The sequence below is a fragment of the Ceratosolen solmsi genome, unplaced genomic scaffold (assembly GCF_000503995.2).
Source record: "Ceratosolen solmsi marchali unplaced genomic scaffold, CerSol_1.0 scaffold41, whole genome shotgun sequence".
NCBI lineage: Eukaryota > Metazoa > Arthropoda > Insecta > Hymenoptera > Agaonidae > Ceratosolen > Ceratosolen solmsi.
In genome coordinates this window covers 3,229,906-3,301,994 of record NW_011948424.1, presented here as the reverse complement: position 1 = coordinate 3,301,994, position 72,089 = coordinate 3,229,906, and the positions used below count along the sequence as shown (strand labels likewise).

Sequence of the window (72,089 nt, the reverse complement as noted above, 5' to 3'; positions counted from 1 at the left end):
TTACTAATTATTTATTTTAAACAAAATCAAAGAACTAATTTTTGCTAAATGTATCTCGCAGTGAAAACCAATAGAGAAGCGTCGGCATATTACTACGTATTATTCGTATTTTTATCATTAGATTATAAATATATGACCAAATAAGCAATATCCAACGTAAATCTCAAGTTCATTACTATAATTATCGATATGCCTTAATAATATATATATATATATATAGTTAATAAGAAATACAGTAATAAGATGCCGAATTAGTAGTATGTACGGTAATATCTATTGGGCTCAAACATCAATATTAATACTTTAAAATGCATAAAGTTGTGTTGACATTAATTTTATAAAAAATATTAAAAATACTAATTGTATAGTGCATTTATAAATACTATAATATTTTGCGAATTTTTTGTTTATTTTCAACTAAAAATTAGTTAACATTATACAGTAACGTAATAATGGAAATGATTACAATAATATTTATATAATAAGTAAAACATAGTAGTTTGAAAATGATATTTTCTTCAAATGATATTTGATTTTAATTTTTAATAACGTTTCTTTATAAACGTTACCTAATCATAAGGCCGAAAGAGATTTATATAATAATCGATTATTAATGCACAACTCTCATTCACATTGAACAACATTCGCTCAAGTTTATGAACTCTACAAAAATATCTAACTGATTAGAATGAATTATTGTTAGTTATCGCAGACGCGATACAATAAAGAGAAACTATCTTCTGTACTTATAAATATTCAACTATCTGCAAATCATTGCAATTCATATACGACAAATTAATTCATTTCAATCAAAAATGAAATCATTGAATTTATTGAATACAATTGCTATTGCATATTGATAAATGAAAAATCGTACTCTATGATGTGAAATTCGAACTATTGTTATCTTTTATGAGCAATATTATTTATTTATACTCGTTGATGATATAACGTTGCATTATATAAATTGAATAACAAAATTTCATCTTTCATTTTTTTCTCGGTTCTCTCTACCGTTAGTAAAAAAATCTATCACTCATATATTCGATCTGGCCGACCATAAGTAAAGATGAGAGGCAATAACGATGGAGAATACAAGGGAGCAGAGTGAGGAGAAAGAGAAAGGCAAAAAGGAAGATAAAGAGCAAAGAAGACAATTAGGTATCGCGAAACGATGTAAAAAGTCATTCGCGGTTTTCAGTAAAATTTATTGTTTCTTAAATAGATTCTCTCGGTAGCAGTGATGCTTGCGGATTTCTTCTTTGTTCTTTCGGAAAAAGTTCATCATTGTAAGCGTAGTAATTGGCTCGCACCGTTCGTTGCATATCTTTTTCTTTTTCACACCCGTTCCTCGTTCCTCTCACCCTTTAGTGTTTCCATCATCAAGTCGTTATATTTCTTAGTCGTTTTTTTTTTGTTTTGTTTTTTTGTTTTGTTTTTTTTTTGTTTTGTTTTTTTTTTTGTTTTGTTTTTTTTTTGTTTTGTTTTTTTTGTGTTTTTTGTGTTTTTTGTTTGTTTTTTTTGTTTTTTTTGTTTGTTTTTTTTTGTTTTACACTAACACAAATAGTTCTTTCCTTTTGGGATGGATGAGCCAAGAAGAAACTTCGTAAAATCAAAATGAATTTTATCTTATGATTATTGCAATATCAGTGTAAAACAACATTTTGAAAGTATTATCAGATTTTAGTATAAATTAAATAAATTGAATTAATTAATATTTTATTAAATCATAGTTTTAAGCTCTAAACAAATAATTACGACACTTTGAAAAGAAACTTTATTCATAATTGGACAATGTTTATAAAAGGCACATTTACAAACTAGTAATTTCTTGCGTAATTTGCTAAAAGATAATTTCTACATATACCTACATTTGTTATTACTCAAGTAATTGAAATCCATACTTACGTACTATTACAAAATAATATTTCAATAATGGCGCTGATTCGTTCATCAAGTAAATTTCAATAATAGTGTTAATTATTTTATTATGGTTAAAAGAAGAATGAAAAAAAATTCTTAATATTTCATTATAATTTCTCTTCCATTAGAGTTTAAATTACAAAACAATGTTAATGCATTTATTATTTACGTATCTTTCTCTTATTTACGACTATCTGAATACTCTTGTATAACAATAATATTTCCTTAAATATTAATATTTATTAAAAAATATTAACTAGCTAATATAAAGTGAATATTAAAATGTTGAATTATCTTGATCGTGGCTTTATTACTTTTGTACTATACAATCTTGGACTGGCATACATAGATTTATATGCATGAGAATTTGAAGTTGTATTCAATATTAACAATTAGAATGGAATATCATGTCTAAACGTATCTACATTTGAATTTTTTAAAAAATCCTTAGATATGCTCGAAGCGAAAGGAGAAAGGAACGAATGAATCACGATAAGTATCATACAAGTATTAATATGCTCTCATATGTTACAATTACGAATCGTTATTGGGTTTAATAATTTGTTTCCTTTGTTTTCGTATCGAGTTGTATTGGTTTTACATTGTAATTATTTAAGTTGCATATTATATGACTAGAAAAGCGACAGGTGGTTGCTAGTAGTTCAAAGGTGCCAAAAACCAAGGACCTTAAATACGGCTTAAGATTAAGTGCGTCTTTCTTGTGGCTTGCGAAAGTCTTGTTCTCTCCAACCCCACCCCCCTCCACCCCCCTCCCCTTCCCCACCGTCACCCAACACCAAGAGTATATTATTCGTCGAGAGTCTGACAGTGATTTCCTCTCAAGGGAAGCAGGGACTCGTTGTTTTGGATTCTGCTAACAAGATGATTAATGGAACACTCCCTTCGAGAATCCTAGGATAATCGTTTTAGTATTTGACGTGAGAATAACATTGATACTTTTATGCGTCTTTAAGCTCCCGCCCTTTAAGCTACACGATTGACCTATGTTTTACTAAACGGACAATGAGTTTTAGTTAAGATCTAGGATTTCAGTCACCAGCTGTGAATTGGTTCGATTTGCCATATCAAAGGTATTGACATATTAAAATAGCATTTAATATTTATCTTCTTTACCGATTAACAAACAATTGCTTGACTTGTGTATAATATTGAACAATTAAAATATTTCGGTATCAACGGGAGATTTGCAATTGCATACAAATTCATTATTGTCATTGATGTATTATCGTATTTGCTAACATATTTCGATAACAAGAATTGAGAAATGAGAAAAGTTACAAATTTAACAAACTTGTAGATATCCTTTGTATTTTCTTAACAAACAATAATAGCGTGAAATTTATGTCTTTAAATGTTTTCAGTTTTAACAAGAGCTAATACTCTCGGGTATAGTTTTGCATTTCTACGGTAACTAGAGACTAACGAATTATACATAAAGCAATTATACTTTCGATTAATAATCGGAAAGAGAGCGAGAGAGAGAGAGAGAGAGAGAGAGAGAGATAAGGGAAGCGCAATTACAATTTCATTACAATTTCATTATACTCCAATATTTTTCAGACAATGTTATTTTTCAATTAAATTTACTTTTCGTGTTATTCGATTATCATTCCATAATATTTATTTAATGCGCAATTTACAAGAACTATAAATAAATAATAATTGTATATATATATATATATATATATATATATATATACGCGCGCGCACACACACACAAACACATTATTGTTTGATTATTGAATTTTATTTCTTGTATGAATGATATTATTTACAATATTCCTCGTATATTCATTTGATTATAAAAAGTATTTATCATATGAATTATAAAGCATTTTTTTTTTTTTTATAGAAAATAATTATTATAAAATAGGGATAATGCGACCAAATAAAATATCGTGTTTTAAGAATATAAATTAATTAGATGTAAATTTTCGATGATCTTTTAACAATGAGCAGTATGTAATTGGACAAAGGAAAAGCTTGAACGATAAGTTTGTAGAATTCATTAATTCAATGGACCATCTAACGCATCATGCGCAATTGTATTCCTTCGTCGTAGCATTTGGTCAGATTGCAGTGTATTTGTGACGCATATATTACGCAATCGGCCCGTTAGCATTCGTCCCCTTATTTCTCTTTAAATCGCTCGGATAGCTGATCCTTGCCTTGACCCTCTGATCCTCCTTCCACTGTTGGCTTTTTCAGCGGGTGCCGACAACAACTATTAACGTCGTCCGAATTCGGCGCACCTGTCACAGAGTCACAAGCGGAACGAAATCGCCGACAAAAATCTGCGGTGATGATGCACCCAACCTTCCTGGCCTTCGAATTCTCGAAATGTCGTTAGTCGGGCATTATTGCACAAAAAGGCAAGATTCTGTTATACATCCACCGTAAATGACTTTCTTAATTTAAATATTCAAATATCTATTTTTTATTTGTCTCATTAGCATAGGAAGCGTTCTGTTGGGGAAAGGGAAATTTCAACATCGTCATTGCCTATTTCATAACCATTGTAAACCTCCAGTGTAAGAAAAAGTTTTATTGAATTTCAGAATGTGCTATAAAAAAGTGTAAATGTTCTATTAATTTTAAATTTATAAAGTAACCGAGTGTCAATAATTCATTATGAAATACAAATACATTTCTATTAAATTAATTATATATTTTTATTTGAAACAATTGCTTCGCAATTTTCTATTTACGATTATAGGACAAACATTGTGGTAACGAATCGTTTGATTCACTCATAAAAAGTGGAAGAGAATTATAAGATTTCTTTTAATAAAACACTCGCTAATTAAAAATGATGTTAAATAAGAAATTAGTATATATTGTTTTGTAACAACTTTTTGATTGTATTATAAAATTTACATTATGAACTTTGATACTTTAGAATATAATTGATTCGACAAATTAATAATTAATATTAATGGCCGTTCTGAATTGTACGGAATTGCTGTTTGTACGATAATAATTAGCTAATAATATTAAATATTGCTTTAATGATAAAGTAACGAGAAAATTGATATCATAAGAGAAAGATGTTACGAAAAATATTTATTACTTACAATAATTGCGAAATATATTAATAAAATGAATTGAGTATATAATATACAATCCAATGGAGCAATTGATAGTTTAGGCAATTAGCAAAACAGATTATTTATTTAAAAAGTAACGAGAAAATATAATAAAGAATATTGACAGAAAAGAGGTTAATAAAGAGTCATTAATTGTTTACAAAGTATGAAAACTCGATAAACTCGATGAAAAAACTATTGTAAACATTATTAATTATATTGTATTCTGAATTATACATTATGCTGAATTATGCATATTGTCGAGGTTCTACCATACGTGGTAATTACGCAAGACGTGTATCACTGCGAGTCGATACTTCCTCCTTGGGCTAAGGGATCTGATTGGCGCCTGATTTCCCGGACAAATGATTCACTGCCATCATAAATGTCTTCGATTACAATTCCTTCTCCTTCCCTTGTTTTTCCTCTTTTTACTTTTTCCATCTCGTGAGCGAGACGACCCCTTACCGACCCATGTCATCGGCCCTCTCCCATGGACAATAAAAGCCGATGTACTTTTTCTGGGGAAAGAGAGGGGCGGAGCGTAATTTAGCCTGTACACGATGCTGTAGGGGAAGGTGCGAGCGGCGGAATATTGGACTTGCGTATTCTCTGAGCGCGTCTCTCTATCTCTCTCTCTCTCTCTTTTTTTTTTTTTTTTTTTTTTTTTTTTTTTAATAGGAAGTATTTTGGAGCGCATGACGGTTTTTTTTTGCAATAGAGACTTGACTATTATTTTCACTCGGTACTGAAATTATTCGAATTGTGTTATAATTTAAAAAATTTTAACGGGTGTATTATTGTGACCGAGGGAGCTTTAACCTGTCAAGGTGCAATGCTATGTCACGTTGCCAAAGAATATGTATTATTTATCATTGATAATGAAGGAATAACGGAACTTGTATATGCTATACTATAATTTATAAAATTAATTAATTCTATTATTGGATAAAATTTGCTTACGTAAATTTTCATTTACGTAAGTAAATTTATAAGAAGAGATTTTTTTTTTTTAAGTATAAAATGTATTATTATACGCTTTTCTTTATATATATATAAAAAAAAAATAAATAAAAAAACATGGCAACTTTCATTTGATAATATACAATCGTTATTTCATAATGCATAACTTTACGCTGATTGCAATATTGGTATACAGCACACCTGTAATTGTGTTGCGTAATTATTAGTTGCACATATGTAACGTTTCTTAAAGCAATAGAATGTGATTTTGCATAGCACGTCTGATAACATTTATTTACTGCTTGGCAATCGACAAGTTTACTTATGTATATTATAAGATTATAAGTCAACTAAGTATTTATATTTATGTAATTTTATAAATATATGTATTAATCTCATATTTTAATGTATAATATATTGAAGAAGAATTTAGAATAGGTAAGAGCTAAAATTCCTTTTTTTGTAAATTTAATATTGGCATTTTTTCAAAATAATCGAGTCTGATTGGGCTTTTTATTTGATAAGAAACTGTTGGGATTATAAGGAATATTGGAAAGTGTCGTGGACAAAATGTGTCGAAATCGAACAAGAATTTTGCTTTACAAATTTTGACATAGGATAAAGCAAACACCTCTTTGGAATTAAGATTTTGAAAAATTGTAGATTTGCTCTTCTATGGATACCGATAGTGATATTTTATCGATAATAAAAATATATTAATAATAAACATAGCTTTGGGTTGTATATATATATATTGGATGAAAATTATAGGCTTTGTAGTCGTATCAATTTGAAGAAGTCGGAAAATCCAAATTCGAGTGCGCTTGATATTCTATGATAAACTCGACTATTATAAAATTCTACTTCATCGGATGATTAAAATATCGAAGTACATTCTTCAATGCAAGTCCGAGAATGTTTAAAAAAATCATAACTATTTACGAGAGTGGCAGGATATTTGGTGCCTATAATATACGTAAGTCATATTAGATTAATATGCGTGTAATAATCAATTAGCATCAATGACATTTCTATATCTATTGCATCACTTGTCTAATTAAACGAAAAGACAAAAATAAAAAAAAACAAGTTGTATAAAATTATGAATTAACAATTATAATTTATACAGGAGTTCGAGGTATTGTTAAAAAATTGGTAATGATATTGGAAAGGTGAACAATTCGGATTTTAAAATTGTTTTCGCCGAAGAGACTTGTTGAAACATGGCTCGGTAGATTGTCAATGCCGTCGCTATTCGATAAAAGTTGTTGGCGAAAGTTGAGTATAACAGCAGCGCCATCGGTTGTACTTGGAATTCCCTTTCTACCCCATTGGAATTGCTCACTACGGTAAAAACAACATAAAGTGTCCCGTAATACATATTATACGGTCACGCCATCTTGTCCTATCGTAAAAAAGACATATTTCTATGGGGTCGAGCACTACCGTGATGCTATTACCCCCTGCCTGGGCCTCTAAAAAATACCCCCCCCGCCGCCCGCCCTCCCTTCTCCTTCCATCCCTCCACCCCATCCCATCCCATCCCATCCCATCCCATCCCATCCAATCCCATCCCATCCCACCTCACCACCCTCCCATCGTCCCTCTCTCCCCCACACCACTGCGCTCCCCGTAGTCGTATTCTCCCTTACGAATCGCACGTTATATTGCTAACTATAGGGCAAGAAGGACGAGGATCAGCGAGTCCATGGTAAGGAAAGGAATTGCGACTCTTTGTACGCGCTAAACTTCAACGTTGCGTGTATTCTTGCTTCCCCCGATTTGCGAAAGGCGAGGGAGACAGGCAAGCAGCTCGTCTGAATTTTGTAAATTTTGCATGCGAATTAGCCGATTCGAGAGATGCAAATACTCATCTCGTCTATATGATTTATCGGCCGACGCTGCTGTATATTAAACTTTTGTGCTTATTTTCCCTTGTGCGTATCTTACCTTAGCTCCGTTGACGATAAAAATTGATATTTCGTGTTAATCATTCGGCGAGCCGAGCCGAGCCGACCCTAAGAGTAATAGAGAAGAAGAAAAGTGAGAATATTTCGACTAACTGGACGAAATAACAATATGGATTATTGGCAAATATCATGAAATATTTATTATGCGTGTCGATCGATATTTTCAAACTCCTTTCCATTCCTTATTTTCTACTTGTTGATATAATTGAACGAACATTCCTTTCCATCTCTTTTTCTTCCACTTTCATCAAGTAGTAATGAATTTTTTCGTTTTTCTAAAATTCAGTATTTCATAATGCGAGCAAAGATTTTTGAATTGGACGACATGAAAGCTTAAATGGACCGTTGCTTGGATGATACAAAAACTTTTTATCAAATCGTATTTCTGAGCTCGGTACTTTTGTCTCCCAATAGTTACGCTTCTTTTTGCGCTTATTTGAAAACTTTTCGATTTGCGAAGTCCAAGTGAAGTCGGTTAGTTATTGCGAGGAAATTTTCAAAGACAAGTTGCCGTGATAGTCATCGTAGAAAATCATTGCAAACGACGATCGTTCGAGATAAGATAATCGTCATTGTTTCAACGGCCTTTGCTTTGCGGTGTTCGCCAATCGTAACAATGGACGAAAGATTTGTCGTTGGAGTGAACTCTTTGCTTTTGGAAAATGTCCTTGCTTAATTGGCCATTTTAGCGCGACTTTGATAAGCATGGCGAGGCGGGAGGCTGGGTCGGGTACGACGGTGATGGAATGGAATGGAATGGAATGGGATTGGGGGTGGGGACGGGTTGAGGGGTGGGTGGGGGTCGTTTGGTATGGTGGGTGGGGTGTGTGGAGTGGAGTGGGGGTTTAGGAGTCTCGAGCGCGACGATTACCTCGTACTACGCCTGTCAAAGTAACGATAATAAGCCAACGAAGCTGCTAGTCGGAGATCGACGGCACAAATAACATATCACAAAACGATGGGACATTGATGGGAGTCCGATGACTATGCTGCGCGAGAGGCGGACATTAAAGATCGCGTAATCTCGTTAAATAAACAGCTTAGGACGTTGATGCGTCGTTAATAATGTCATAAAAGCGTCGTCGGCTCTTGCAGTGGCACTCGCGGCCTGGCGCATTACACGGAGGAGATGGTCGGTAAGGTATCATTATACGGCGACCGGTCGCGGGAAGACTTTTACTAGCGAGCGAGAGAAGGAATGACGAAGGAAGGAGCGGAAGAGAATGAGACCTTCCGAGAAGCGACACTTCCGCGAAGTGTAAAATTGCCGTTATTATTGTACGTTTTCTCCGTCTCTCGGTCTTTGGCTCGCGCGCCCCGAGTCGCATTCATCAGCGCACGAGGGGTAGGGAATCACAAGGATAAGGGGCCATGGGGGAGTGGGAGTGGAAAGATGGCGGCGGATGGGAGGGGTTGGGGACGGGGTTGGCGGTGAGGGGGTGGTGGGGTGGTGGGGCGGCGGGGTGGCGAAGAGGAAGCAAAGACTCGCGCGGCGATTCCGACGGATGTGAGAGACGGGGTGGACGCCGCCAGGATTTTTCCCTGGTGGAATGGTGATGGGCCCTACGTTCATTGGCTCGCGGTTCGAGGAGCAAAGGCTCGATGCGCCCCGATGTCGGCAAGGGAATTAACGCGAAGCATTAAGAGCGCAGCATTAGCCGTCCGTAGCCTTAGTAATTCGGCGTTACCGTTTGGCATTTCCGAATCAGATTGAGCCACGCGAACGTCTTCGGACGCGCGATATCTTTAATATTCGAGCATTAAGATTGGCTCGCTCGGGTATTAGTCGGGGAGCTCCAATTGGCTTTTGGCTTACGATTATTCGCGATAATTAATTAACTGCGGATAAGCGTATGCGTAGCTAAATCGGAGACCTAATTGATTAAAAGGGACGCGAGAGATAAATCAAAGAGCCCTAAAGAGACTTGCATTATTATGTTTAATAATTAATTTGTACACATTTCTAACAATAAGAGTTATCGAGGACACAGGCTCGGCAAAAATGCCGTATTACTACTACTACTACTACTACTACTACTACTACTACTACTACTACTACTACTACTACTACTACTACTAGTATCACGGTGAGCGATACTCTCTCTCTCTCTCTCTCTCTCTCTATCTATCTATCTATATCTCTCTCTCTCTCTATCTCTGTCTCTATCTCTCTCTATCCCGAAACAATAGCATTTCATCGAAATATTAGACGTATTGAGAATGCGTAGTTACGGGACTATAACGATGCATTCTAGAATGCTTCGATGTTATTTAGAGTGAACTGTGTCAAGTTTAATAATTAATTCATAATCATTCGTATTATTAGAATATCAAAATTTAATAATACAATTTTGGTATTTACGCAGAGAAGCGAGTTTTATGATTTTTAATTAAATCACGTAAAACTTGCCTATTATATAATCTTCACAATGCACTTCCGCTCGTACATTCTTCAAAATAAGAAATTTATATGATGAAAGCACCGTATTCGAAGTACTTAATACATCGTAATTTCCATGAGCAATTTACGTAAAGTTTTGAAAATTCGAATAAACAATAAGGCGGACCTTTCTTTAGGAGATCGAGAGGGAGGTGCACAATGAGAATCCCCGAAGCTGAGAAAAGAGCTCAAGTACTACCGGAGAAGAACGATAAGGGGAAATTAAGGATAGCAAATGACGCACCGGAGCTCGATGAAGAGGCGACAGTCTGCATCCAGCCATATAATCTCCAAGGTAAAAGTTCTTCGAAATTACTCTAATCTAGTTTATCTCGCTTGTTCTTTTTTCTTCCTTCTCCCCCCCCCCCTCACTCTCTCTCTCTCTCTCTCTCTCTCTCGCTCGCTCGCTCACTCGATCATACACCATCGCACACACATCCACATGCGCGTGGACAGACAGAGTGGGAGAGAGCGAGAGAGAGATAGAGAGAGAGAGAGAGAGAAATACACAGACACGATCGCCGTATCTTGATCTTCGCTTTCAAGTATTTCCATTTTCTGATTGGTATTCTCAGACTCTTATTATTCAATGATGCTTAGATCGTGAACGTCACGGAGGGATTTTCTGATATTTACTTCGCATGTGTGGGCGACGTGAATTCATTTCTATTTGCATTTGGCTTTGCTCGCGATACATATTTGAGTAAATATTGGTGGATCAGAGATTGGTGGAAAAAATAAAATTTTATATTATTTAGACTAGGCCACTTATTAATGTTTTTTTATCAAAGACTACTTATATTTCCTTCAAAAAAAAAAAAAAAAAAAAAAAAAAAAAAAAAAAAATATATATATATATATATATCTTTACTGTTGGAATCTAATTACACTATGGTATTGTCGTATATAATATATATTTAAAATTGACAGCTTCAATTTGCAAATTTATTAATTCATACTTTAAAGAAAAAAATGTACCAAGTATTTTACTATTGCAACTTTGTGCAACAAAAACTTATCTTGACAATTTAACAGGATATTTTGAAATATTGTATCTAATTTTTTACTTTAACTCGTAAGTACATTCGATATATTTGTATAATCCAATGTTGTAAGGGTATCATAAATCATTAAGAATATATATATATATATATATATATATATATATCGGATATAATAATTGAAAAATAATTAAAATTAGAATCGTACTCTATTATGATATTTCATTAAGCTGTATTAATTATTACAGATGCTATTAGTACATAATATTATAAATGTACATAATAATAATAATTTTATCTAAAATTATAAAATATTCATTCTTATATATATATATATTCCTATGTAAATATCTTTTAATAAAAAGAGAATCGGTTTTAATTTGCGTTTTCATCAATGAAGGTACAGATTAACAGTCACAGTTGTAACTGAATTCTTTTGTACATTGTATATATAAAAGAAAGAAATAAAATTCTATCCATTTATTATTTAGCAACTTCCTTTGGACCAAGTATAAAACAGATATAAGAATGCTCAATGGCCGGCTTTGGGAAATTGTTCCAAACTTTATGCCTTTAAGTTGTAAAAGGGCATTATCGTTGTTATTTTATTTTGTTTGAAAGGCTGGAAAGGAGCTATTTTATTTTAGTCGCTTACATCCGAGTTTAGCACTCATATAAGTACAATGTTAGTCATGGGAGTTCAAATAAAGGTCTTATGAAAGGTCTAATAAAACTCTTATAGACTATCACATTTTTATGATCATGGTAATAAAAATTGAGGCAGCTGGCGTTTTTTTTTTTGTTTTTTGTTTTTTTTTAAACAGGCTATAACTATATCGATTCATGTAGTAAATCTCTATTGAACAAAAAGTCATTTTTTTTCTTTCTTTTTTTTTTCTTCTTTTAAATAATTTAATTTAAAACTAATCTCTACTCATGATTTGGCGCATTAATTATTTAAAACAAATTCTTGTTTAAGCATTTTTTTATACGGTTGGATTATTAAAATCTCTTTGCATTTATCTAGACGTCTAGGCAAATTAATTTTACACATAAAATAATATTGACATATATATAAAATTTTATCTACACTAAGCATTTGATGTAACTATATTAATAATGGCAGCAACTAAACAACAATAAACATGCAATAAAGAGATTTTTTAATTTGAAAATAACAATATTTTGCAAACGAGCACGTATAATGAATCAAGGCGCATTTAATGTGTTTACTAATATCATTAATTATTTTTCACATTCATTTTACATTTGCAATACATTTATTTTTTGCAATTATGCAGATCAATTATGTAGATCAATATTGTGGGGTATCGGCATGTCAAAAATCATTAATCTCGTAGGATTAATGAACATTATTTAAAAATTTTATACGACTCATCAAATTGAATCTCTTATTTTCAATTATTTATCGAAATATGTACGTAAAATGATTATGTAAAGTGATATAATCAGTATGAGATGTGACAAGATACGATATGTAAGTTTATGTTGCTCGATTACGAAAATGTAGATTTGCCGTGTTTTTCCCCTTTTTATGTATAAATTTTTGTTAATTATCATGAGTTCACGGGTCCCAATAATAAATATGAAAAACAGAATATAAATATATATATTTCAATATAAATACTCTTGGAATGAAAAGTAAATTTTATCGACTTCTATATAGGTTTTAGACTTCATTCTTCCAATGTACACTTATCTGTAGTTACTATATTTAATAAATTAATTTTAATGTAATTCACGAATAGAAGTTAAATTTTTAATATAATTGATGTTATTAAAATATTGTTTATATTTTATTTCTATTGTATTATTTTTTTATCGAGAGCTCCATGTGCTTTGTGCATTTATTAAATCGTGTATATTTTTATTATTTCAAAGAGGCTGTTGTTTAATGTATAATGATTAAATATTTGAGTTGTACATTAAGCTTAGCTGTGAGAGAAAAGTGAGGGAAATCGTAATAAAGTACCAAGGCATTACAGTAATCGTTTCAGAGAAAATCAAACAAAATCACCATTGTCTATATTTCCAAAAAGGCCGGACTATTTAAAAATTAATAAATAACTTCAGAAATTATAATTTATTAGTTAATTGAATTAATCGAATGAATTAAAATTGAAATAAGATAATAAAAATCATTAATTCAATAGTTTTATTTACTGATGGTGTAACAGAAATTTCTATTAATTTTTTTTTTTTTTTTTTTTTTTTTTTTTTTTTGCATTTTATAACGTATTAATGAAATACGAATAAATAATAACAAATTGAAGATAACTTGGGAATGATAGTTTGAATTTTGTCAAAATAATAATGATTCTTGTAATTACTTTCACATTTCATAATAAACTATAATGTCAAAGACATTGAAATTATGTTTCAAGAATTATTTTTGTATTTTTATATTTTTGTACGTATTGTGTAATGATTGTGGGAACAAAATGTTTTTCTTTCTTTTTTTTTTAATATAAACTGTTTTTAGTGTGAATGAAAATTATTCTTTATCTTCGACAGTTTAATAATTACTCGTCGGTCAAGCATTTCATAATTTTTTTTTCTATCTACTCATAGGATTCCAGATCTTTGATGCATTTTATTTTACCATAAATGTCCCTTCATTTGCAATTGCTGTTGAATTGTTCAAATTGTAATGATTAAGGGATCGTGAAATGTGAAAGTGCAAATTCATCTTGAAGTCATTTAAATTTGTTGTAGGTACTTTGATACATACGTGTTTTAAGTATATTACGTTCACGTCACGTACCATTCGTGCCAATTGCTCGCTCTACATTTCAATAATTGTTCACATCATTATAATAATTTTTTTTTTTTCCCTTATATTGTCATTGTGCACAGTTTTAATTGAAAGAAGCAAATGATATTTTATATGCTACAATGAATCATTGACTTAAGTAAAGTATATAATAAAGTAATAAAGTAAAATAAAAATTTGTTTTATCAATAAATGAATAAATTAAAAGGATAAGTGAAAAAGACGATAAAAATAAATTGTTTGTTCGATAAAACGAATGCTGAATTTTAGAATGAAATAGCTACAAATCTAAAAATATCATGTAATAGTTGTTGAAACGTGAATATTAGGTTAAAAAATTATTGCATAATTAAGTAAGTTTACTTGAAAAAATTAAATATACAAAGTTTAATTAAAAACTTTTGAATAGAAATTTCGAGATAAACATTTGAATATGATTAAATCGACGAATATTTCCAACCGATTATTATTTACTATTTTATTAAAAAAAAAAACTTTTGCTAATACAATGATTTTTAAAATACCTAAAAATAAGTCATATTTTTTTTTTGCGTTTCAATTGGAAACTGCAAATTATATGCTTCATATAATATAAATTTTTTCAATGTCATAATTTCTCAATATAATTACAGTCTTGAGATTATTTAAAGTTTAAATTATGCCTGAAACACGTTCCATTTGTGAAATAATAACTTAACGTAATGACAATAATTTCCATAATTTATTATAAATAGTTGTAATGGTAGTTTAAAAACCGAGTAAATCACATAAAACTGTTTCAACGTGTGTGCGTGCAAAAGTTATGGCGAATATCACGTTTATTCGGAAGAAAAAGTTTTATAGATCATAATTGTCAATTTAAGTTTCATTTAGCACGAAAAGCAATAATAATCCTCTGATCATTTATTCATACCCTATGGAATAATGAATGTCGCTGGCATATTTTCGGGATAATAGAATTTCTATTGTAAATTTCTCGCTATTATCTTCGAAATTTTATTTTCGAAAACAATAAAACATAATGAAATTATACTAACAAAAAAAAGGTCAATGGATAGAACTTATCGTTCCAAATATTTTTCCCGTTGGAAATATTTAAATGTGCGTTTCCTCTTATTACAGTAGCAACCAGAGTGCGCGTAAAAATAAGCCAAAGAGGTAATCCGCGAGAGTGAAAGAAAAAAAAAATGAGGGTAGGAGGGAAGCACTTTCGACTATGTATTGCGCGAAAGATTAAAAAAAGCGACGGGCGTTAATGTGATTTTTAATCGTCCTCGTAAAACCGACGCGCATTTGCAACCATAATGCGCACCTTTGCTTTCCTTCAATCTAACTCTCTCTCTCTCTCTCTCTCTCTCTCTCTCTCTCTCTGCCTGTCTTTCGTTTTCCGCTTCTTGCTTAATAAACCCGTTTATTAAACCCTCTTCTTCCACACTCTCTACTTATCCTATGTTTAAGTTATCTTTTGCAGTTTTAGAATTTTCTTTTTTCTTTTTTCTTTTTTTTGTTGTTTTGTTTTTGTCAAAGATAGTTTAATAAGGTTTAATAAGGTTTATAATATAGTTATGTTTATTCGATTTTCTGGTCAAAATTAATGAAAGTTAATATAGAAGGAAATTTGTTAAATTTGCTGAAAATGGAAAAGAACTTATATATTTACTTATAAAAACTATAAATATTTTTTAAAATAGAAGCGATTATTTCAGTTAAAAGAATAGTTTTGTTATATTATTATATTGAAAATATTGGCTTCAAGTTCTCCACGAATATTAAATATAAAATATTTTCTTCAATATATATTTAAAAGCATAATTTTTATTTTATAATTGTATTTAATGTTAATCATTCTCTCTTTATATTATCTTTAAAAATATGAAATATTAAAAGCATTACATTTGTCAAAAAAAAAAAAAAAAAAAAAAAAAAAAAAAAAAAAAGATCAAGCTATAATAGAGTTTAAATAATAACTGATATATAATTAATTATATTTATTTTTTGTTTGTTTCAAATTACTACTAAATATTTAGAGTTACATGAAATGTCAGTCTCTCATTATGAAACAATAACAATTAATGAAAAAAAAATTAATTTAATAATTAAAAAAATGAAGAAAATTATAATTAATACAATTTAAGATTGAAATGTATACGCCAGCAATTAAAACTAAAAAGTAGCAACGAAACATTGATTGGGTAAACTTTAAATTTCAAGATAATAGTAGTTTTATGTTGAATTAATAAATAGTGAATTGTTATCGAGCTAGTTGCTTTCTTATGTAAGGCCTGTTTAGAAAGAAAGTATATTTGTGAAAATTAAATGGAAAGGGAATAAAGTGAGAATAAATTTTAATTTATTTGAAAAATATGTGTCTGATTGCACGACTTATGTACGTAGTGAAAATAATGTAAAGATGCGGAAAACTTTATTATCTTCTTACTTTAGATTATTTATTATGTGATCATTAATGTTATACAAATTCATATACAAGTTCAGACGAGAAATTTTATTATACATTAATATTTGATATTTTATTTTCTATAATGGCAATCTCATTATCGTATTTTTATTGTAAAATTTAATTAATTGCTAAATTAATTTAAGGAGTTTAAATTAAACAAATAAAACAGTAAAATGTGAAAACAATCAATAGTAAGTATTGTTGATAGAAATATTAAAGCAGTGAATAAAGGTTTAATTATGTAAGGCGTTACACTATCGGAAATTGTAAATTGATCTAATATTTAAAAAAGCTATCAAAATGCCCTGCTGCATGAAACAGTAATTTATGAGGTCTAGATGGTGTTAAACAAGAGCTGGCAAACATTCTGTGTGTATTCTCAAAAAATTATTTCTGAAAGATTGTCTAATATAATCTCCGCGACAATTCGTTGATAAGATTAGTGACTTTTTTCATCCTGGCAATATTTTTTTTCCATTTAGCGTTCAAGTTCCTTTTCTCGATCCTATTTCAAGGCCCTCTTTTTTCTATAGTAGTGTCCATCTCTTTTCTAGTTCCCCCTCCCCACTCATGTATTACTTTTCTTCGTTGTCGGCTTACCACAAAATGTGCTCTCTTTTTCTCTGTCCCTACTTTGAACGCTCCTCAATCGTACATTCAGACTTTATTGCCCATTTCTTGTTCCCCTCGCTTCTTCTAAGATGGTTGGCACATCTTTTGGCCTCTTTATCTCTCTCTCTCTCTCTCTCTCTCTCTCTGTCTGTCTCTCTGTCTGTCTGTCTCTCTCTCTCTCTCTATCTATCTATCTATCTATCTATCTATCTATCTATCAATCTATCAATCTATCTATCTATCTCTATCTCTCTCTATCTCTCTCTATCTCTCTCTATCTCTCTCTATCTCTAATCTCTCCGCTCCTATAAAACGCGGCAGCGCAGAGAAGACGGACGGTACACGAAGGAAAGAGCCGATCAGTGTGTCGTATCGCTCGCACCCTTGAATAAGTTATGCTTACTTCTTACAAGCCACACATCACCACACATGCATTCTTCTTGTTCTCTTTTATTTTAAAGCTCGCTCTCTCGGTTACCTCCCTCCTCACGATAGCCATCTGTCCTCGTACCGAGCACCAAGTTCGACAGCTTTCGCTCTTTGTCACGTTGCAAACGGAGAAAAGCGTCGGTAATTTCATCGCGACGCGCAAACTCATCGGCCGTTCGACAAATGTTAGCGACTAATGCATTAGCGATGAAAAAGTCGCCATATATCCTTGATCGATCCGATGAAAGTGCGAGGAAGTCGATGCACGTGGCGAGTGTTTGGCAACTTCAATGGCTGCGTAGTAGTAGCGCCATTATGATGTACGGGTTTTTCTCTTGTTACGTGAAATTGAATGTCGAAAAACCCTGGGATAAATATACGTTAGGAAATTGCTGTTTTCTTATGGGTAATTCTTCTCGACATTTATTCCTGACACAGCATTTTCTATTCTTTGGACATATTTGTCAAAAGGAGCGCTATTTTCTTTTTTCTTGCGCATAGGTTGCCGACAACGTTCATAATCGCTCGATAGATCATTTACAATAATAATATCAATTTAATCAGGAATACCTATGAGAATTCGATTAATTTCTTATTCGCCAAATGAAAAATCAAAATGTGCTAATGTATTTTTTGAGATTATTAAACTTTATTCCATTTACCTTATAAAATTACCTTATAAAATATCCTCAAGATTTACGAACGAAATATCAACAAATTAACTTTATCCGATTTATTAATACAATAATACTAAAAATGCTGCACGGTAATTTAAAGAATTTAATTATAAGAATTACACAAAACATTTATGAAAATTTATTGAAAAAAAAAAAGAAAAAGTAATAAAAATGAAAGGAACTCATTTTCACATTTCCGTACATTAATTTATACGAGTATATTAAAAATCCAAATAAATAATATGTTTTACATATAGTTTGATTTACTTTAATAGTGACTTTTAGTAAATTTGCAAGAAGAAAATGATATATTTGTATCATAAAATGGCACTTTATCCTAGAAACGTGTTTACTCGTATTTGAAAAGTGAGTTAAAGATTTATCGAGTTTAAAATTACCACCATTAATTATTTTCAAATATATTTATGCACATTACACGTAGATATATTTGTAGATAAAGTTAATTAAATTCATATATATATATATATATATATATTTTTTTTTTTTTATTTGTATTTTATCTGTTAAATTAATTTTTTTCATTCGAGGCGAATACGACCGAGGACGTTTATTAATTTATAATTGATCATTTTTAAGATTAAAGCTTCATTTAGAGAAAATACATTTAGTTAAAAGTTTTATATAAAAAGTGATATTTTTATGTATATTTTTACTTTATTCAAAGATTATCTACTATTTCAAATTACTTATCTCTTTTCCTTCAAATCATTGTGCATTAAGTATTAATACACTGACCTAACATTAATATATACAATTTTTATATTTTATAACAAAAACAAAAACAACAACAAAAATATTGTATTTTTCAATTTATTTATAGTACAGCGATAATATTTACCAAATGTCAACATGAAGCGAAACTTAAGAATTGATCATCAAAAGCTTGAAATTTGAAAAACATTCGTAATAGTAATTTTACATGCTTTCTATGCCTTAATACGACAACAAACTTGCCTAGTAATAATATAACATTTACATGGAGTATTAATGCCCCTTACATGACTAACATTTACATAAAACATACTGCGTGTTCTTTAGTTTTGAATTATCGGAATGTCATAAAAAACGTTTATTATCCGATATTAGAAATTCTTTGGCTTTAAGACTAATACCTTTGGCTTCGCGAAAAGAATCTAAAATATCTTCAGTGCTCGTAGTAGCTTCGACTTGATGACGAAGAGAGAAAGTGAAGCTTTGGATAAAATGCTTGGAATCATAGCCAAGTATCTCGATTACTCGGGTCGTCTGAAAAACGTCTGTCGAATGAAAGGGCAAAATGTATATAAGCCAAGAGTTAAATAATCAGTCCGTTATAATTCCAGGCTCCACTTCATATACGCTCTATGCGTGCCTTTCATCATAAGGTAGATAATAATATTTTTGCGAAGGAATTTAAAATGCCCTCCTCATCGGCAAGATTAAAGAGCTAAGCGATCGCCGCCGTTATCTCTATCGTGATTCGAGGCTCAATTATTCCTGTCATTGCATTAATTACTCAGCGTGGGCCACTATTTCGCATCGCCTTATCGGGGCGAATGTACACGTTCTCCGGTAATGTCGGATGAGAAAGCGGCAGGAGCGGGAGTTTGCGCCCCTTTCATCCTACCGATTTTGCCAACGCGCTTTGTCGAGATGTGCAACCAACGGAGCCGGAAATACAAAAATATATGTACGATACGGATGTACCGATTAAAAGTGTAAGCGTATTTGTGGCAAATGGAAGAGTGAGAGAGTGAGTGAGAGAGAGAGAGAGAGACGAGAGAGACGAGAGAGACGAGAGAGACGGGAGAGACGGGAGATTGATAATAGTTGAAATTTTGTAACGAGTAATCAACAAATTAAATGCAATTTTGTACATTTGTCATTATTTATATATACTTTCTCGACAATTATCCTCTCAATTATTGGCAATCACGAACTTTACATTTCTTTCTCAATAATTAATGTAAATCGGCACGTATTTGCTTAAACATTTAAATATGTAAAAGAACATAGCAAAACCTTCTCCCAGGACTTAATTGCAATTACAAGTTTACATAACCATTAATATAAAAAACGTATTAGAATATTCGATTAAAAAAGTAATTATTATAAATTCGTTACGGGGAATATTGAAATTGTATTCTTTAATTTAGGCATTGATAGTGACAGACGTAGAACGAAAATGGTTAAGCTTAATAGTTTGATCTTAAAGATTAAATTCCAAAATTTATACTTTATGTGGTATAAATATTACGCGTAATTTATTGTTCGATTGATAATAATATTATATTAAATTTTGCTCGATATCTGTCGTATGAGTTCTAACGATACGCGCATCACTACTAACGATTACGTTTTATAACCGAAACAAATATCTCCTCCTCCCCCCCCTCCCCACACACACACACACACACACCTAAACACCCGACCCAATCACACGCCTAAATTTTCCCATCAAATTATTTTTGATTAAAATATGTTTAAAACGTTTTTGTATATTAGTTGTTATTTAATTTTAAATAATTTTTAACTTTTAATATGAAGAGTTTGTTTCATTTAATAGAAAGAGAAATAAAATTTATTCCATTAAAGTTAAATTTAAACTAAAAATTTTTCAATTTTTCAATTTTTTTTTTTCTTTTTGATATTTAAAATAAATGAGTAATTTCCAATTATCAATTATTTTATTACTTCACTGTATAATATTAGGATGTGATTCGAATGATTACATATTTTACAAATTTTGCTTACAAAGTGTATGTTCGAAATAAAATTGTAAATATTATTTGTTTATAAAGAATATTGTTATTATAATATATACATATTATTAATTTTGTTTAATTAGATTAATTCTGATGGTATTTTATTTATTATAGAAATTAAAGTTTGTCTAGGATAACTAAAAGAATAATTTAAAAATAGCACATTAACCATGGAACATTGCGTACTTGGAAGAAAGCAATTGCTTCTTCGTAAAGCATCTCACTACCATAAGATATTCTTTGTCTCAAATAGAATTGCACTTGCATAAAAAGGATTTATGTTTTCAAAAAGAAAGAGGATAATAAAGAAGAAGAAGAAGAAGAAGAAGAAGAAGAAGAAGAAGAAGAAGAAGAAGAATTTAATTTCATGTCGAGAGAGTGTTTTCTTCGTCGATGACATTCCTCAATGTGAAATTTCTAAAGTTTAGACACTTATTGTATAATAAATGCTACCTGCGGTTAAATGATCGACTTTGCACGGGAAATGTATTTAGGAGTGAAAGGATGGCTCGTATAATGTCGCTTACAAGTGGACCGGATGCGAGCAGGGATTCTTAAAAAGGGCAATGGGACAATCGCTAAACGAATGAAAAAAAAACCTGGTAAATGCGCCGGCGTTAAAGGAAAAGGAGCACCGCAGCGGAGATCGCGAGAGTGTTGAAGTCACGAGACTTCGGAGAATCGGGCTGCACAAGGGGCCAAAGCTCGAAGAGTCCCGGAACATTCAAATTGTGGGGGTCTGGATCGATAGGTTGATAGGTGGACTGCGGCCGATGGGGACGAGTCGTCCTCGGGTAATTTAGCTGTTAATCAGGGAGCGCTATCGCTTTTTCCCGGGGGAGAATGCGGCCGAGGCGCGGAGCCTTCGGAGACGCGACGTAGACGCGACGTAGACGCGACGTAGACGAGGCGGACGAGGTCCCCTGTCATTAATCGGTGAACCAGTTTCTCAGAAATAAAATGCCCCGGGGCGGGCGTCGAGGCGGTTGCGGTCGTCCGTGGATTCTCAGCCGGGGATATGCCGCCGACTTTTCACGCGTCGAACGATTCGCGCTAATCTATTACTCTAACTCCGAGCCGATCGAGACTCGGCATCCGTATCTTCTCAATCACCTCGTGCCGTTTGCCAATGTAGATTACGACGGGTTGGTGATGTGCCTCGTAACCGACTCAGCTAAACATATTCCATCGATGCATCTTGGATCCTTTACATTCTGCTTAAGCATTAATCACTTTACTTATATCGGCAATTTGCGAGGAGGTATCGCCGTAAGAACAAAATTACCACACGTCGTTTTTCAATATTTTATTAAAATCTCGGCTCCCATCGCTGTAATGAATCGTAGAAGAAATTAAGATAATTTCGTCAATATTTCACGAAAGACAATGGCCAAGTTAATGGCACTCGGATTAAATGAGAAAAAAAATTCGTACTCCCATCGCGTAATTTCCATAATTGTACGTGCGTGCGGTGACCTTAAACGCGCTAATAAGCAATAGCAATTTCATCGAGAAACAGATCTATTTTGATATAACAAATTTCATTGTCTTCAAACTAATGAGAATAATGGCTTTACAGTAGAAATTTAGATTTAGAGGAGTAACGATGTTAGCGCAATACAACGACTATAACTGTCACTTTCAAACTTGCCACCTGCCTTCATTTAATACAATTTTCGGCATTCGTCAAATAGGGAACACGAATTTAAAAATTATGGCAATTATTGATAAGATAATTATTAAACGCCAAATGAAATGTTAATGTAATGAAGCTTGAGCTGGAGGATTATTTTGTAAGGGACTCTTGTCTTGCCGTGGGAATTTATTTAGAAACAGATGTAAGATGAGCAAACGTTAAGATTAGCTTGACACGAGCCTAGGACGTAACGGTGCGAAAGGTTTCTCAGACGATAACACCACGCGCCTTAGCACGTGGACTTAATAGCTAATACCCGCTCGTACACTTATAATCGAAAGTACAAAAACGAAAAAGTTTGCGCGTGAATTTATATAAAAGACATGAGAGAGAGAGAGAGAGAGAGAGAGAGAGAGAGAGAGAGAGAGAGAGAGAGAGAGAGAAAGGGAGTGGAACCGCTGCAAGAGGAACGAGTGTCGTCGTCGTCGTCGTTGAAAAGAAAAAATGAAAGCAAAACAAAGCAAAAACAAAAAAAAAAAACAAGAAACAAAAAAAAACAATATAAAGAGAGAAAAAGCCCAACGTAATGATCGCCGAAATTGAAAGTGAGCCGTGGGATAATCCGCTGCCCGGGTCACAGACGTGGCTTGTGGGATCGACTTTGGAAGTGGATCGGTGCCGATCGGTTATGAGGGACTCACCACCAGTTGGCGCGAACCCCGTTGCGGGTCGCGATCAGCAGCAGGAGGACGAGCCCCGCGAGCCGCATCCTCGGAGTCGTGGCCAATGTTGCCTCCTGGTGCCGGTTGCCCTCGCTCGGTATCTCGCTCGTTCGCTCTCGCTGCCTAAGTGCCTGGACGCACTCAGGTCGGACGCGGCATCTCGGCGCCCCTCCCTCCCCCCACGATCAGTGGGCACTGGGGGCCCTTGGCATGTTCCGCGTCGCGCACCTCTAGGAGCTGAGGCTCGTTCGTACTGTGAATGCGGGAGATGCTGTCGTGCCGGCGCTCGCGTGCGGACTGAGCCGCGGAGCCGCCGGGGAGAGGAGGTGAGCGAGCCGCGGCCCCCGGGGGCCGAGGGGGGGCGGGGCCAAGCGCGGCGATTCGTCAGCGTCCGGGGGTGGACGCACGCCGGGGTACCGCTCCCGGTCGACGCCGTGATGCGCAGCCCGATGGCGTCGCCGGCCAATGTCGACGGCTCATAGGGAATCGCGAGCGCCCCGGTGGTCGGTGCCACTGCTCCGGATGGTAGCCTCGACGTTTCGACCTCGGCGGCCTCACACTTCGCCTCAGACTCGTCCTTCTTATAGCCGAGCATCCGTTCTCCATTCCTCGATCGACACCATTCGAACCTCATTTTTCCCACGCGTACAATTAATTACCAATGACCCAAATGATCTTCTTCATTTCGTCCTCCTCGCTCTCTCATCTTATTCCCATGTCGAATTACATTTCTCCGTCATCCGTGCGCTTCATCATTTTAATGCCGAAATTTTGTATTTTTCAATGAATCGGAACTATTATTAACAGATCCAGGATCTTTCGTCATCGTGATCATACCTACAATTTACATTTCTACAATACATTTTTCATATTGACATTTTCTATTTAAATAAGCATAAACAATTTCTATTATTATTCGTCATCGATAATATAATAAATGGAAAAATTGAAATTATAGTAATAGACGTAAATTCATGAAATGGCCCGATATTTAAAAACTTGATAAACTTCATTCGCGTAGTTATTTTAGGTTTACGACATTCCAATAAATACAAAATAATATATATATATATATATATAATTAATTATAATAGCCAATTGGTTTTCTCGTCTTTGTCTTTTTTTTTTTTTTTTTTTTTTTTTTTTTTTTTTTTAATTTTATTTGAAAATTTAATAAAAATCTATCAAATAATTGTGTCCAAATATATAATATTTTCATCTCAAAATTGCTTTCAACTTGTTAAATAATGCATTTATTTCTATTATTTAATCCATAACGATTTTATATTTCTATCCCTTATATAGATATTTTTATGAGTGAAACTCCATGGAAGGGAGTACAAGATCACTCTTATTAGACAGACACTTCATCATATTAAGAAAGAAAAAGAAAATGCCTACATTGGCATTTATTGGCTTAAATAATGTTTATCGAAAGCAGAACATTCGTTTACTTTTATTATAAGATAAAATATATATTATTACAACATACAACATGATTGCAAATACGATGTGTAAGGATTTTAAATCCGAGCTTTATTGATTTTAATACAAAAAAAAGTATTTTTCATTAAAATTCTGAAAAAGATAAAAGCTTTTAAAGCATTTCAAAAAGCATGAGCAAGTGACTGATTATTTATAAGGTAGGGCGTTCGTTAATAACAATTCGCTATGATACTTTAAATGGACTAATGATTTATAAAATAGATCTATTAACAATATTAATAATATTAATATAATACTATAAAGTATTTATTTATTTATTTTTTTTTTTTTAATATTTAATGACTATGTATACTATAGCCATTACATGGTAAACTTTATATACAATTAACTGAATTTTACTTGCTTCTATTTATTATTATTATTATTATTATTATTATTATTATTATTATTATTATTATTATTATTATTATTATTATTTTTGTTGTTGTTGCTTATTTCACTGTTCATTGTTTTCTATAATACTATCTGTTTTATATGATTAAGGATTAATGTTCTTTATATAACAATCAATAATTAATATTTATATGTCTAATATTATTAATATTAATTATATAACTAGGACATAATTATTAATTAAAAAATAAGAAAAAACATTTAACACAAAATGACTAATGCAATTTGCTGTTGGAATAGAAAGTAATCTTATTGGTATTAATATAATAAGTTGTATTGTATATTGTAAATATATTGTAAATTTTAGTTGTTCTAGAATGCTTACACTTTAGAAATAATATCTCCTTTATGAATTGATCCTTTAAAATAAAAATTCGATTATACACTCTGGTATCATAACGGGAATAATAACTTTTCATTTTTAAGGAGCCATGTAGTAGGAAACAGTATTCACACACGTCGTATATGTCGTACACACACGAACACACACAGAGAGAGAGAGAGAGAGAGTGAGAGAGAGAGAGAGAGAGAGAGAGTGAGAGAGACATACATTTTATGCCCACGTAATATAATTGTCCAAATTGAAAACATATTTCTCACTAGTAAAAATAATTTTTAAACTTTTATGCAAAACATATATTTATTTAATATTTATTAAGAAAACAATACAGAGAATAGAATTTAATTAGAAAGCAAGTTTAATAATGTAAAAGTATAATTAATATTGTTTGCTACATGTTTATTTATTTTTGTGAATAGTTTATGCAAATGTTTATTTTTTTTAAATGCATAAAAAATGCAATACGTCATTTTGTATTCCATCGGTTAATTTATGAATTTCTATATAAATAATGAGTAGAGTTGTTGGCCTCCTCCATTAATTTATGTGTAAAATAATTCGTCAGTGTCCTATTCAAGTGAATTTATACAAATGTTCCTCTATTCTATTGAAAACGATCAACAATTTTAATAAAATGACAATTCTCGCGCATAGATAAATATGTAGTAGCGCGACTAAAAAATTTGTTTGAAAATGTGTCTCAAATTTACCGAAATAATTATTTAAAAATACATCATAATCGATATTTATCCTTTGTTATTTTTAGTTTAAACGAATTAAAAGAGATTAAATATTAATCCGTATTAACGTCATCGAACATTAGCTTTGATTATCATATTGAACAACAGATTAGAACAAAGATCAGATTCCATTATTCATCTTCTCGAAAGCTTGATGGAACGTATGGGACTTGTTTAGACTTGTAATATCATTTTACAATTTTGTTAATGAATAATTGAGGAATAATCAGTAAAGTAATCTGTGGATCTATAGGAGTATGATTCTTATGCTGTCAAATAATTATCAATTATCGATAGTGCTCGCAAGAATGTAGTAAAAGCGCGAAAACTTTCATTAAACGGGTTTTATTAATAGAGTCGAAATGTTCCGACGTTGTAAATAAATAATTATTTCGATCTAATTTGCCTGAAAAGGCAATAGTAGAATTTTTCCGCCTCAATTAAAAATGCAATTTGCTTTCGAGGCAATCTCGGGTTTTGACAGAAAATGCCAACACAATAGATCGCAACGAGAGAATTGAAACATCGCAGTCATTGGATGAAGAGGAAAAATGTGAGTGGAAAAGAATGTAAAAGAGGGTCAGAAGAGCGCATATTTTCAAGTCCATCTCAGAGTAGAGTGGCTGGGGCGGATCAGCGTGGGATGTAAGGGAGGGAGTGGGGGGGATGGGGCGACGACGGGTGATACGAGGTGGAGGATGAGAACGTGGCGATAGGGGCGGGTGGGAGGTGTGTGTGTGCGTGCGTGCGTGCGTGAGAGAGAGAGAGAGAGAGAGAGAGAGAGAGAGAGAGAGAGAGAGAGAGAGAGAGAGAGAGAGAGAGAGAGAGAGAGAGAGAGAGAGAGAGAGAGAGAGAGAGAGAGAGAGAGAGAGAGAGAGAGAGAGTGAGAAGGAAAGCTGAGGGTAATTCGATAAGGACAGTGCGTGTGCTGAGATGAGGCGGGGAGCTCTTCTTTCTGCGGCGGAGGAGATTCGTATCGGATTCGCGAGCCCGCAAACAGGATACCTCGCTAAGTCCCTGATCAGACAATTTTGTATGGTTTAGCCGGCTGATTGTCTCCGCTCTTTTTTAGTCTTATTGCACTCAGGGCAAGATGTTAACGTGACTTTTTCTATCAGCGCAACAATGACTCGCCGCGTCTCAATATACGCATCGCTCTCTCCTCACTCACTCCTCTTCACGGGCTTCGGATGGAATGTCCTTTGGTTAGGCTCGGCGATAGCTGCGAGCCTTAATTTTTCAGTTATCATTTTTTATTACACGAACAATCATCGACATTTTTAATAGTGAATCTTTTCACTAATATTCCCTACGCAAACGAAATTCTTAGGGATACAAAAGAAACTCCAATTAATAAGGTTTTTATTATTTGTCAAACGTGATGGTTATGACATTACGTAATTTAAATATAAGATTTTTCGAAGGACGGTTATGCATTTGTAAATGTCCGGATGTGCACGGAAATTCTTTTATTGTCATTTTAGCAACTATTCAAACAAAATTATTTATTATCCTTTAAGTATATTGTGTATATGCGTTCATTATCAAGAATATCGTATTATCACGTGGAATTATGTCTTCAATTGTAAAATCCTCGTTTCAATCCATAAGGCACTCGATAATTTAAAAGCAATTGTAATTCAAATTTTAATATATAAATCCAGATCCATGAATGCATCTTTTATTTTTCATTTCACTCAAATTTGGGGCAACTTTTCGTCATTTGGAATAAATATTCCATTACGAACAATACTTTTTATCAATCTTATCATTAATTTTTTGTAATTTTTTTAAATAATATTTTTAGTATGAAATACTTTTAAATATATTAAAAGAAAAAGAAAAGAAAAAAAAAAGAAAAGAAGAGAGTATTGCATAGGCTTTCGATTTGTTCTCTTTAAACTCAAATAACAAATTCTTGTATGCTTAAACGTTAATCCGGTAAATCTCAACCTAATCTTAACAATCTGAAATTGTCAAATATATCATTTAATCTTCATGCATCATTTAAGCGAACTCACATTAAATTTTTATGCGTTTTAATCAAAATTTTTAATTTGATAATTACAAATAAGAGATTTTGCTTTTGATTGTTATAAAGGGCGTTGTTTGTTTTTAAATAATAACACTAATTATAAATCAAGGTACTATAAATTAAGATAATGTTTTTTAAATAATTTTTGTTCTTTTTTTTTTTTTTCTTTTTTTTTTTTTTTTATAAAATATACTACAAAATAAATCGCAGTCTATAATGAATTTATATCGAAAAGAAAATAATAATTGAGAGTTATATAAAAATACAAATTTTAAAAGATCTGAAAATATTACTTTTACAAACTATACTCTAATATATTTTATAATGTAAATCTAATGTTTATTATTATGAAAAACACTCTATATTATGCTCGAACGTTAGAAGTTTTTAACAATCTGAGTCTAATATATAAAATATATTTATGATTTATAATTTTTTTTTTTTTAATATTAATCGTTTCATAAATACTATTTATATAATTTTTTATGTATATATTTATTTATTTGTAATTCGATTGTTATGTATCACTCGCTATAATCATTATGTTCACTTTTAAATTCTTTAGCATTTTCTGAAATATATAATTATTAATAACAAAATGTTATTTCTAATAAGATTGAAACAAAAAAACAAACAAAAAAAAACAAAAAAAAAAACAAAACAAATTAGTATTGAAAAATTGTTTGTATTTCTCAAAAATAAAAAGTCGAAAATTATAAAGAAATTTAATTTCGTTTGATAAAAACATATTTAATTATTAATATTATTCAAAAAATATTCTTAGAGAAGGACTTATATTATTTAGACTTATTTTTATTATTAAATTGATATTTTATTATTATTACCTTCGGATGCATATTACCATATAATTATTGTCGAATTAGATCAACAATGGTTATTATTTTATATAACAAATTTATATTCTTGCATACAATATTGTTCGTCATACTGCTTACAAATGAACAAAGTATTAACCATTTACATAATAATAATAAAGTAATTGTATTAATAGGCATTAATGGTTTCAACTATTTCAATTAAAATATACTCGTCATTAATGTACAATATGAGATATATATTTATCACAATAATTAAAAGAATTTTGTGAAAATGTACGATCAATTTATAGATGATTTTTCCTAGCTAATGATATGAATTTCCTCTGATATTGTATGAAACTACACTGCTCGCAGCCATTCAGAGGAATGATGAATCCGTATATTATTAAACCAACTCGATCGTATGTTACTTTATGATACATTATGATAGAATATTATAAGCAATGTCGCTAGTTGTATATTTATGCGGTTGATTAGGTTATTTATAATGATGTTGAAAGCCGATGGAGCATTGAGTTTACACATTACGTAATAATATGCATTAAATTGGGTCATTAACATTGAGACATAAAGGATAAGATGAGGAAGAAGAACGAGAAAAAATGAGAGAGAAAAGTAGGGAAAAAAAAGTTAAAAATAATGCTATTATAATATCTGAAGAAAATAATTTGGAAGCATACTATTTTACTTTGTCTGCTAATTATTATTTATCCTTCGGTTTAATTTATATTTAATACCTATTGAATACCTATTTTATTAATTTTTTATGGGTTTTTCATTTGAATGGCATTAAAGGGTTGATTGTTATTTTATCATAGATGAAGATAAAAAAAAACTACTCATCCACTTTAAAATATAATTCTCAATTAACAAAACATCTATCGATTATCAATAACATTGTAAATTTAATTTTTGTAAGAAAATTTCTTTAAAAATGGGTAGAATGGCTTTATTTTTAGTAATACGTGTGTGTATTTTTTTTTTTTCATTTCCATTGGTTAATTCAACCTTGATATGATTGGATACAAATCGAAAGCTGTAAGAGTGTTAATTTCACATATAATTTCGAACAAAGAATAATTAACTATGCACACATGCAGACATATACGTAAATAGCCAATTACGGGTACGTATATCTGTACTAATATTCTCATATATATAATCGTAGGGAAAAAATATTTTTATGCCTTATAGTTAACGTAATTAGTTGTAATTAATTATTAGATTAACATTAAGAATTCAGTCGTAGTCTTTTTGATATAAATGCGTTAACAGATATTATTTTGTTTTTTTACTAAACTTTTTTAATGTTTATATTTACTCCAACAAAATGAAATCTAAGATTTAAATCAAATTACACGATTTATGAATCATAATTATATACATTATTACATTAAATTAAAATTAAAAACATGAATTACTATAAATGTTTCAATTAAATTTATATGAAAATTTAATTAAAAACATTATATCATTAGAATTATATTTATATATTATTAGAACGAAAATATTTTAAAATGTACGAAACAAAATTACTTGAATTTTATGCATCCAGAAAATAATGTTAGAAGAACTTTATATCTTATTTTAGATATTTCTTCAACAGTGTTGGACAAAATAATTGTTTAAACATTATTAAATTAAAAAAAGTTTAAATTGAATAATTACATGGATTATTTATTGAATAATGTTTTAATGATTTATATGATTCAATGAAAAACAGTAAAATTAGAATAATTGTAAGAGATTATACAAAAGTAAAGTTTTTTTAGCTAATGAATTGAAACTTTTGATTGTAGGTACTTGATTATCTGAATATTTTAAGAATAGAAAATTTAATAAAAATATTCAATAAGTAAAATAATTGTATTGGTCTTGTCTCTAACATTCATATATATATATATATATATATATATATATATGTAATATAACTTGATTACATTACCCGAATTTGTATTATTAAAATATAAGGAAAAAGTGACAGAGAATGAATGATATAAGAATTGTTCGTTATGTTATATAATCTTGTAATCATTAAGGAAGAAAGAGTGAAACGAAAGGGTCATAAAGTTACTCTTTTGTAAAAGCATCCACAAGATGAGAAATCTGTTAGCGGGATAGACTAAAGGAAAATTAAGTGAAATTACTTTATTGTTTACCGCTTGTTCGCGCCAACGAAACTTCAATTTTACGAAAAACCGTCCAGCCGTCATCTGATGCGTGGACCACCCGAAGCACGTAACGAAACGGCCCTTAACCGAGTTTGAGAGAGTCATAGAACAAATGGCGAAGAGTGCGAAGGAGAGAGATGGAGGGAAGGAGAGATTGGAACAAATACAAAGAGAAGAATATTTGTAGTCTGGCACATTGCTAGCGAGATGTAACAACGTATAAAATCTATAAGATGCATAAAAGAGGGCAACAAAGGAAAAATGCGTCATAATAGGCGCGTGCCTAATGCGGCTGAGTATCAGTCGATCCAAGTGTGCGTATGTGTGGAAATTCAGAAGGATAGAGAGATAGAGAGATAGAGAGAGATAGAATGAACGAACGAACGAACGAACGAACGAACGAACGAAATCCTCGTAAATTATCTGCTGTATTTATAGAGTCATATTTCTCTCTCTCTCTCTCTCACTCTCTCTCACTCTCTCTTTTCTCCCTCTCATTCGCTTTTCTGACGTCGCCGCCGCCGAATATACCCACGAATATTACCCACCGGACATTAATGATTTTATAGAGATGCTTTATGTTATACGGACACTGATCCGTAATTCGTGCTTGGGGATACAAAGAACATATACATGGGAAACGCCGATACGAAGTGTGGCTAAAGCATTTTGGGAGAGTTTGCCCAAACAATAGCAAAGGGCAACGAGAACATTGTAAGTCTGACTTAGTATTACCGAGACTTTTTTTAAAAGGAATGTCTTATGTGACTCTCATTTGGAAGGTTTAGGGTTCTTGGCTCACGAGCGCGCACATTCTCGCACATCGAGCTATTATACTTTCTGCATTCATATAGAAAAAGTTGGATTTTACAAAAATTTATATATCAGTGTGTTCTTTCCAATTTTCCCGCTCAACTTCATTCTCTTCTGTGCAATGTGGGAATTCATAATTTTCAATGTATAATATATTTATTTTATGTTAATAATATTTCAGTACCGTTGAATCTTTTCTTATGCCAATGACGATTGACTTAAAGTTTATCGTTTCGATTATAATAGACTGCGACTTTTGTTAAATAATCCATAAGAATTGTCCAATAGCACCAAGTAGTTCATTGAAAAGAGAAGCCATTTAAAGTAGGATGTTTTGGCAAAAAAGGAGACACAAGTAACATTAAAAGTGTGAATTGATCAGAGCTTATTTGAATTTATACAAAACTTTAAAAAATGTTTGACATTGTGTACGTATTCAACAAAATTAATGACAATACGAAGTAAAATTCGTAGATTCGAAATTCTCGACATTGACGCTTTTAATAACTAGATGCATTTATATTCTACTATTTTATAATCATATATTTATTATTAAATATGTCTTTATATAAATTAAAAGTAAGAAAATAATTAATTGTTAATTTCATGATATTCGTCTTAAAAGTTCGGCGAAGTCATTTGATTGATTTATTATGATCGATGATTTCATTAATTTTGTTAAAAGTTCTTCACTCATCGCAATTAAAAAAAGCTAACATAAGCACGAATATATGACTTCTTTCTTTTTTTTTTTTTTTTTTTTTTTTTTTTTTTTTTTTTTTTATAAACACGTACGTATAGACGTATACGCGTCTGCTTGCACGTGTGCATTAATAAAATAAGAAATAAGGAGTCATATTTTCGAAATACACACACGATGAATTAATGATCTATAATGAAGCGATCAAAGAATTGAAATAAACTAATTATCTTGCTATTATTGAAATTACTTAAAATCTGCCGCGCAGCTTCGTCAAAGCTATAAATAAAAAAAACGATTAAAAGCATATGGATACAATTATTTTTAAATGTAACTTTTAATTATTCGTTAGACCTAAGAACAATGTATCAAACACCTACAATAGTACAATAGTCGGAATTTGATAAAAACTGCACTTTCACGCTAACTATTAATATTTATTATACACTTAATTTTTATTATATACGTAACATTTGCGAGTTTGCAAAATTCTAATTGCTGATACAATTTTTAAGATAAATATGCAGCATTCGCATTGAATCGTTTAACGTTGTTTGCGGTTATTTTCAAAAAATCGACATTTATATTTAATTTAACATATGTAACAGTGATTAAAATTTCGAGGATTCTTAAACAACATATCTGATATATTAATAATTTAATGTGTAATTGTTAATTATTTTGGTAATTTCTCCTATAGTATTTCTCTTATAGTATAATTATTTGATATGATATGATGTTAGTTATCGTAAACATTTTTGCAAGAATTTTTATTTTGATTATAAGAATACTGACTGAGTTGAGAAAGATAACTTATTTTATAGTTTCATAATGGTATGATTAAACATGATTATATAAAAAATTTACTCGTAATAAGATAATATAGAATAATTTAGAATCCAATTAAGTTACTATTAAAAAAAGTTTCATTTTGAATTGAAAAGCCGATTAAAAATATATTTGTCATTTAAAAAAAAATTGCTGTAAAAATCAAAATAATATGACATTGCATATGCGTCATTAAGCTGAATATAATTTTTTAAATGATTTTAAATGATTGCAAAATAAGCCTGTCCGAATTTCTTCGATGTATGATGTGAACTTAATTTTATTAATAAAGCAAAAATTTCTAAATATATGTATTTTAGACAGAATATCATAATTGACCAAATGATGGATTATAATATTATTTATCATGAGTATTTGCATTACGTAGGTGATGATGTAGAAACAAGTAGAAACAAGCTATTCGAAATTTCTCTAAATTTAAATATCAAGATTTTGTTTACTTTGAGTTGTTTGAGTTGAGTTGTCAAGTTACATTGAGCTTTGTAACGCATTGAACTAAATTAAAAATCGATTTAAACCTTCGTTAAGGTATTTTCGTTTAATATAGTTGAATAGTACAAACATCATAATCATACCTATAAATTAAATCCTTATTAGCGTAAAAATATTAATTTTTTTTTAATTATAGAGAAATAACAATATTTTCATTACATTTTCACAATTATTCCTAATGAACATATCCATAGGATTTTATTACATTTTCTTAATTTAGCTCTTTAGTCCTTTGCTAATAAGATATCAGTTATTATTAAAATAAGCAGAAATTATAAATCAAATTATTTTAATATTGTTATTGTACATTTAACGAAACCTTACATACAAAAGTAAATATAAAAATATAATAATCATTAGAAATGATTTATTGATTGCGGTGAATGAAAAATTCATAAAAATAATTTCATAAGATTTATTTGAATTCGATGTTTTATTTAAAATAAAAAAAATATGTTGATATTGTTTGAAAACGTATATCTTGATGATAAAATATTTCTCGATGAGAATAAAGCATTTTATTTTACTAATTTTAGAATTTCCAATGTTTATTTATAAATATAATATTTTCATTTTAAAAACTTTATAAGGAATGAAAAATGTATACAATAGTCAGATAAGAATATAATTTAGGTTGCAAATTAATAAATATAATTAGTAGTAATAGTATGAAATAACTGGACCGTGGTAATTAATAATATAGATAATAAACATAATAAATACTGTTTTATCAGTATGTTCATAGTAAAATGAAAAATTGAAAATTAGCTAGATATTATAAATATATTGTACAAATAGATTTTCATAATTATAACTAAAAAATTATCTACGTTGCCTTTACGTAAGCATAAGTGTATATTGTTAATCTTCATTTTGCTTCCTACAGATGACTTGAAATAAATTCTTATGATAAATAATTAATTTTTTATATTAATAAACAATATATACTAGCTTTTGTACTTTTTTTAATGCTAAAAATGTAAAATCAGAAAATATAAAATTGAATTAATTATGCATTTCAATGCTTTAGCGCACTGTATTGGAGTCAATAAAAAAAAAAAAAAAAATTGTAAAAACAAACACTGTTCGTGAAACTAAATTATAACAATTTTTATGACACTTTTTATACTTAATATTTTTGGTAGTAGTGGTTTTGTTATATGTATGATTATAGGGGCGAATTCGTTGACTTATTAACTTAAGGTGCTTCTCGTGGCAATAACATCTTGGAAATTTACGTATATTTTAATGGAGAAGTAGCTCGGAGCTTGAGGTACATACATTTTCCGCAATCGACTGAAAATAGAACTGAAGAGACTCTTATAGGGAGCTAGCTACAATGACAAGAGTTTACCAGGGAGTTTCCATATAACAATTACTACCGATTAATCATTGAATGAAAAATATTGTTTATTAGGTATATACACGTTATAACAATAAGTTACAATCTAATTTAATCTCATTATTAATTTGATATGGGATCATCGAGCCTTACAATCACATCATAATTAATTATTAAAAATTACTAACTTATAATGAATTATGAAAACTGATAAATAATGACTATTTTTCTTTTCAACGCCTCGCGAGTAATTGCATATTACAAAAATTTACTTTTTAAAATATATTATATGATCGTTTTAATAAAAATACCTCTACGAAAATACTCCGTTTGCTTAAGTTCGACATTTTCAAGCTTATTGAAAAATATTTTTAGAAAAAAAATTTCCTCGTATTTACGATTATTTGTTTATTAATTGATTATCATGAGATTCAATTTTTTATATTCACATTGGTTTCACCAAAAATATTTACGATATTTATATTTCTTATATATATATATATATATATATATATATATATATTATTAACACTGCTTTAAATTTATTTTACAATATATCAAATGATGAATTGATAAATGTTCAAATGCTGTTTATGCGCTTATTTATATTTCGTGCCAAATTATGAATTTGGAATTACGTAGAGGCAGTCTGACTATTCCATGATACCGTCGATCTCTTTTTCCAACTTCATAAGCCGTTCGAAGGAAATAAGCTTAAGAAGATGATTTAAGAATTGCTAAACGCATTGATCATTTATATATCTTATACGAAGAACGTTTATTGTCGAAATTCATATCGTGTATACGTTATTTGACTTTTTATACACCAGATTTGCTTCAAAAACTCGCGGACATGGGACAACCAATGGATAGAATAGAATTTTTGCGCAGAATCGAAAATTCAACAGGAGATAATATTAATGAGATATATATTACAAAATGAATAGTTTTTATTTGTGTCGTAATAATTATTAACAATACAATTACTTACTTTTAGTTTATTTCTAATAACGAGGTGGGAGTGAAAGGCGGTTGTTGTTGTTGTTGTTGTTGTTTTTTTTTTTTTTTTTCATATACTTTTTCTACATGTGTTTATCATATAAATGACATAACCTCGTTATCTGTTTGTCAATATTTTATAGAATATTCAAGGAACAATCATCATTAAAATTAGTATTGTAAGCTATTCTCAGTATAAAGAATCGACGTTACCAGATAATTGTTTTATATTCAGTTGTTTGTAGTTAATTTAAATGTCGTATGAAAAATTTGTAAATACCATACAGGTAGAAAATTGAGAAATATATTAAAATAACGACGGTCAGATTCACACGAAATTCAAAATTAAATAATTGAATTACTATTACAATAAATGATTTAAATCTTATTAAATTAATACGTGAAATAATACATAAATATATCATATAAATTAAGTACAAAAAGAGGATAAAAAATGGCTCAGTCTAGATTAGAAAAAATAGGCACAATATACACAAGGTAAGATAAATTTTAATTCAATACATATTGCTAATAATATAAATCTTAATCTTTTCGAAATTTTTATTTTAAGTAATCAGTACTTTTAGTCATTTATTTCATTTTAAGGATGAAAATATTGCTGGATAATGGTGCCGTGCCATTAAACGAAAGACCGATATGGATGGATGTATACGAAGCTTTCCCACCAAAGTACGAACCACGTTATGACAGACCAGTCCTAAAGGATACCATAAAACCGATATTTTATAAAGAAGACAAAATCAGAGCGTAAGATTTACAATAAACAACAATACGTTACAAAGTTTCGATTCATTTGCATTACCGTTAATATTGTTTTACAATATGTGACTGAAATATTAATACGACTAGTATTGTAATAAAGTATTAATTAAAAATGGAATAAATTAAATTACAAGACAGTAAACATTAATATATACATGTATATTATAAAACTATATATTAATGGAGGAAAAAATAATCGAAAATAATGTTTTAAATATGTTTGATAATAGCTGTAATTTTTTATTGTTAATTGTTGAAAGTAGTTTTGGTAAATAGTAGTTTGCTTCTTATAATTTAGTTTTCTCAGAAAGTCTGAAATTAATGAAAAAAATTAATCATAAGCACTATTCGGTTTTCATCCGACTCAAGTATTCAAAATTATTTCAATTAATTTTTTTTTCCATCGTATATCATAATTATATTTGCAGGAGATTTCATCAGGATTATGCTAATTTTTTGCAATTTAATATGATTAGCAATGAAGAGCCAAAGTCGCGATTGTTCTTTGAAATTTATAAAGAGTTAGAAAAGGTATATTAAAGGTCATAATAGAGTTTAAATAACGTACCAATGAATACAATATTAATTTTGGTTGCATTTGTAGGATGGTATTCCTGAAAATGATTTATACGACAAGGCAGTTAAACAATTTTTTGAGCGTTGCCAATTAGATAGAACGTCTGATTTATTAATTATGAATACTCAGAAGAAAAATTTGTATGCGGCTAAACCCGATGAATCGATAAATAGAGATACTTTGTCATCAAAAGAGGATGTCAATATAGCATCAAAACGTGATACAGTATTATTAAAAAAAGATGATGTTGTATATAAGCCAATTAGATTAAATATAAAAGCATTGCTCGAAAACAATGAAATTAATAATAAACTTGAAGATACCGAGAATACTAATAGCAAACCTGAAGAAAAACAAAATAGTGATATGAAATGTGATTAAATATTACCTTATATAGTCTTAGCTTTAAATAAGTTGTAATAAAATAATTCTAAATTGATATATAATTATAATTTTTTTTTCTTTATTTCAATGAATTATGACTTATAATGATAATTAACACTTACGCTTCCTATGCGATAATTAAGATATAAAAATAAAGCCAACCAATTGGTAGGTTGTTTTGTTTTTTTTTTCTTTTTTCTTGAAATATAATAATTTATCAGTTTGTAATTTTTTGAATCTATTAGTATATTTGAAACTAAATACATTGACAATAATATTAATGAGTAATTAATTAAAAAATATTGAAAAATTATTCTTCTCACTCTCTCTCTCTCTCTCTCTCTCTCTCTCTCTCTCTCTCTCTCTCTCGCTCTTCACAAGTATATTTTGAAATCTAATATAAACAAAAAAAAGTATTGAAAAGGAAAGATTAATTGTTAAAATTAAATAATAGAAAGTATATAACAGTACATATTATGTATTTACTAAAATTATATGTAATAATGTATAATATATACATTAATAGAAGTTTTAAAGTGAATAAAAGAATTTTTTAATCAAAATATGCATTAAACATAAAAAGTAGATCGTATTGAAACTGTAGATTTTTTGTATAAAAAATGTTAGTTTGGATATATAGGATTGGAAATATTGATATATAGATCAAATCCAAGTTAATCAAATGCAAGCAGCAAAAGGTACAAAATATCAAAATATATCATATTTTCAGCTCAATTTTTCATTACTTTCATTCCAATACTTAAAACATATTAATTTAGTTGAATTGTCTGAGTTGTTTACTTTATGTAATGAGTTGTTTTTTTTTTTTGTTTTTGATACTAAACCAATTCATTAAAACAATACTGATACCTCAAATAATTCAGTTTGAAAGAATATCTAATGCAAAGCGAGAATTACATTTGTTACTCCTCATCGGAAGCACAAGTAAGGCGATAACTTTTGAAAGTAATCCTATGATGTACGGATATGAGATATGAGATATTTCTTATAAATTATAATGATTACGATACGACTTCGATATCGAAGTATCGACATCCACCTTTTTATTGCTTTTGTTTTTGTTTCTTTTTCTTTTTTTTTTTAATTTTCTTTCGCTAAACGTTAGACATGTCGTATTAGAAAAATATTAGACTGATGAATGATATTCAATTAAAGAAAATTTTTGAACCTTATTATAATGAATTTATGTCACATCCAATACATGGATTATAAATATTATTGACAATAATAATGAATATTCTTTCTTCGGAATGTGTATTACTAGAGTATTTACTTTGGCTTCGAATTAGATGTGACATTTTTCCTTCACAATTGCTTTCTTATAACGATACGTTAGAAGATTACGTAAATTAATGATTATAATTTCTCAGGCAGATAAAAAATTATGATCGTGCATTTGAAAGAAAGCATACGCTATACATATACTCGCACAACATTAAATGAGACAACTTTCTTCGTCTTTCTTTACAGCTTTACAGTAAGGTAACGATGGTGTCCTTGATTAGATAACGACCTTATAAGCTTTCAATGCACAAGCATTGTATCATAAAAGTATTAAATTTATCACAAATGAATGAACTGTGAACCCCATTAGAATTTCAACAGTACGTATAGATTATTATTAAATTATATAATTGAAATTAGGCAAAATAAAGCTGTTCGTTAAATGCTTGTTTGAAGTTGTTATAAAATTAGTATTAGAAATGTTAATTGGTTCAATCGGAAGTGAATTTGAAATTAAAATGCGGATGAATATTTCAATAAGAAGGGAGAAAGTACAAAATCTCGTGTAACTTCATTATTCTAACATTAATAAACTGTTATAGTATAAAATAAACAATTAAAAAAAAAAAAAAAAATCTAAAATAAATTTGTATTAAAATATCGATCTTCGTTCGATTAATCTTCATCGATTCATTTGAAATTTTTTACTCTATCGAGGTCCCTAAAATTGTATAACAATTGCAATAAAATATAATAAATTCTGTAATAATTTGAAATCGTGAGTTTATTATATAATATATAACAAAAAATATGAAAAAAAAAAAATAAGGTTCTCTATATAGAAATCATAATAATAATAATAATAATAATAACAATAACAACAACAACAAGAAGAAGAATAAGAGTTATAGTGTTTGATTTTAGATAATTCATATGAAATCACTAACAAACTGTGAGGATTACTCAAAGGCAGACAATTTTTAAATATTGAGCTTTAAAATAAATTTAATAAACATTTATTTGAATACGCGATAACGTAAACAATGGCAATTAGAATAAGTTAATAAATAAAGTTCTAATATACAAGTTTTATCTTACTCGTAAGGTATTTAAAAATAGATAGTTAAGTCAACATAATTAAATAACAATTAACAATAGATCTCAATGCATCAGGACTAACAGAACTCAAATATTAAATACATTTATTAATGAATTAATGGACACAGTGAATAGTAAAAATTAGAAAAATTAAAAATATCTAAAGTTATAATTAAAATTACCATAATTATTATTGATTGTTATTGAATTCCATATGCAATTATTATTATTGAATTTGTAAATTATTATTGATATACTTAGGTTCTCAACGTAATATAATCTTTAATCGAAAAGTTTCAGAATTTAAATAATTTTCTATTATTAATTAGTGCATTATTTATAAATAATTAAAATGATAGATTTTATTAATTACAGAACTGAAATAATACTGTTCCAATTACAAATTGCATTTGTAAAAAAAGAATAAATTATTTCTCAACATTTAGACATTATAAGGCACTAATAAATTTTTAATCGATTATTCTAGTTAATAAAACTTTATTCGATTAAATGTTGTATTCTTTCTTTTTGTTAAATAATGATGAAATTTTTTTAATATTGTTGCTAATGATCTTTCGTAATAATCGTTCAAATCTGAAAAGGCTTTCAAATTTTCTTATTTATGCGACATTAGATATTTAATTATAGCTATAAAATTTGTGAATTATGATTTATCAGAATTTATTGTTTCATGAAAACTTTTTGTTTTTTTTTTGTTCTTTTTTTGTTTTTTTTTTTTGCATTTTTCTTTCCATTTTCCGTAATACATAATTCTGTAATAAATATGATTTTTAATATTTTTTAGAGTCCATCGATAAATTATATGGAATGGGATTATTTGTTTCAGAATTAAAAAAAAAAATTTCGTTTAATTTTTATAATTATCCATTATCGTAAAAATATTATAAATGACGTTTAATTCGTATTTCCTAAAATATTATATTTTTATTTTAGATAGATTATAGATTCTATTCTATTTCGTATATTATTTATAAATTTTTGACAATAATCAAAGCCTGAAATTTTATCAGTAATATTATCTTATCGACGTTTCTTCATAATTATGATTTTTATTACATATAATTAGATTGTAATTATGTAATATCTATACTTTGTAGTGGATCACGTTAATTATTAATGCAATTTAGTGAGTCAATAAATAATCAATATATACAGTAAATATAAAACTGCATCGCTTATTTTGGCTTTTGGAATATAAATTTCTGTCTTCGCTTGCGGCTATTTTACGGTACACAAAACATTTCATATATTTAAACGCAATTAAGTGTTTATAATTTTGTTACTTCTACTTTTAAGAAAATAATGACAATATATATATATATATATATATATATATATATATATATATGAAGTAGTATCGATAAATAGTAGGCTTTATTTCTATTTTTCATAATTAATTATTACTAACTGTTAACTTCTTCATGAAAAAGAGAATAACGTAAAGGTTAAATTCAATGTAGATTTATGTATAGGTTATATTCTGACAGATATTTTTATTTGTTTACTGCACATACAGCAAATTTGTTTTATGTTTTGATGGTTATATTATTAAAAGTATCTAAGTTTAATGAAAAAATGAAGTAGTAGAATATATCAAAATAACATTTAAATTTGATTTTGTTAAATTAACTACAAGTTAATCGATTTTTATTGATCACAATGACATCTTCGTCAAATTTTACGACTGAAACAGCAAAAGGTAATTAACGAATAAATATAATTGTTGTGTATAATTCATTATATCAATTACAGTTGCATTGGCGGATGTTTTAACTGCCTTAGAAGCTCCTGAAAATGTACAAAAACTTGCTACTGCTAAAGAAAATTCTGGCAACGAAGTACTGAAAACAATGCAATTTGTTTTCCCAGCCGTAATGCAAATACAAAATGAAGTTATAAAAAAATATGGTTTTTCTGAGGGGAGGGAAGGTATTTTTTATTTCTCAAATTAAAAGATATTGTTTTATAAAAATTTTTTTCAACATATATTTTTATATTATTTACTATTATTGTATTTACATTATTAGATTGTGAATTCAATCTTTTTATATTTTAGATTTTTCATAATATAATTCAAGCAAAGGCATAAAACATATAAACTCTATAAAATAATATATTTTCAGGCGCTGTACAATTTGCACAGCTGATTAGGTCTTTAGAAAAAGAAGATATCGAAGTAGCAAAATTACATGCACAAGTGCGCTCTTATTTTCTTCCAAGTACACCGGTTAATTCTTCGACCGATACATCTATGTAAAGTTAATTATATGCTTTCACATTATATGGAAGAATTTGACTTTTAATATAATTTTTTTATTTCATTCAAATAATTGACAATGTGAATAAAAATTCAATAGATTAATGAATTTATACATCTCAAGAGTTCAGTTTTAATTGTCAATAGGAATTCTATAGCTATAGCTATATATACTAATAAGTACTAATTATTAAACTTTAAAATTGCAGATATATTAGTAGAGATTGTAAAGTATAAATTAATTATACGTAGAGGTAGATGTAAAGAAAAACATAAATATAAGTGTAGAATAAAATAAATCAAATCCATATATTGGATAAATATTGAATGCTATACTTTTTAAATATAATTTGAAACTTAAAATGAAGATTATTTTTATAATTATAAGCAAGTAATTGCAAAGGATAAGACTTAAAAATTGACATAATATCAATAGCATTTAAAATAAATTTTTTTTTTTTTTTTTTTTTTTTAACGCAATTATATTTATATTTAAATGAAATGAGAATTAAAAGAAATATATTCAATTTATTTATTTAGACACTATGTGGAATTTTTATTTAAAAAATCGAATTAGCAATGGTTTCACAGCAAAAATCCTGTTTTTGGATATAATTATCTTATTTGACTTTCATATTGAAAATAAAAAATTCAAAATATCACTTCAAAATTAATATACAAGTATTTTAATTCAGAATTTTTTAAATTAACTTCTATTCTAAGAATGAATTCAATGTTAAATAACTCATAGTATGGCAACCATTTATAATTGAAAAACGTATTTTGTCTACTATTTGCAAATTAATAATTGACATTGTTTTCTAATGTAAGCTTATTATAGTTCTTATTTTATAAAAGATTATAAAACGTATTTTAATTATCATATCAATGTTTATTATTGAGCAAGGGCTTATATTAGAATTTCATACATATTTAATATAGTTGTATTTGCTTTTGTACTATTTATAAACATTTTTACAATTCACGTTTGCATTTTTGTTAATTATTTTATGAACTTGTTAACTTAATTTATAATTATATATGTTCATAAAAAATTTTATTATGTTTTAGTATTACAAAATTTTAAACAAAATATCTTTATCTTTTAAGTATAAAAGTAATTTACAATTATTACCAATACAAATGATCATTCATAGCGTAACTTTGGTGAATTTCAAATTAATGTTTTAGAAAACAATATATATATATATATATATATATATATATATTAAATGTAAATACATGTATGTTGTACTTAGAAAAATGTATACATCACTTAAGTCGTGCCGACTCAATTATGGCAGTAATTTTTTCACCATTGAATAATTTTTAATAATTTAATATTTGTATGAAAAATATATAAAAATATTATTTGATGTAATTGCTAAGCACTACAGTTAAGTTTACTTAAGTTTAAGTTTTTATAATTTTATAGAATACACAGTATCCATTAGATTTTCTTTTTTCTGCTCTTTGCAATGCATGTATGTTTTAATTTCAAATAAAATAAACTTTGTATTGAAAAAGAATGTTATATTATTTTTCTAAAATAAAACAAACTTAAGCGCTATGATTACTATTAAAGGATTTAGCCAGTTTAAGCAATGGAACATATAAATTTGATTTTATTTGATATAAATTTGAATTACATAAGATAGTTATTAACTCATTTTTTTTAAGCTTTTTTAAATATAAATATAAATATAAATATTTAAATGAGGATAAAAGAAAAATTAAATACTTATTATAGCAATAGATTTAAATTTTTTTTTTTTACATTTAATATTAGTAATATCATATTTCATAGCAGTAGTCATAATAATAATAATAATAATAATAATAATAATAGTAGTAGTAGTAGTAGTAGTAGTAGTAAATATACGTGTGTATGACGTATGATTAACTAAAGTTTATAATTTATTATTTTCTTTAAACCAAAAAGCAATTATAATATATTTTCTATCTATTACTAAGAATAATGGAAAGTATAATTAGCAGAGCATAAAGAGTCATCGCTTTATATCAGAAATATATCATGTAAAAATAAAACCGAACCAAAGATTTAATTTAACAATGATTTTTAAAAAAAATAACTTACTTTCGTTTCTTTAAAGAACAATTAGTTATTAAAACATTTTGATTTTGTAATATCAAATAAATTGTTATAATAATAAAAATTTTATCGAAAGTAGAAGTATGAAGTATGTTTGTTATAAATATTCTACTATATAAAAAAACCCATTGCAAATGGGTTTGAGACAATAGTTGTCTTATAGCACCTATTTTTTAATTTTTCTATGCTCATTGAAAACGGATGGAAAATTAATAAACAAAACAAAAAAAAAAAAAAAAAAAAAACAAAATTTTCAAAGTGCTTGTTGTTGTTTTTGTAATACAGTAAAAAATATACAGGCAATTATGTTCTTACCAATTATTTAAGGCTAAAGAACTACTATAAAATTTATTTAAATGCTTCTTTCCTTCAATGCATTCTTTCACTCGTCGTGAACTTTTATAAAAATATATATATATGAACGTATGCTTCAAATTCTGTTTCCTTTTGAAAATCAATTTTTTTCAGTCGTATCTCATTATAATTCCAATAAACACATTCGTTTATTTTAAAAGATATTGAACATATGCTAAATATTTATATTCCAATGCAATAAATATAAGTTTTATGTATTATATTAATTTTAATACAGAGTTAATTTTTTCCTTCGTGCGATTAAAGTAAATTTTAGAAATTAAAGCTGGGTTAATTCGAATGAATTGCCTGATAAAAATTATGTACTTTATAATTTTTGAAAATTAATACTACATTCATTCGCTAACTAATGCGTAATTAATTACTTTACCCTGATATTAATGAAGTTGATAAAATAACGAAGGCACTCCTATCTATACTTACAGAGTTTAAATCAACTGGGTTAAATATATCCTTCATGTTGGCACCAATAAAGATGTTCTCTACACAAATAAAAGGATAAAGGATATTTCTAGTGTACATCCACTAGAAATATGTTATATTTGATTTTAAATATAATAAAGTCAAGGCAAGTTTCATTGATCATATTTTTGTATTAGAGAATGTTATGACTAATAATAAAGCAATAAGAGATGATAAATAATGTGTATATGTTACCCCATATTTGTTGCTTATATGTATAAAAATTAAATTCCGATAAAACAGTGTAGTAGTTATTTAAAAATTTGGGTAATCCTTAATTTAGAGAATAAATAATAGAGTAACAAATTATGATTAAACATGTCAAACAAGTTCGCTTATCACTTTCAATTCAATCTGTTTGAGAGAATATTATCATTAAACATTCACTATTATTAAAAGGCTAATGAAAAGATTATCTTATAATCTTCGCGAGTTTATAGGGAAGCCAAGTATTTGTAGAAAAATAAAATAAGTAATTTTTAGTCTATTATTTATGAGTATTTAAAATTTGGTTTTAAAGTAAAGGAACAATATTTGTTTGAAAAGACGTAGCTTTTAGATCAATTGGAATTTATAATACGAATATGTAAATAAATGTAATTTAAAACATATAGAGTAGATCAGATGGTTTAAATAAATATCTTACAGTTAATCTTTAATTTGATGAACTACGCATCTGTTAGAAGACATTCAAAAACTATTATTTTAGCAATAAAGTAACTATTATAGATAAAAGATAATAAGAAAAGGAAAATGCGCGAGTTCGTTTAAAGTTATTAACATATCATCATTTATAATATTGATACAATCGTAAATGTTAATTTACGATAATTTTTGCTGAAATTTATAGCTCCATACATTATAAAAAGATAGATTATATATGTGATAGATTACAGTCATTACGGTACGGATAATTTTCAAATGATTCATCTTCCGTATGAAAAGTAGTACCTAACTGCATTAGCGGGTATACGGACAATCGATCTAAATCACATGACTAATACAAGAAGTTGACGTGTCTAAAGATTTTGGGAAAAATTATTTTCAACTAGATGTTAACATAAGCGAAGATATACTTTACATGCATAAATAAAGAATGAGTAAAATTAATTCGGCACTATACATAAATGGTATAGAGTTGTAATTCTCTTGTTCATATTCTGATAAGGGGTTAATTAGTATTGGGATGATCGAACTGTAAGCATAAACGTGTACAGTTTGGGATGATTCAGAGATATAATTTTCGGTTATGCAACCAGTTGAAAATGGGATATTGGCATTGATTTTAGTTTCAAAAGCTATTGATAAGGCATTGACAAGAAATGATAGATATGAAAACAACGGTTTATATATTAGTAGATTGACAAGAGGCAATTGATACATGCATCAAGCATTTTATAAACTAACGCTCGGTTTATATTAATAAAATTCGTTTTCACGATTATCGTATTTATAATTTTCGTAATATCAAATAACAACAAGTAACTGTAATTTGATATCTTGGATTAAAAGCATAAGTAGTTCATTCAAATCAATTACCCAGATTTTAAAATGACTAATTTATATTATGTCAGCTATAAATTTCATATTTGTTTAATATTAAAACAATTACATAAAAGTTCTTTAACTTTTTATGCACGATATAGTTACTAACTAATTTATAAAAAAAAAAAAAAGAAAAAAGAAAAAAGAAGCAGTTTCAAATATAATATGTTTAAGAGCGCTTCCACGATGTTCCTTTAATTACTTTATACATAAAGGTAATAATATTTAATAATAGAATAAAATATAATAATAATTTATATGATAAAAATTAGTAAATAAAGGACGTTTCATCATTATTATTTACATTTTTCGTCAAATGCTGTGTTGTGACCTGTAAAGTTAATAGTTAATCAGAACGAGTACACAATAGACTGACAAATTTAATTTTTAAATCTCGTGTCTTGGCAGATGTCAATGTCATTTTGATATAAGAAAAAATACAATTCTATTCAAAGTTTTCACTATTGTCTCTAAAAATGACCCATCACCAATATTTTAAAACAATATTACATTATTGCACCGTGGACAAAGGAAAACACGTTTCCTACACATTAAATAAAAGTAAAAATATGACCATGTCGTTCCAACTTTTAATTAATATCAAATCAAATATTTATAGGCTGCTCTTTCTGTCATTTTACTAAAAAAAATCATGTACATACGTATTGAAAAAAAAAAAAAAAAAATATATATATATCTTGCTTCTGGGATGGAGTCTATCTTTAAGGCTGAGTTAAAGAAACCACGAAAATTTCTAAAGCTCACTTATCAAAGAGTCTTTATATATTCACTTGAAAACGGAATCTTGTTTAATATAATAAAGTAGAGCGCACGCTTTCACATGCCTTCATTTCTATCTTTTATTACCAAACATGAAATGCATCTCTTTACATCTGTCTTTATCATTATCATTTCATTATTGATTCCATTCTCTTTTAATGATAGGATATTATACATATATACACATACACGTGCATATCCTCATTTATACATATGTACATGCATGCATATACATGTGTATGCATATATACATTTAATAATATTTAATAATATTTAATAATATTTAATAATATTTAATAATAATAATAATAATAATAATAATAATAGCTCTACAAAAAGAAAGTATCTCCTCAATATCCGGCGTTCTTTACTTCTTTACTCTGATACTCGAAAAATATGCTATACATATATGAAAAAGGATGAAGTATAAAATCTATTTTTCATCATACGGATCTCAAAACGTTCGAAGATAAAATACAAATTGATTTTCAATTTCTCACGCGCTTTTCAACTCTTTCGTAATCTCTCGGTTTTTTGTTTCTCCACGTTTACGTGGGTGGGTGTGTGTGTGTGTGTGTGTGTGTGTGTGTGCGCGCGCGCGTGTGTGCGAGCGTTTACGTGTGTTCTAATGTATGTTTTCATAATCTTTTAATTTCAGAGATTGCAGAACAGCGATAATTCTCTTGTACTCCAACTTGTACACAACGTACTTGCAACAAAGCCTTTTGACTCGATAATTGTTTATACCGCACAGGGCTTCGTTTTCGAAAAAGTTTTGTTATCTTATGCGCGTATTATTTAGCTGTTATCAAGCGTGCGATGCATCGTCGTACTCCTCTGCGCGGGAAGTGACGGCACGGATGTTGCGATGCTCATTGGCAATCGGCTACGAAAGGAATGGATTCGCCGTGGCCGCCGTTGTCGGTGTCGAGGTCGCATTTGCGTTCGTACTGCTCCAGGGATCCAGTCGAATCTGATTAATCGAAGGACGTGGAGGAGGCGTCACCGGTGCGAATGGATTTGCCGAATACGGTATGGGTGCTGCAAGTATTTACAATTGTTAGCAAGCTTTCATAAGAATTTCATAACAATTTTTATATGGACAATTTAGGCTGCAGACGAATGTTCTATGTTACATAAAATTCCTCGAGCCGTTTATATTAGCACTGCGTAAGACAAAGATGAAGAGTTATGTAATTAGTTATTACTATTGGCAATTGTGCTTTATATTCTGCTAAAAATATGCATACAATATCGAATGCTTAAGTGAACGTGTCATTTTTACAAAGATTATAAAATTCTTTTGCTTTCATGCTTTCAAATCTTTTAATACCACTGTAATTTCAAAATATTAACAAGGAATTTTATGTTTTCGTTTTATTCAATGTAATAATTTGACAGACCAAGAACAGATTAAATTTTCAAATATATGAAAAATATGACGTTTAGGAAGGAGACTTCAACTAAAGTTTCATATCTCTTAAAGACATTTATATTCAATTTTTAATTATATTAATAAACAATTGCACAAATATAATATGTAGTAATCGCTTATTTTTAAATATTTTGTTAATACACTTTTTAAGCTAATACGCAAAATATAGAATTATTACAAATGAATTACTATTGTTTGCAATTCGTTTTGCCAGCTTTTAATTGTCGAAACTATGAAAAATGTTGACACATTGTACATATACACAGTTGGAAAGAATTTAACAATAGATTATTATTAACCAAATTAACTATCAATTAAGCAATAACATATTTTATTAAATATTATATTTTGCAATCTACTGTTTGGCAATATTTTATAATCCTTTCTTTCATTTTCAAGTGCTGTTAATTTAATTATTTTAAATGATGTTTTTACAATAATGTTTGTTTGTATTAAATAATTTTCATATAACTTTTTCAATGAAAGCAACGGCATTATTGTTATCATTTAGCAATCAATATTTTAATTTTAAATTATTACTTTTTGGTGTTTTACTTTTTGCATTATTCATAAAAATAAATTAAATTCATACAATTCATTATCTAAACATTTAATTTAATTTAATGGCATATATATAATGCTAGTGCTTTTTAGTTTTATTATTTCTTAGCAACTATATACTATAAACAATATACTATAAACATAAAGCATAATTTGATTTCTACGTTTGTTCTGTACTTTAGTGTTTTAAAGTCTATTTCAGAATCGTTTTCCCTACTGTAGATTGTATAAGATTTCTGGTCGGTTACATGATATCACTATATCTTCTATTTATAATTACCTATTTCTTTCTAAAAATTACCATATTTTATATTTGATGAATATTTTATTATTTATCGATAAAAATTCTATTATTATTATTATTATTATATTTTAAAAGTAATAAAACTAATAATCTATTTATTAATTTGGGTATATTCATCAAAGAATATGACTAGTAAACTATTATATCGTATAATTTTATTTGAATTAATCAATAAATTATTTCCAATTGTGTAATAACATATACTACTTTTACATTTACATTTACATACAGACAACGAATATAAATAAAAAATAAAAAAGAGTAGTTTTAATAAAAGTAAAAGGAAATTTCTAAAGAATAAAATTAATTTCAGATATATAATTTTTAAAAGAAATTCTACTTTAACATTGGTTTCGTCATGCCACCATGCATTACTATTCACTGTCTTTTAATGTTTTTTTTTTTTTTTTGTTTGTTTTTTGTTATACTTACAAAAATTACTTCCAATGAAATGCTGCTACACAGGCATAGAGTAAACGTTAAAAGATTTTTAATTTGGTTTTAAATTACTGCCAATTATATTATAATTTTTTCTGAATTAATTTCAAATACATTTGTACAAATTTATATATTGTTTAAATTAATATAATTAAATAAGAATGAAACGTGACGATTACCCGCTGGTGTTGGTGCTGGAGTTTTTATCGACGATGCGCTTACGAGATTATCGAGATTTACGAGAGCCGAATTTTCACCCAGAAATGATTGCGGAGTCTTTTTCACTGCACCTGTGCTAGGCGGCATAGTGTCCACGAGGCCTCGTAAATCAAACGGATCCGGTGAAGTTGTATTACCTGATTATTAAATATTATTTCAGGATTATCATTTCTCTTTTAGTTACAATGAAAAATATTTATTTTACTGCTAATAATTATTTTAAAGCATAAAAGTACTTATTATTATTATTATTAATTTTTTAATATAATTGAATATCTCATTCAGTCATATTTGATTTAAATTTTTAATATCATTATTTTCTCTAGAACACTTATTTATTATAAAAAGAAAATTGTACAGCAAAGAAATAAATGTATTAATAGTTGAAAATTTCCTTCGATAAAGTTGATTATTACTGTAAATGCCTGTGTTGAATATATAATTTTATGCAATTTTAGATGCTTTTTTAATAGTATAATGAATTTTTTTTCTTCAAAAAATATATTAATACTTTTGTACATACTGTTTAAGAATTAAGTAAGTACTTATTTAACATCACTTCTCCATTTTTACTTTAAATGTTATATTTTTATTAAAAAAAAAAAAAAAAAAAAAAAAAAAAAAAAAAAATTAAATAAACCCCGTATGTTTATTTCAATTATTTACAAAAGCATATTTTCTAAATTATAATTACCATTATTTATTGGTTGTGGGCTAGAACCAATTTTATTTCTATTGCTAATAACGTCAAATTCATCGAGGTCGCCAAGTGGACTATTATTTTCTTGATTCGAAGATGTGGAATTAAAAGTCGATCCTAAGCCATTAAATCCATTACTATTCGAACTAAAATTGGCAGTTGATGACGATATATTAAATCCAATAGGTGCCAGCTATAATAAAAGAAAAAATAACATTTCAATTTTCGAGCAATTACAATACTTATTATTATATCTTAAAAACATATTGATTGAAAGGAGTAGTGAGTAAAATTTCGGAATAATGTCAATTATATAGAATTCAATGATTACTTTCGTATCTGCAGTTGTTGAAACAGGAGCCCAAGGATCCAGTACGCGGGGTGGTACTGGTACTGGAGTCACTGTTGCCGGGGATGGTGCAGGAGCTCGCCAAGGATCGACGGTAGCAGCTAAAAATAAGTATATTATTTACTTATTTAAGATTATTCTACGACATTCATTGATATTACATTTTTAGAAATGTTGGAAATTAATTTTATGAAAAAATTATATGTACTCGTTTAAAAATTATGCACATGAATTGATGTAATTCGATAAAAGACGTTATATAATATGATGTACAAGCAAGAGAACAGATGTACTCATAATATTTATTTCATTTATTTTATCCTACGATTTATCAAAATATATACCGAAAGTTGGTTGGTAAATTAAAAAAAGAAATTGTTATTTATAGGGCTTTTTACGCATTAAATAGAATAATTACGTAACGCCTTCTTTTATAACGCATACGAGAATGTAAATAGTTAAATGAAACTCGAGCAATAAATTTTATAATTATTCTGCATTAAAATCTGCATTATAATTTATTGAGTGAGTTAAAAAAAGTTAGCCTATTATTAATATAGGATTATGCATTTACCTGGAGATCCTGTTAGCCAGAATTAAGAAAGTGTCGTAATCATGCAAAAAGTACAAAAAAGATGTTAATTTGAAGCTGATGTTAAAATTAATGTGATTACGAGAAAGTAAAATATATTTTTAACTTATTGGAAATGTACTTACTCGGTCGTTGTGGTAAAACTGGAGCCCAAGGATCAAGCGCTGATCCGGTAGTGCCATTGTTTGTTGCTGGAGCAGACCATGGATCATTTTGTGTCTAAAAATTATATTTGCTTAATGTATTAATGAAGTAAAAGATCCTTAGATATAATGAAATGAACATTAAATGAAAGAAAATATAAATTACATTTATTTAGTATATGTGGGCTTCGATAGATAAATGGATGGGGATAATAGATTTCATAAATCGATTTTAATAAGTAAAATAAAATAATATCTTTTACATTCTCATTATCTCTCCAGGTCTCGGAACTTTGAACAATCATAATATTTTAATAAATTAAATTATAAATTATATAAATATATAATGTTTTTCTATCTTATAATTTACATAAAACAAATCATTTTAATAATCAAATATGATATTTAGTTGTTTTTTTTCTTTACAAAATTGTTGTTTTTTACACCAAAATTTTTCATTCTTTCATTCTTTCAAAAGGTGAGTATTGTAAAAACCGATGAATGTAGATTAAATTCTCGATTAAGTCATTAATTTTTTTATCGATATTGAAATTGTAATTAATTTAACTTCTTTACAGAATAATTTACATAACTTGATTTAGCATAACATCAGAAATTTAAAAAAAATCTAGAAGTAGTATGTAAATATGGTATTAATGTGTGTAATATTTTGTAATAATAAATGAGAGATCTAAATTTGAAATATGATAAATAATGAACCACCTTTTGTTTATGACAACATTGTCTAAAAATGTTTTTCTTCTAATTATTACAGAATATGATTTTATAAATTACGAAAAATAATGAGCTACAATAACACTAATAATTTACGTAACAAACTTTTATTTATTTATTTATTTATTTATTTTATTTTTATTTTTTTGCACCAACATACCTTGTAAATATTAAATAGCGAAAGATCCAGAGACTGCCGTGCAAACATGCAAAATGAACGTTTCATGCACTGTCAATTATTTTATATTCATTTAAAAATGCAATTTACATTACAAGTCGTGTACCTGAGGTCTTGGAGGTGGAGGCGTTGGTATCGGTACTCCCCAAGGATCAAGTTGAGCATTCGTGCCACTGGCCTCCCCCAAATTCACATCGAGTAGATCGAGCATGTGACTTTGTTTCTCCTGAGGTGTTCTATTATAAAATCAATATATTTTTATGCGACTTGTAGTCAATGATATATCGTTATATATTTTTAACAAAGTAATGTAAAATTTCGATGCAATATAGCGAGTATAATGACATTAACGGCAATGTATTTGCATTTCTTAAATGTGATTAATGACTTGACTTCAATGGCATTAGCTTTATCTAGTTACGTAAAAGTATTGTCAATGTAAATACAATAGTAATATTGACGTTTTACGAGCAATAATACATCGTCTGTTCTATTTAAGCAAACAAGAAGTGCCGTTCAAATTTTTTTTAATTATAAAGAAAAATGTTGAAAATTATGTTTACTAACTTAAAGTCTTGTTGACTTTGGCTAAGTGCCAATTGCAGCCTAACATCATCGCTGCGCCTTCTTTGCTCTTCCTGTTCAGCTTCTTCCCTCGACATTGCTAAGGCGAGTTGCAGTTGAAGTTCTTCTTCTCCCACTGTTTGAGGCCTGGCAGCCTCCAATTCGGCTGAAAAACAAAAAATGGGTAACGTAATGAACTATTACTGCTTCTAATTAATACTGTACGAGCATGCCAAAATTAAAATTTATATCGTCTGTAAGTCAAGAATAATTAAATTGCAATCTATTGATAATCATTGCTGATATTCAAATAATATCACATCGCGATGAGCTATTAAGAGATATGGCGAAGAAATTTCTTGACTTTGGAGATATAACATAAAGTTAATGAAAAGCAGTAAAGAGATTCTTACGTCTTGATGAAGATTCCGACAGATGACATGGTTCCCATTCTTGAAACTACAGGTATAATTTAATATTTAGACTTTCATAGATAATTTACTAATGAATAGCGATTAATTGATTACGAATGTGTAAACTTACGTCGCTGCTAACTGGTGAAACGGTATCAATCCCATCACTACCAAAACCGCTGAGAGACTGTGCAAATCTTTCTTTAGCTTTAAGTGCTCTTGCTCTTTCGTTTCTTAATCTTTCATCGTCCCTTAATAAGGCCACCAATTGCTTAGCTTTTTCTCTTACATTTATCCCTTGATCTTTATGTCCCTCCATGTATTGAAAATCTGTAAAGTTTTTCGGTAAAAATAAGCTTGAAATGCCATTTTAGAGGGATAAATGATCATTTTAACAATAAAGCAGGATCAATTATTTATGTAGATAGAAAATTAATATTATATTAAGATACGTAGTATGAAGAACTAATGGCTAATGAATGATACACGCACGCACGCACATATTTGTAAAATCTTACATATAAACAGCAATTTATGAATCTTCTATAAATGAAATTGGTGGCTTCAATTATTAATTAAACGTGAGATAATTTCGACTAAATAAAAATAGTGAAATTTCACTTATATTAAATTTTAATAAATATTACATTCACCTTTAAATTTTTAATTAGTTTTCAATTACCATCAGTAATAAATATGTTACAATATAACTATTAATAAAATATCAAATATGTATATTTACTATGGATTAAGTTTATGTACAGTAATGTATTCCAATAATTAATCATTCAAGAATTATTAAAAAGAAAGAAATGTTTTTTTAAATCTTCACTACCGAATAAATTGTATTTTATAATGTGCTATCATATAAATATTTAAAATACTTGAAACTTTTTTTTTTTTTTTTTGCATTAAAGACTATATATTAAGAACATTTCAAAGCAGTTTACTTAATTTTTGCTTCGTACATTTGCTTAAAAGATTAAAAAGTCTTTAACAGAGAAATGAATTTATATTTAGAATCTAATGAAAACATTTTTGTTAATAATATTAATATTATACGTACATATGGTTTCACCATTTTTCTCATAATATTTAAACAATTAAAATGTTTTACTAATAACAGATTATTCGGATAAATTTTTCTATTACGTTTATTTCATTTTAATGTTATTTTAATTTCACGTTGTTACAATTTCACATAATAATAGCATAAGTACTTGTAATGCTCAATAATAAAATTCAGCGAACGTAGGAAATATGTCGCTCTAAGAAAGCTTATAAAATCATTAATAAACCCGAGAGCAGTGGCAATAGAGGTGTGCGAATGTTGGGAACAAAATTTGACTCCCGTGCACTTTGAAAGCACAGTTTTTAAATTAAGGCAGAGTGAGCTGCATAATATAAAGGATATAAAGTACTCAAAAAGGCGAAAGAGTAAAGTAAAGGAAGTAGAGTAGGGGAGACGGGGTCACGGAGCCACACCTAAAGGAGTCGGGAGACGGGGCGCACCTTTGAGTGTCTGAATGGCGTAGATGTTCTCCTTGCATTGTTGGGCGACCTTCTCAGTGCCGGTCTTGATGAGGTACTCCAGGAGCACAAGGGCCTTATACACGTGTCGCCAGTTCTTGCCATGGTCGTTGAGACGCTTCCATAGCATCTGCATGATCTCCGTGAAAGCGACGACGTTGTAGGTGAGGTCGGCAATTTCTCCCATGAGAGTGCTACTCGGGCCCCAAGGATCGTTGCTCGTTGCCTTGCGCACTGCTTTCTACAAGTTGATTTGTAACAATTAGCCTCGTCGAATAATATGTCTGCCGAGTACGTTATTATTCGTATTAAACAGAAAAAAAAACAAAAAACAAAACAAAAAAACATGTTTTTTTTTATCGCCGACGAAGAAGGAAGTGTACATTGACAGACACTTTAGCTAATAGTGACACTTAAAATATATTGTCAAGTGGTTTTTAGCCGATAATAAATGAAGTAGAAATACGAATTGGAAGTTTATCTATGTTAATGGACAAAACTAATAATAATTAATCGATGTACACGATATTACAATTGTACAACATATGAATTGGCTTTTAAATGCAAGTGATTCGGTAATATTCATTGTTAAATTAATATTTCCACACTGGATATATATAAAGCAATTTTAATACTTGAAGTTATTTTGTAAATAAAAATAAATAATTAAAATCCTTTCTTTATTGGAAATGTATGAAAAAATATATAATTATAAAACGCAAAGTAGTATTTTTTTTTTTTTTTTTTTTTATTATTATAATTCTCTAAATTAGTTCTATTTTGCTGCTTAGTATTGGTAATAAATCTATCTAAAAAAAAAAATACTCTAAATAAGTGTATCGATTAAATAAATATCAAACACATATATTAATTATAAATTCGTTCACATTATGATATATTAAAGATACCACTTGTAGATAAAACTATTTCAAATCCATGAAATTCCTTTATATATTAATTTTTCTTTTCTTTTCTTTTTTTTTTTTTTATCACGAGCTGATATCTTTACTTTAATCATAATAATTTTCGCAACGAATTAAGTTCGAGTTTAAAAAATATTATGTACACGCATGAATCTTTAATCAATGTACAGTCGCATCAACGTATTATAAGAAATTCATTACTATTGTGATATATTTCTTTCTTCTCTTTGTCGCGGTACGCATGCATGGACTTTCTAAAGAAACTAAAAAAGCATAACATTTAAAAGGAAAGGAAAAGTCACTTTTATTTAACAATGGCATGTCAATTTTCATCTTTTATAGTACTTTCTATATTAAAACCAATAATAAATGTGAAAAGGCACGAGTGGGAGTTTAAATTGAGCGGTGAAAAGAGTAGCCGATTGACAATTAATGCTAAATAAAGCTTGCGCGTTCGCATTATAATATAATAAGCTCATAAGCTAATGATAAAATTTAGAAGAAGAGGGGAGGATGGGAAGAATGAGAGGTGCGAGTAGAAATTATTGCAAACGGAAAGGCAACTCGATGGTGCGTGAACATTTGCTCACCTGAGCATTGCTGTAGTTGTGGGCAAGATTGACAATGTCTCGCCTGATGCCAGCCAGGTTAACCTGCATTACATCTTGTCCTTGTCGCCGCATCTAAAACATCATTTATTACCTATTATACTTATTATACGGAGTAAATCAATTTATTAAATGAGAGTTGGAAAGTTATCATGTACATTAATATTGCACTGTACTTTTATTGTCTATACTTTCATAATTAATTATATTTTGTACAAATATATTCTTCTTTCCTCCTTGGCTCTTTATACATATTATTTAGAATATTTCCTTATTGATGCTCAACAATGGTATATATAAAATAATTACATTTAATATTATTTTCTTATTTAACACCATCGTATTCATTTGGATAATAACATTTTAATATACTAAAATACAAAATTTATACTATATTATCAGTTTTTATTAATTAATTAATATTATTTAAAAATTTATCTTTAATTTTCAATTCAGGAAATTAAATTTACCTCAGATAATTATAAGATAAAACAAAAATTTAAATTAAAAACAAGTATGTTAATAAAGGACATATTTAGCTATTCGATTATTTCATATGATTAAGTTTTATAAATAATATATCATTGTAAAATAATGAAGGAATATGAGGTTAAAATAAACTTATTCGAGTCATTCAATTAATTACTTAAAATACATAATTAATAAAAAAAAAAAACTACTAACACGACGAGTAAATAAATTATATGAAACAAAATTCAAAGATATTTTATAAATGTAGTTAGTATAAATGTAAAGTTCAATAATTAATTATGAAATTATACAGACGTATATAAGTTTTTTTTTTTTTTTTTATAAATATTACAACTTTATATCATAAATCACATATAGCAATAAATGACAAATACCGTTATACTTTATACGTTTTTTTTTTTATTACGATATTTTCAGTTTAATTTAGCTTTATAAAATATATACATTGAAAGTTCGGTATTTAAATTAAAAGTATAATTTTTTAATACGAATTTTATTTTATATGTTATACATTTCATATATATATATATATATATATATATATAAATTTACCAGTTATAAAGAAATGGATACTATAAGAGTGATCTATGAATACCGTAACAACGTAACAACAGTGCGTGAAAGAAAAAACCAAAGCAGGAAAAGAAAGTTTATCGAGGACGGAAGATCACAAATCTGGAAAGTATGAAGTGTGGAAATAAAACTCTACACAGCTAACCTGTAATAGAAGGACGTTGTTCAACTTAATTGCTAAATATAACTAATAAAAAGTTCTTTATATCGTCGTATGGACAATATTCATTAGTTTTTTTTCTCTCTTAAATTTATCGTTGTAATTATTTATAATTAAATAAATAAATAAATAAAATTACATAGATTGTCTCTTCTATTTTAGAGGCTCGATAAAAATTTACAGTTAGTTGTGGATAAATCAAGGTTACATTGAAATATGAATTAAATCACTATAATATATATTTCTAACATATACGATGTTTTACATCTGTTTTATAGATAGAAATTTATAAGAATATTTTTAAGAAGTTTATAAAATATATAGAAATAAAATATACGTATATGAAGAATAAGATATTTTGTTTCAAAGAAAAACCCTTTAAAAGTTTAGGAAATTAATCATTCTTTTCTCTTCAAATTCTTAAAAATGATTAATTAATTATATTACAATTATTTATTTAAGTACTGTTATTTATTAGATTATTCACATATAAAATTATAATAAGTAACGTTAAGAAATTTATTTTTATTATTTTTTTTTTTTTTCAATTTGTTTAATGTATGATTTGTAAAATAAATTATATTTGCAATTATTTAAAATATTTATAAAATAAAAGTCCTTTAACAATCATTTTTGTTTCTTAATGAGCGACTCATTGCTTTTCAATGCTAAACTATTTTCCACAATAACCTCTTCTTCTTTAATGTAAACTAACAAGGTCACATAAAGAAAAATCTATCGAATATAATTAATTTATATATCGACAAACATCTATGCGCTACAAATTTTATAATCTTTATGCTTTCTTTATATTGTCATCGACAAACTTTAAATCGACCAAATATTTTTCACGTATGTAAAAATTATATTTTTATGGTATTAGTAAAAAAAAGCGTTAGAGTAATTGAAATTATTATGTGTCATCATTTTCATTTAATTTAAAATTACTTAGTGTTTCTAAAAGATAACTTAGCCACGCTTTTATCCACGCATTTATAATTTAATCACAAGCGCGATACCAAAGTATTCTCATACATTCAAACGATTATTAGTGTTTAATGTATATTAAACTGGCCATAATATAATTTTGGCAGTAATTATTTATAAGAAAAATACTGATTTTAATTATTTTTATACTTTTATTTGACACTCGTTAGTGTAAATTGTTGAAAATTGACCGATGTCAGTTGGTAAATTTATGTCAGCTGACAGACAATAAAAATCAATGTATTAATATATTGAATTTTATATATTTTAATTATAATGAAAAATAAATCGAGTGATTATTTATTTTTAGAAATATTTGATATTCAATATTTAAACTATGTTGTGCACAAATTATTAATAAACAACATTTTATTAGTAAGTTACTTGTCAATTTCGACAAGTCACTTTTGTTTCTCTAAAAATATTTCTCCAATAGTATATATAAATTACACTTTGTTTATAAAAATAATTTTGATTTAACAATTCGTAACAATTATGATATTATTTATTAATTTATCATTGTACGCAATCATTCATATGATGCTGCTAATTAACATACAAGCATTTAAATAAACAAATCAAGAGTGAAGGTTGTTGCAACATTATTGGAAATATAAACATAATATCAAGTCAATAGCCATTTAAATATATCATTGTATATTGTTATAATTATATACGTGTATGCTAATCCTTAGGATATATCCTATGATATATAAAATGAATAGCTCAGTTAATTTGCGATTGTAATGTTGCGACAAGCATGTTGAAAAAATGTTTTTTTACTTACAATAAGATCACTTTTCTAAGTCATACTTTCAACAATCATTTATAAATATTGCAAAATATGAAGTAACAGCCACATAATTTTAAATATTTAAATACTTTTAATAAATAAATAAATAAATAAATTATATTTAATAAAAGCAAATCGTAGACATGAAATGGATGTTATTATTTTGAGCTTGTATATTACAATGGTACGATAGGGCAATTTACTTGGATAGAGGAAGTGTAAATGACAACTATACGCATGAACACACAGGCACGCGCACGCACGCACGCACGCACGCACGCACGCACGCACAACGTGAAATTGAGTAGATCATTCGTTGCCAATTGAGATGCATATTTGACAGACACTTTATTTATTAATACCTTAGTCTGTAAGTATTTTCAACGATAAAATCAATAATAATAAAATTAATTTGTAATTTTTGCGCTACAATACAACATAGAAACATTAGATAAATTGAAACTTTACATTCCGAACATAAACATTAAATTTACACATGTAAAGATTATTTCAATAACTACCTCAATCTTTCAATTATAAATTATATAATTTTTATAAAAATATCAGTGCACAAAAATTTGTGAAATAAATAAATTTGTTGATACATAAATCTCTATCGTGAGGAAATAAACTAAACAAGTATGCACAATCTATAATATAAAAATAGAATGAACGAACTAAATGAATTAACTTGTTTCAATATTATTATATTGTTCAATAAAATTACCATTTTTATGAATGATGTAAAAGCTAAACGTATGGTTTTCACCCTCATATAATACAAAATATTCTCAATAATTTTAAATTAAAATCTTATACCTTTCAGAATTTACGCAGCATATATATTATTAAACTCTTTATTTATTTCAGATGCACATAAGCTACTAACAGGATTTGTTATCGTCAAATATCTTGGAATAAAATAAAAGACCTTCAGTATATTAGTAGAAAATAATTATCAAGTGCAAAATTAAATAAAATAAGAACAAAATTTTTTTTTTTTTTTTTTTTTTTTTTTTTTTTTTTTTTTTTTTTTTTTGTTAAAATACAATTAAAATAATAAATCCATTCTTAAATCTGCAGAATTTCTTTTAATATTTATAAAAAGTTATTAAATATTAATAAGTTAATAATATTAAAGTAATATTATAAAAATTATATATATATATATATATATATGAAAGTTAATGTTGTATGAACAAAGTAGTCTATCATGTCGCAAGAAAAAATCGATAAAATTTTTTATATTTCTAAGAACTCTAACAGGACACATTGATATGGTGAACAGTGAAGTTTAGTAGTTGTCACTCGCGTAAGTATGCGAGCATAGTTTGCGTGCATATATGCACAAGAGATGTTTAAGCTTTGTTGATCGGTTGATCTTAAGGAGTCATTGTCGCTTTTAAGAAGCGACTGACTAGGCTAATTTTCCCTTTGAATGCGATTATTATTAGCTCCAGTTGATCGTTTCATATTTTTCCACTTATCGGCCTTACATAGCGTACGTATTGTAAATGTCAATATCACTTGAATTATTACAGACGTACATAGGTGTCGGCGCATTCGCATAGCTTTGCAAATTGATTGTTTTTATCGATGAAGACAGCTTGTATCTCAGGATTTACATGTTCGCAATTTCAACATAATGAATCGTTGACTTTAGACAAATCGTAAGAAATGTTGGTAGCTCATTTCTTTATTTAGTATTTAAAAAGCTCGGTTAAATTAAAAAAAAAAAAAAAAAAAAAAAAAAAAAAAAAAAAATTTCAACCTTCCACTAGATTTCGTTTAGCAAGTTTATATTAATAATTAAAACTATGATTGTAATTTTTTCACTATACAGATATTTGGATTTCAATCTAGGGTTTGTATATGAATAAATAACAACGATAGTATAGCAGAAAATATTGATTTGAGAAAATTGCACATCACAATCGTGTAAATAGATGTTCTGTCGTTATAATACAAGACTCAAATACTTTGACATATCCAGAAATTCATTGAGAAGTTATTTTACATAAAACTGATTTGCATTTCTTCTATTATTGTTCTTATGAACAAATAAATAACATAAAATTAATCAACGGATAGTTTTGTATTGCCAGGTAAACATTTTACTCGCATTGATTGAACTATGAACGTTTACAGATTTTTTGCAAAAATATAATTACCAAGTTTTTAGGAAGTTTTTACTTTAAGAGTGTCCATAATTCCGTCAAGTTTATTATTATTATTATTTTTTTTTTAAATTGTCTCGAATCAAGTAGAGGCTTATTATTAATAGTTTCTTTTCAAATCAAAATCTCATTGCATTGAATCGAATAAATTATAGTTTCGCACAAATGATCAAGTAAGTGGATCAATGGAAAGTATCCTTATCCTAGTATCAATATATTTTTAAGATACAAATGTTTTTATGAAAAACATTTCATTGTTGGCGATGCATTAAATAAACCGATGTTGTCATAATGTGAATTGTTCTACAACGTCATCTCGACTAAACCCAAGTTTTTCACCCATTTCAATTAACAATAGAAAGTAAAAGTATCATTGCCAACGAGTTCGCAAACAATCAAAGCATTATATTATAAATTAGCATAAAATTTTATAATAAATGGATTTTTCCGTTATTGCAAGAACCCTCAAATGAAAATGCGCTTCACGCATTTGACACACATATTTTCAAACAAATGCACTTTTAGTATCGCATACTTGAATAGATAATCGTGATGACGCGTCGAGCGAGGATAAAATGTTAGTTCGGAGAGAAAAATGCGGACTATCGCGTATGCACGATCAATTTAATAGTGGCCGTAATAGACTTTGCGAATCTCAATAAGATAAGAATTGAGGAGAGTCTTGATATTTTTAAGTCGATTCGCTTAATTCGTGTACACGACGTTAGAGGGACTTTAGAGTTTTCCGCGTAAGGATTTCACGTGACGGTTGGTAACCAATGCGGTAATTTCAAAGCTGAATAGTCGATGCCATTATATCTTTGCTTTCTAATTATCCCATTCAAGTTTATATTGTTCGTCTGCAAGGGAAATTCACATTTTCTTTTTTTTAAAGCTGGACACAATTTAAGCGTCGAGTCGTTGGAGGTTTCATCTACGAATATTTAAATTTCGAATGCTCAATATGTAATTTAGATTTATGCATTAATTATACGTTCAGTATTTTAGCACGTACTTCTCAATGCCACTTTTCAATTTATATTCAATATTAGTTAATATATTACATATAATTACGAATTTCAAATTATATAATGTTTCAAATAATCGCCCGTAATAATGCAAAAAGGGCACATTTAAGTCTCTGCATACAATTAGAATAATTTGATAATAGCTTTTTATATAACAAGCCAATTATTATTTCGAAAATCAAATAATAAACAATTTTTAATTTTTAAATAAATAATTAAATATAAAAAAAAAAAAGAAACATAAAACGGATTTTTTATTCAAAATTAAAATCAGACTTGTTTTGTTAAATAATCGTTAGAGTATCTTCTGTATATTCATTGTATATAAAACACCGCCTGAATAGCTAATTTAAAGTATACCAAATTTATTTCAACCTTTAAAATTACTTAAAGCATCTCTTACTGTTCCATATTATCAAATAATCTTAATAAATTATTACTTCTATTGAACACTATCAAATATGTTAATACTAGATATATTAATATATAAGTAGTACTTGCATATATGCATATATCATCATGCATATATGATGTATCATAATTTACAGATAAATATTATTAATATTATTAATATAAATATTACCAATATTAATAGCTTTGTTATTATTTCGTATATCACTGCATAAATAATTTAAGAAACATAATTAATTAACGATCTTACTATAACATAATAAGATAGTATAATTATCTTGTATATTTATACATGCTTGTTTTTTTTTTTTTTTTTTAAGAATTTATTTATAAAGATTATTGAATGTTGCAATGAATATTGTAAAGAAAATATCGATATATTCATAGTATAATTCGGAATATAATTCAGAGTATCTAATCTTCTAGCATTCGGTATTCGAAACAATCGCAATTTCTACAAAATTACAAACAATTGATAAAAATTTTAAATCCAAAGCTTTGTTGAATTAAATTTTTAATATGTTAAATTTCATCTCGTGGCGAAATCTACCCACCCTACCCATTCCATTCATTTTCAAATGGTTTATAAATGATTCTTTACAGAACATATTCTTCTGTGCAACAAGTTTGTATTTTTCCACTTTTTCATTTCTCGAAAAGTACTGTAGATGTAACTATTTTATAAAGAAATTATTTAATCAAAGGTATTTAATTTAAAACATTAGTATTGTTTATTTGATTTCATAACGTGCCATGTATTAAATAACGTTATTCTTACTGCAGTTCAACACATAATAGGCTATATTAAACTATCGTTTGATAAATATCACGCTTACACTGATAATATATTTATTTATTTTTTTTTTTTGTCTGTACATGAGATAATTATTAGACACGTTATAATGAATAATAATGATATTTATTTTAGATGAACAAATTATATCTTATATTACAGCTCAATGGTTAATTGAATTTATCTAATAAATAAAATTAATCTAGATATTGACGCGATTTTGAAATTAAAATGTCAATACTAGCTGGTTTAAAGAATAGTTCCCCGTTTCTCTTCTTTCTTACTTATTATCCATTGAAATTAAATATTGTTTGGATTTGTTTGTTTTAAACGAAATTCATGCTTTTAATGCAGAAAAGAAATAATAATAATTCAATGCTCGCGTGACATTTTCTTGCTTTATGTTTCAATCGATTATGAATTAGAAGACTATAACTGATAGGAAAAGAATAAGTCTGAAAGGAGCGATTTAAAAAGCATTTTCATTTGAAAAAATATGAAAAAATGTCTCCATATAGTGTTTACATAGTATTGTTCATATAATCAAATAGAGAATACTTAATAACTGATAAATAGTGAATTGCTACAAAGTCAGTACATATTATATAATTATGTACAGATTGAATTATACATTTATCTAATACATACTTATTTTGCACTTTACTTTGTATTTATAAATTTAGTGAATACGGTAAAAGAAAAACGTTTAATGTATACAATAAATTGTTGAAAACAATAGAAGATAGATTTATTTAAAATTTCCAAAATAAATAAATAATTCTAATATTTTATATGCACATTAAAGTTTAAAGTACAGTCATATTAATTATATTCGTTATATTCTCTTTTTAAATTAATGATATCATTAAATTTACAATAATTTAAATAATAGGTAATATATATATATATATATATATATGTATACATGACTTTTGAATTTGATTTTATTATAGTGAACACAAACATATTATAATTTCTTATCTATAATATGAATACACAAGTCTAATAATTGTAAAAATTTCTTGTATTTAATTAATCAATGCTAGAAATATGAAAAAATATAAAATTGCTAATTTATCATGACCTAAGGTACCTTAAAAATTTACCTTAATTGGTAAATAGTAATTGATGAAAAAGTGTCCATTTATAGTATTATTTGAAAAATATTCGCACAAAGTAATCTAAATTAAAGACGCAATGATCAAAAGACTTCTTAAAAATAATTATTATTATTCTTAAATTATATTTAAAAATTGGAAAAATCATAAGCTATTTTACTGATTGTAAAATGTTAAAAAAATAATTTATTAAATATTTCAAATATAATTGACGATAGATTAAAAATAAATGAAATTGAAAATATTCATTAAATCCTTTACTATTTAATAATTTAAAATAAATATTTAATTAGTTCTCATTAAGTAAAATATTATTTTTAAATTAAAAATATGAGATTCAAAGAATTTACTCATATTTTGGATGGGCTACACAATAATAAATATATAATTTAAGTGATGTTAGTCATGAAATTCATTGCAATTAAAATATTATTTTAATAAATAAATTCTTAAATTGTATTTAGAAAAAAAAGGAAGATTATATTATAATGGATTAAATATATAAATTTTATCTATATTTTTTTTTTATTAAAACGTACTTTAAATAATATAACATTAGAAATAATCTAATTTTCCGATATTTGTTTTATTTAATTATTTTATATATAAATGTTTTTTTTTTGTCGTATTATTAAGTTCATGACAATCTTAATCTTATCGGATTGAAAATAAAATGGCAATGTGTCAAATTATCATAAACATTAGTTAAAAATATTAGTCAATAAAATAATTTCTCTAATTTTTGCATTTTTATGATTGAGTAAGTACATCATTAATTTTCTACAATAATCTGATTAAGCTATCGAAATGATAAGATTACGAAAGTTGAAATTGTTCATAAAAAGCAATAATTGGGGATCTTTTATCGGGAGATTGTTTACTTATAAATAAAATTAATTACAAATTACATTTTATTATTAATCATTTCACTATAATTTTATTTGTTCGAAATTTCAGCTTAAAAATATCAGCAAGTAATATAATCAGAATTACAGTAGTCGCATATGTGAGCGTGTTTATTTTAAATGAAAATGCGACAGTGGCGTGTTAAATTCTGCGTGAAAAACCTTTTTCTGTCAATATTAAGAATTTATAATATTTGTTGCTATAGTTATCGCTATAATAATTAAAGGAAATGGTAAAATTAATTTTTAAATATTCAAAATTTTTATTATAATTTTTAAAGTTTTTCCTTTTAATTATACATCTACTATGAGCAAAAACTAAATTTTTCATTAATTGTTTATTCAGATTTATCGCATATTTAACGTATATTTGAAAATATTATTTCTGGCATATATTTATTGTTTAAAATGCGTGCATGTATGCGTATTTATAAATGTGTGTGAAAACATATATTGAAAATTTGATTAATTCAACAAAACCAATGCAGATTCTATAGATTATAATACTCTAAAATGTTTAGTAATTCAATTCGTGCATAAAAGCAATAAAATTTCAAGTATCGTTTTATTTAATTTTAAGAAAAAAAAAAAAAAAAAAAAACGCTATAGTATAACAAATAATATATAATTTTTATTCAGAATGATTTCGTTTAAATAAGAATGTTTATTTTTCTTTATATATAAATATTTAAAATTTTTGTAATTAACTTTTAACACGTACGCTCCGCTTTGAATCTTTCGTTTATTTAAAGAAAGCACATTCTTTTACTAATTATTAATTGCTTTGTAGTACATATGAATCGTCCATATGGTGTATGCAATTAATTATAAGTGCGTGCAATTTAATCCATTTTAATAATATAAGAATTTTTCAAGTAGTACTTTATTATACTGAATAATGGAAACAATGGAAATGAAGAATCAACGAAATGCTATACAAATGATATCATAATGATGAAATGAGCAGTAAAAATAAGATTTATGCTTAAGATACTCACATTTGTTGCTTTGTCGTGTCAGTCCTTTCAGTCTTCACGGAAAATATCTCCTGACTATAAAAATACTTCCTTACTTCTCCGTCGTCTTTTTTTCTCGAAATCTCTGTCTCTCTCTCTCTCTCTCTCTCTCTCTCTGTCACCTGCAACATACGAGGTAATTCGTAAATAGTTACTGAGAGAAAAAAATGTTGTAATTGTGTTCCAATGACAGGGCAATACTGCTATTTTTTGTAAGACATTATCTTATCATTCTATTTAAGCTCAAGGCATACCGTATGTATCAACACAAGTATATAAAGGTGAAATGGAAACAAATCCTCTCGAATATGTTTTGCGTAATTCGTGCACGTACACATCTTTGTATGCTACAGGAACATTAACGATAATTAAAAGAAAATATAATTAAATTTAAGATGATAATATAAGAGACTGTATTGAAAACATAGAAAACGTATGAAATTATGCATCGAAATACATAATTTAAATAATTTGCAATTAATTTGAAAGCAAAAATGCACAATTATTTTCCCATTTACCAGTCTATACTCGGCGAATTGTAGAAATTATAAGCAGTAAATGATTTACACAATCTATACTCTTTTGTGCATTGCAATTGAAAGTTTTTAATAATTGTATAAACCTTAAAGTTTTGTTTATATATCATGCAATAAGCTGACCGACTTAAATACAACTTTTGCATAATGTTAGTTAAAAATATCATCAATTTTCCTTAAATTTTTACGTTTATTATTGTGTATTAAATAATTTATCAGAATGTCGTATATCACGAAAATTAAAAATACTACAGACATCACAGTATCAATAATAGCGGCTTGTTCATATTTGAAAAAAAAATAAGAAAAAAAAAAAGAAAAAAAAAAAAGAATCAATCAAAAAACGAGCAACAAGTACATAAAGTGCAACGTATAGAAAAAAAAATGCTCAGTGGGATTAATCATCGTCAGGGTGAGTATACTATCTGACGCGCCTCGTGATTCAGTGTCAAGCATTTAGGTCATTGTTCCAAGCGTGCGTACGTTAAAACAATTGAGAATACATAAAATCGCGAGAAAATTCTAACGATGAGTCCTTGTACACGAAGAAGAAGGAAAAGACAAGGTCTCGAGGTGAAGAATTAAAATTGGTTAAATCGTCCCTATTTTGAGCAACAATGAAGTTTGGTACTACTGCGTGGGCTTCATATCCATTCTCGTTTTTTTAGCCCCCCCCCCCGACAACCCACACCACCCCCCACCAACCGCCATGTATTTATGGTGATAGATAGTTTAAGTGCGCGTAAGTCGTCCAATTAGTAATATTTAAATATACACTTCCTGTTTCATATGATTTAAACTTCATACATAAGCAAATGCACATACTGTTGCCAATATATTTAGTAGATTTTCTTCAGTGGCCAAATTGATTTTCCGAGTTAATTTGATTTATGAGATAATAATTATTTACGCAATTAATATGATTTGATATATAATAATACTATGTAATGTTATGATATATTTTCAACAACAATATGAACAACGACACCGTACACAGTGTTTGAGTATATTGATTGGTATTACCTGATATAGTAGCTAGTCTGAGACACCTAACATTTTACATTAAGTTAACAGAATTATTCTGAATATAAAATTACGTTTATCTTTCATATAAAAGATTCATATATTACATACGTATAAATGAAATAGCAACTATTTATATGAATAACTAAATAACGATTATACGATTTTATTTCAATGTGACTCTTATGTAATAATCGAGTACACAAGATATCATCGATCTAAATAGAATAAGCGTACAATTATGGAATTACGAAGTGATTTCTGCATTGCCATCTGGTGATTACAAAACGATAAACTTTTTTTTTTAATATAGAAGAATGTTTAAACGAAGTTTTTATCATTTATCATTTACTTTGTCCAGCTACACTTTAAATGAGTATACTCGTAATTAGTTTCTATACATAAATACATCCCGAAGTAAATAAATTATTTGTTGTTCATATTACTTTATTAAGTTATACCGAAAAGAAAAATAAAAAAAATTCATTTCTTACTTTTTCGCATTTTATTTTTTCAAATTTCGCAGCTTGTTATATAATATAGTTTTTAACTATTATAGGTAATAGATTGTTCCATTTATTAATTTATAATGCTTAAATAAATTTGAAATTATGAAAGAATAAAAATTGCTTTAAGCGGATAAAATTTTTATATCGTTATCAGAAAATGAGAATTTTATTAAATATAAAAATTAATTGTATATCATTATTAAAGTCATTAATATCTTCATGTAATTTACATTTTAAATATTCCTTTATTATTCTATATATTTCATTAATAAATGCATGCTATATTTTTTTTCATTAACCAATTGAAAAAAAAAGAAAGAAAAAAAAAAAGTATTGTATTGTAAAGAAAGCATTATTGACATTTATTTCAATTTTTGGAATATTCTTCGAGTAATCATCACTCTTTTATTCTTATATTTCAGCATAGAAAAATTAAAAATTAAAGAAAGACTTAATATAAAATAAATCAAGGTTAAGGTTATAACCAACACACTTAACCATATCAGCCGTTAAGTAAAAGTTTTAAAATAACATGCGTTTATCGATATTCTTAAACTTATCTTTACTTATTAATTTAACGAATTAAACGAGTAGTAATTATGAAAACATCAGCAGATAGATTATCTTCCTCATAATTGAATAATTATTACTATATATACGAAATTAGAGCATCTTTTAAAAAAAAATATAAAAAATTTCGATCTCTTTTGAGGAGTGTATTTTTCTTCCGAATACTCTGATTAATTAACAGTTATTTCAATATGAACAATTACATTATGAATACGAGGGAGACAAAAAACAAATTGAAACTTAATAATTTCTATACTACAATATATTTTTATTTGATGATAATATTTCAACGTAAGTTCTTAGTAATTATGAATTTTACATAAGATTTAAGCACTATCAGATATTTATTCTTTTATCAATTTCATACACAATGAATCATGAACACGAATATTTCACAATTCTTTTAATATTAATGAAAATTATTTAAAAATCTAAAAATAAAAATCATTTGTTTAGATTGATTTAGATTAATTCGTAATATTAGTTGGTTATTTTTACCGCAATGATGCAGTTACAATCGATATGTAATTAAAAGAAACCTTATTGAATTTCCTATAAGTTTACCAATACTGATACATTATTCCTAGTAGTATCTAAACTACCAATGTTTTGTATTAATAATATAATACGTATAAAAATATGTATAAAAATTTCCACTTATTTTTTGACATTAATAAATGAAAATAATTTTCTTTTGAGAACTTTTGAAATTTCGTTTAAAATTTTATGATTCTACATTAACTGCTAAAAATATACACGATAAAATATATATTACCTTTGCATATTATTCATATTAACTAAAATTATTAATTAAAATTAACGATAAATTTAGAGCTTTAATAAGAAGCCTTTAAGTAGGAAGACATTTAAATGAATTTAATAAATTAATGTAATTTGACAGTTATAAGAGCCCTAAGTATTCAATTCGAATAGTAAATTCGGAATTAGTA

The 72,089-nt window shown here is 27.9% G+C and overlaps 4 protein-coding genes across 6 annotated transcripts in view; 2 read left to right on the top strand and 2 right to left on the bottom strand.

Moving 5' to 3' along the window:
• Positions 1-23,782, bottom strand: part of LOC105362518 (protein Wnt-1) — a 110,797-nt gene extending 87,015 nt beyond the window's left edge. Inside the window, exon 1 of the mRNA XM_011499982.1 lies at positions 23,477-23,782. Within this exon, the coding sequence (XP_011498284.1) occupies positions 23,477-23,544 (68 nt within the window). The 5' untranslated portion in view covers positions 23,545-23,782. The remainder of the gene's footprint in view (positions 1-23,476) is intronic.
• Positions 23,783-37,157: 13,375 nt separating this feature from the next.
• mRpS23 (mitochondrial ribosomal protein S23) lies at positions 37,158-38,495 on the top strand. 2 transcript variants are annotated; one of them, XM_011499980.1, is made up of 4 exons: positions 37,158-37,214; positions 37,323-37,484; positions 37,928-38,030; positions 38,104-38,495. In XM_011499980.1, the coding sequence occupies exons 1-4, from the start codon at positions 37,171-37,173 to the stop codon at positions 38,455-38,457; spliced, it is 663 nt and encodes a 220-aa protein (XP_011498282.1). In that variant the 5' UTR covers positions 37,158-37,170; the 3' UTR covers positions 38,458-38,495. The 2 variants fall into 2 exon arrangements, with proteins under 2 accessions (XP_011498282.1, XP_011498283.1); XM_011499981.1 differs by having other exon boundaries at positions 37,162-37,214; positions 37,304-37,484.
• A 3,949-nt stretch (positions 38,496-42,444) lies between these two features.
• On the top strand, positions 42,445-46,132 carry LOC105362516 (protein C10). The gene is made up of 4 exons (XM_011499979.1): positions 42,445-42,523; positions 42,577-42,753; positions 42,948-43,077; positions 45,995-46,132. Exons 1-4 carry the CDS (start codon positions 42,484-42,486, stop codon positions 45,999-46,001), a joined length of 354 nt encoding a protein of 117 aa, XP_011498281.1. The 5' UTR covers positions 42,445-42,483; the 3' UTR covers positions 46,002-46,132.
• Positions 46,133-48,972: 2,840 nt separating this feature from the next.
• Positions 48,973-68,570, bottom strand: lqf (epsin homolog lqf). 2 transcript variants are annotated; one of them, XM_011499977.1, is made up of 13 exons: positions 68,484-68,570; positions 58,031-58,123; positions 56,500-56,758; positions 55,118-55,317; positions 54,988-55,033; positions 54,578-54,740; positions 54,117-54,246; positions 53,080-53,173; positions 52,937-52,945; positions 52,345-52,463; positions 52,008-52,206; positions 51,274-51,450; positions 48,973-49,397 (listed from the first exon to the last, which is right to left on the bottom strand). In XM_011499977.1, exons 2-13 carry the CDS (start codon positions 58,121-58,123, stop codon positions 49,243-49,245), a joined length of 1,644 nt encoding a protein of 547 aa, XP_011498279.1. In that variant the 5' UTR covers positions 68,484-68,570; the 3' UTR covers positions 48,973-49,242. The 2 variants fall into 2 exon arrangements, with proteins under 2 accessions (XP_011498279.1, XP_011498280.1); XM_011499978.1 differs by lacking the exon at positions 52,937-52,945.
• Positions 68,571-72,089: the final 3,519 nt, after the last annotated feature.

Excerpts from the sequence above, each read along its gene's own strand:
- mRpS23 (XM_011499980.1), top strand. The coding sequence starts at position 37,171 with ATGGCTCAGTCTAGATTAGAAAAAATAGGCACAATATACACAAG. Across the intron at positions 37,485-37,927 it reads AAAGAAGACAAAATCAGAGC|GAGATTTCATCAGGATTATG; the intron begins GTAAGATTTACA and ends TTATATTTGCAG. Across the intron at positions 38,031-38,103 it reads TTTATAAAGAGTTAGAAAAG|GATGGTATTCCTGAAAATGA; the intron begins GTATATTAAAGG and ends TTGCATTTGTAG.
- LOC105362516 (XM_011499979.1), top strand. The coding sequence starts at position 42,484 with ATGACATCTTCGTCAAATTTTACGACTGAAACAGCAAAAG. Across the intron at positions 42,524-42,576 it reads TACGACTGAAACAGCAAAAG|TTGCATTGGCGGATGTTTTA; the intron begins GTAATTAACGAA and ends TATCAATTACAG. Across the intron at positions 42,754-42,947 it reads TTTTTCTGAGGGGAGGGAAG|GCGCTGTACAATTTGCACAG; the intron begins GTATTTTTTATT and ends ATATATTTTCAG.
- lqf (XM_011499977.1), bottom strand. The coding sequence starts at position 58,123 with ATGCGGCGACAAGGACAAGATGTAATGCAGGTTAACCTGGCTGGCATC. Across the intron at positions 55,034-55,117 it reads TTTCACCAGTTAGCAGCGAC|TTTCAAGAATGGGAACCATG; the intron begins GTAAGTTTACAC and ends TTATACCTGTAG. Across the intron at positions 54,247-54,577 it reads CAAAGTCAACAAGACTTTAA|AACACCTCAGGAGAAACAAA; the intron begins GTTAGTAAACAT and ends ATTTTATAATAG.